Below are 69,380 nucleotides of genomic sequence, written 5' to 3'. Positions count from 1 at the left end.
CATTAAAGGGACGACACCACTAAAATTCCAAGTGAGCTGACCCAGCCAAACTTTTTTTTTCAAAAGAAATTAGCTTAAATAACAAATTAAATTAAAACGGTGAAGGCAAAGGAAATTAGAACAAAAATTCTATGCAAGGCTCTTGGACAGTGCTCGTGTTTAACTAACTTGGTTGAGTTTTTTGATGAGGTAACAGAGAGGATTGATGTTGTGTATATGGACTTTCAAAAGGCGTTTGATAAAGTGCTACATAATAGGTTTGTCAGCAAAATTGAAGCCCATGGAATAAAAGGGGCAGTGACAGCATGGATACAAAGTTGCCTAGGTGAAGGGAAACAGAGAGTAGTGGTGAACGGTTGTTTATCGGACTGGAGGACGGTATACAGTTGTGTTCCCCAAGAGTTGGTACTAGGACCACTGCTTGTTTTGATATATATTAATGACTTGGACTTGGGTGTAGGGGGCATAATTTCAAAATTTGCAGATGACACAAAACTTGGAAGTGTTGTGAACAGTGAGGAGGATAGTAGTAGACTTCAAGAGGACATAGATAAGCTGGTGGAACGGGCAACACATGGCAAATGAAATTTAATGCAAAGAAGTGCGAAGTGATACATTTTGGCAGGAAGAATGAGGAGAGGCAATATAAACTAAATGGTACAATTCTAAAGGGGGTGCAGGAACAGAGAGACCTGGGGGTATATGTGCACAAATCTTTGAAGGTGGCAGAACAGGTTGAGAAAGGGGTTAAAAAAGCATACGGGATCCTAGGCTTTATAAATAGATTTATTTTTCCACACCGTTCACCTGAGGAAGGAGGAAGCCTCCGAAAGTTTGTGGAATTTAAAATAAATTTGTTGGACTATAACTTGGTGTTGTAAAATTGTTTACAATTTATAAATAGAGGCATAGAGTACAAAAGCAAGGAAGTTATGTTGAAACTTTATAAAACATTGGTTTGGCCACAACGGGAGTATTATGTCCAATTCTGGGCACCGGACTTTAGGAAGGATATGAAGGCCTTAGAGAGGGTGCAGAAAAGATTTAGTTAGAATGGTTCCAGGGATGAGGGACTTCAGTTATGTGGAGAGACTGGAGAAGCTGGGGTTGTTCTCCTCAGAACAGAGAAGGTTAAGAGAGGATTCAATATCATGACAGGTTTAGATAAAATAAATAAAGAGAAACTGTTCCCATTGGCAGAAGGGTCAAGAACCAGAGGACACAGATTTAAGGTGATTAGCAAAAGAGCCAAAGGCGACATGAGGAAACACTTTTTTACACAGCGAGTAGTTATGATCTGGAATGCGCTGCCTGAAAGGGTGGTGAAAGCAGATTCAATCGTGGCTTTCAAAAGGGAATTGGATAAATACTTGAAGGGAAAAAATTTGCAGGGCTATGGGGAAAGAGTGGTGGAATGGGACTAACTGGATAGCTCTTACATAGAGCCAGCATGGGCTCGATGGGCCAAATGGCCTCCTTCTATGCTGTAACCATTCTATGATATTATGATTCTATGACAGGAGGTAAAGTGGATGGTACTGTCAGAAATAAAGTGAGTGGTACATTCATTCTTATTCGACTCATTGGCCATTTTAGAGCACCAGTTTTTGATCATTTCATGTAATTTCCAGAATTGGCCTTTTTTCTTCATTGGTCATTCAATCTCATGATTTAGCAAAATGCTGAAATTTGCCTTTTGAGCATTTTCTAGCCTTTTGTGGGCCTTCTTCAATACTGTTTTTTCTGCATCTGATTTACCAACAAGTACTTCCAGGCTAGAGCTTTTCTTGTTAGTGTGGGTAAGTTTATCTTTGTCAATTCTTTTTGGCTAAGATTTCTGCTTCTCCCCACTAGCCTTGCTGTCATCTTTGTTGTTGGCCTTGCTACCTTTACTCCCCTCCCTGCTGAGCTACCTCATTGCTGCCCAAGCTTCCCTCCCTTTTATCTGCCCATGCTCTCCCTCTTTCCCTCCCCAGTGAACTTCTCTCCATGCTCGGCTGGTTATGCTGCCCCACCACTGGGCTACCTGCACTGCTCCTGATTCCTTCCCCATTACTCTGGCTATATTGCTGGAGCTCCACCTTGGCACTGGGCCATAGCAGAATCTTTTTGAAAGTTTGCATTGTAACAGATATTTGTTATAGTTTCTGAAAAATAATAAACTGCTCTTTGACCGCATATGAGCATGACGAAGCGCTTATAAAACTCTAAAAATTGCATGGGAAGAGATGGAAGGTTACACAATGCTCAGGGGAAGCAGGTAGGGCATCAGTACTTGTGCTTAACAAATTTTACTTTAACTGCTGTCCTCAGATAAATACCATCTGTCTGCATGGATTTCTGTTTTTAGCTATTTAAGCCTGTCTGGTATCTCCATCTGATTAATGTCAAAGCCCTTAAATATACTTGGATTATCCTCTAGTTATGAAGGACTTGATACTATAGTCTACCCGGCTCAATACTTTAACAAAATAATTAGAATATGTTAATTATTCTCTGTTCACCCTGAGTTTCAACCCCATTAGCGTTCTTCACCCTCCCTCAACAGTCCACTTGCTATTCTGGTACTTGAGGAATGTTTTGCACTGTTAAGCACTTGTAGCTATTTTCATTTTTAAGGTTTCTCTGCTTCTGATCATTCATTTAAGATGTTTCTGACAAGGGTCTTGCAATATATCAAGAATGCCCATCCATGACGTGTACAGATGGACTTCTATGGAAGGAGGGCATAGAATGTCTCTGTGCAAGGGGAGAAGAATGTGTCTGTGCAGGGGAAGGGAGAGCATACACTGTCTTCGTGAAGGGAAAGGGAAGAGTGTTTCAGTGAAGGGAGAGTGGAGAGAGTGTCTCAGTGAAGATGAGGAGAAGGGGAGAATGTTTGTGTGAGGGGGAGGGGAGAATATCCCTGTGAAGGGGCAACGGGGGAAGGCTGGGAGAGGAAGGGGGAACATATCCCCCTCCCCAGTACTCCTTGAAATGTATACATTAGTGGCACACAGGGAGGGGGCTGCATTAGGAAACAAGATGTATGATTCTAAATTTCCTGTCTAAAGACGCCTAAGTTTTCTTTTCTGGCAGGACTACTGAATGCCCATCCAACTGAACCAGCACTGACCCTGGCAATTTTCCACAATCAACTTAACTTCAATAATTTAGGTAGGCTCCCAGCATTTATTCCTTCATCTGATTGGGAGCTGACTGCAGGGTCGGGTGGGGCATAGTGTCCTGCTACATGATGTACATGCCTGCAGTAGCTTAAAGGGCAAGGTGCCATCAAAGACCATTTAGCATGCACGCATGGGTTAAAATGGTTGGACAATGCCTACAGGTCTCCTGAGGTATCAAGTTTTCTGCTTTGGATACCCCCTCCTCTTCCAGGGCCTCCGTGAGGACTCTTGTTCGTAAGGCAAATTTGTGCTGCGTGCAGTACACCACCACTATCCTTGAGGCCTAGGTGGGTTATGCTAGGAGCATTCCCAGATCAATCCAGGCGCCTGAGGTGTGCCTTCAAATTCCAATAATGTGCTCTATGATAACTCTGGTGGCAGAATGGACCTCATTTGAGGAGTGCTCAGCTGATGCCCTGGTGTCACCAGGTTGTAGACAGTAGTCTTGATCTCCTAGGATTCACCCAGGCACTTGCTTTTGACTGAAAGAATGCAGGCATGGTAGACTGCCTTAAGATGAAGTCATCATGGCAGCTGCCATGAAACCATTTACTAGCATGAGAGTGTGCAGTGGACTCTATTGCTATCCCAGCCATTTGCCACACAGAACTTCTAGGCATCAATGGGATGTGGGGATGGTGCAGGAAAATGACATTGAGGTAGAAGATCAGCCATGATCTTGTTGAATGGTGGAGCAGGCTCGAGGGGCTGGATAGCCTACTCCTGCTCATCTGGCACAAATATGTTCTTATTTGTGCCTGATGCTCGGCTAGCATCCTTCTCTTCAATAAAAAAAGACTTGCATTTATATAGCACCTTCCATGACCTCAGGATGTCCAAAAGCGCTTCACAGTCAATGAAATACTTTTGAAGTATATTCACTGTTGTAATATAGGAAACAAGGCAGCCAATTTGCACACAAGGTCCCACAAACAGTAATGAGATAATGACCAGAGAATCTGTTATGACAATGTTGGTTGAGGGATAAATATTGTCTAGGACACCGGGGAGAACTCCCCTGTTTTTCTTTGAAATAGAGCCATGGGATCTTTCACGTCCACCTGAGAGGACAGACTGGGTCTTGGTTTAATGCCTCATCCAAATGACGGCACCCACGACAGTGCAGCACTCCCTCAGTAATGCGCTGGAGTATCAGCCTAGATTATGTGCTCAAGTCTCTGGAATGGGACTTGAACCCACAATCTTCTGACTCACGAGTGTGCTACCAACTGAGCCACGGCTAACACTTACGGCAAGACCCCTGAGACATCATCTGTGTTCTCTGCAGCCAGGGGTTGACCCATTACAGCTTTCCTCAACTACACCAGGCTGCACGTCCACATCTGCATCTTCCAGCTTCCTTGTGCTCTGTGCTCACCGTCCTTATCTACACAATGGTATACCTCCTCGTATAGATGTCTCTGAGCTGTTATGGGAGAGGGTAAATGATGGAGTGGGTGAGCAGTCACCAGTGTTGCCAGAGGCACAGGGGACTGCAAAGTGTTGCTCTTCAGCAACATATACCCCTTGCAGTCTCAGGAGAGAAAAAAGTACTGTTAACTTTGGTGTGCTTCACCAGCATTCTATCTTAATCAGCTACTTTGTGGCTTTCTTATGAGGAAAGTAGTAGCTGGTGAAGAGATTGAAGAATACACAGAAACATTAAATAAGAAAAGAAATAGGTTTCCACAGATCCACTAAAGGCAGAGACTCACACATCTCCACTATCAATTGCCAGGGCAGAGTGCAAGCCAACGATAGACATTGCTTCCTCTTCATATCATTTCAAATGTCAGACAATGGCACATTGTCCTCCAGTAGCCTGGCGGTTCCTGGCATTGTGTGCTATCTTCTCCTGCAAGAGGAATGCACGGTGTTAATTGGCTGCTGCGGTCTCCAGGTCCTGCAGTCACAATCAGTCAGGATTCATAGAATAGAAGTTAGGTATCAGGGAGCAAGGTCCTAGATTGTGAAACTTCAGTATACATTACACGATGTGAGGCACTTAACATGAGTGTTGTCACGTGATTTTACTTCTGGGACAAAGGACATGATGCTAAGTGATACCCTAAAGGGCAACGCTTGGCTATTGTTCCAGGGAATATCCAAGTATTTCTCTGTAATTCAGTTATTTGCCCTGTCATTTATTTTAAAACACTCTTACCTTTGCTGACGTAGTGAGGTCATTAAACTTCTCCTGAGACTGCAAGGGGTTCCTTGAGGTTATGAAAGTCCCACTCACAGCTATAGCCATCTCCTTCAACATGGCCTGTGCTGCTGCAGGTGATAGCCCTCTTTTCTGGTACTCAACAATGGCATCCCCCCATTCTCTAATTTGGGACAGCAGCATTTCCACTTCAGTCTCTGAAAATTTTGATGCTCTCCTTTTTCCTTCTTTAGCTCTAGCCAGTTCAGTCCATCTTCCAAGAGCCTGCTTAGCCCTTTAACTGCATGGAGCTCTTTAAATAGGGAAATTGTGCCCTAGGTCCTTCCCCTTCCTGAATTGTTGGGCTCCCCCTGCTATATCTGGCCCCCTGATGGCAGAACAATTGGCCTTGTCCCTCTAGCATTATTTAAATTAGCTATCCCCAACATTTCTGGCAGGTTCAGTCTCCTCCAATTTCAGCCGGCATGTCCTGGTCAACTGTACTTACCCTGGCACAGCGCGGCCCCAGGAATTTCCAGGCCTGTATGTTTGTGCTCATGTCATGGCAGGACCGTCTGAACTCTTGAAGGCTGGAGATTTACCAGTCATATGTAGAATACAAATAATGTAATCTTAACCTTGTTAAGCCATAATATAATCTGGGACATTCAACCTAAATCTCATACTGTAATCAAGAGAAAGATACTGCTTAAATATTGTGATACACTTAAATTACAGGTGTGCTAAGGAAGATCTACATTCTGTCAATTAATAATACAGGGTAAAGTATATTTATTGTAATTAACAATGCTCAACATTGTGATGGCATTAATTGTGTTAACTTATATGTTCTTAAATAAAGCATTAGTTAATCGCTGTCTGATGACTAGCAAGAAGTCATTAACAGCGCGGACTCGATGGGCAGAATGGCCTCCTTCCGTGCAGTAACCTTTCTATGATTCTTTGATTCATTTCACTCGTGTTGCACTGCAATTCTGTGAAAGGATTGACTCAATGCCTAATTCTTAAAGGATTTGCACTGAGTAATGTAAGATATCGAGCTAATTGAAGTATCTTATAAACCTTAGATGTGCATGGTAGCTTCCAGTCCAGTTCCCTTTCTGTACATGTTAGGGAGAAGGCCGAAGATTGGTCTGTTATTCTTTAATGTATATATACATGAATATCAGAATTTCTTTACATATTGGATCCCTACAATCTTACAACATTGAACAAGTGGAATGGGATTGATGGGACTGATAAAGGGAGCATGTATGGCCATGTGGGTATAATCTATAACTCCTTGTACTTTGGGGAATCCAGCCACTCTGTAAAATTGTAGTGGTGTGTCATGCTGGTACTGGTTCTCCAGGGGGAAAGTGAACTAGTTTGATCTAACAAGCAATGTATCTGAAAGAAAGACTTGCATTTATATTGCGTCTTTCATGACTTCAGGATGTCCCAAAGCACTTTACAGCCAATGAAGGTAGTCACTGTTGTAATGTAGGAAACTGTGATTTGTTTGATGTATTGGTGCATGGCTGACTGTAAAGTTATCGATTTCCCCAGAGGCAGCCTGAAATGATCCCTTAGCATAAAAACTCAGAGCACTGGTGACCTTCACAGCACCATCAGTGCACTGCCAATGATCGAGCTGGGCTGCAGGTTAGTTTGCAGCATGTGGCATCTCTCATTGATGGCTTCCCTTGTGAAGCACAGCCTCCACAAGGGCTGCTCCTGGTTGAGCTGGATTTAGGAGCAGCTGGGTTTATGTACTCTGGAGTGGGAATACCGGCAGGTTGGTGCCTTACACTAACCATGGTGTCTGACCAACTTCTCTTCCCGTCTTTCTCCAAAAAGCTGATACAGGAGCATTTTCAATAAGATACTCATTGTTACCTCTTTAGAATTGGGGAGGGGGCAAAACTGTGAGCCCCATAGCAGAAGGCACAACAACAACATGCATTTAAATAGTGCCTTCACAGAAGCGTAATCAGACAAATATTGACACCGAGTCAAAGAGGGAGACATTAGGACAGGTTACAGAGGTAAGTTTTAAGCCATCTCTTATAAGGAGAGGTAGAGAGGTGAAGAGGTTTTGAGAAGAGAATTCCAGAGTTTAGGGCCTAAACAGTTGAAGACAGGGCCGCCAATGAAGCAACTGTCAGCAGCAAAAAAAGAAAGAAAATGGTGAGGGTTTTACAAGGTTTTTTTAATGTACCTAATGTGCTCATTAAATTTTCTTCCACCTTTAACTTACCACTCAGCAACGCTTGTGGCCCTTTTTATACAGGCATGATTAATGTCCAGTGTAAACGAGGTAGTAATGCCAAAAAATACAATGTAAGATGTCACCCTGTCATTACCGTCTTAGTTAAATTCAACATCTGGCAGAAGTGACACCAGAAAATACAACAGGTGTAAAAGTGAACAGGGATCTGGTGCAACAGGTCACACCACCCACCAGAATACCACCTCAGACTTAAAGTCTGTCTTATTGATCCATTTTGGGTCATGTTTGTTTAGCCTGGACATGTTGGTCTAAGATATATATTTATCCAGCAAACTTTTCAATGTACCTTTGAAGGTATTCCAATTATGCCCTAACATTACAACTCGGTGAAGGAGGCCCTTGAGTCTGCCGGAAACATGGTGGTCTTCCAGCTGAAGGAGCTGTCCATGACCGAGTGTTGCTACCTGGCACACTGCAAGGTGCAGGAGTATGTGCTGTGGGACGCACTGAAGTGAGGTGCGACCTACACAAAGGCTTTATGGGGAAAGGCCACCATTGTATACCAAGGGGCTGGAATCAGGGAAAAACCCCTCGGGCAGAATGTAAAATGATAAATGAACGTAACGAAATGTACTGTATGTGTAACTGGTAATGCCTGTAATGCAATGAGGCACCCTAGGGTGCCATGAACTGTATTTACAATGTATGGTGCGTAACTATTGATTGTACCAGGACCGCTGATTTGTACTGTATGTACCGTTGCAAATTTTACGACCTGTATTGTATTGTGACTTAAATTGCATTGTATGTACCTTTACAAACTTTATGAATAAAGTTTATTTTGAAATATAAAAAAGTTGGAAAGGAAACTAATTTTGGCAATGCTGGTTCCTTTGTAAATCCTACATTTGAGATAAAAGAACCATGGTGAGATAGTCATGGGAACTGGAGTGCTTAGTGGACACTGGTAATTCTATTATGATTTAATTTGCTAAATTTCCCATTTTTTTTTGTATGATTTAGTTATGCCTTTCAGGGTACTTTTGTTAAATTTCTTTAATGTTGGGTTGATGACACTGGGCCAACCCCTATACGGGTTTTATTAAAAGAGGGTGATAAAGCAGAGGACGCATTTCCCATGACTAAGTAAGGGCTGACTATCAGCGCCTTCCCAGCGCACTATATTTCGCAAGAAGTGGTTACATTAAACAAAACTTTTTTTTAAAAAAATGAATATAAATGTTTAACCATCCCCTCCTCGCAATTCACTCAGCCCGCCTCACAGGATGTACCTCAGATCAAAAAAAAAACTGAACCAAAACAAGTCCTGCATCTCCATGGAAACAAATCTTCGAAGCCATGAAAGACGTCAGCCGCCACGCCCCATTCTATCTCAACAGCGGAAAAACACACACAAAGCGGAACTACTACCTGCAATACGAGTGTTACTTAGACTAGCACGCTGCACCCGTGCGTTTTCTCCAGCCCGAGCAGAGCCCAGTCCGCCGCAGCCTAACGCAACGCCCTTTCCAGCACCCCCTCCCTCTCTACACCTGTAAGCAATCTGGGAAAGGGCGAGGTCGCATTCCGCGCTTGCGTGCATTCGTCTGTTTGCTGGATCCTTGGAACGGAGTGCAAGGCGGTTCCAGTCGGGGATTATCCACAGCTCAGGCAAAGAAAACCTCTGCAAACTATCCATTCTTCAGCCTCAAAATGGTGCACGGTGGCATGAAGTGTGTTAAGTACTTACTGTTTGGGTTTAATTTCCTGTTCTGGGTAAGTTTGGGGTTTTTTTTGTTGTTAAGGGGGGGGGGGAATGTTAAGACTGAAAGGAAAACAAAAGAGTTTAGACAGGAATAAAAATGTAACCGTGTAAAAAGGTTTCTGTGTGGTCAACCGTTTTGCTTTTTTTTCTGAACCGTCGAATTTAAATCTCTGGAACTTGAAATTGGAAAGTATATTTTTAAACCAATCTGAATTTGTAATTGTTCTAGATCTGCGGTGAGATGTAGTATTTTCGCTAACTTTGCTCAACTCTGACTAAGGTCTTGCTCCCACTTTACTAAGTTCCAAAAACAGTTTCACTTTGTGACTCTTCTTGCTTGTGAAGTGGGATATAGTTCACATTAGTCTGAGATGTACTGGTATCTGCTCGGAATCTCCAGGTGAATGAGTGTTAAAGGCAAACATGGCTGTTGCAATACTATAAACGTAAGTTGGTGGTGTTGTTGTAGAGAGCATGTCCTCACCTGTTATAAAAGTGTGGAAATACCTGTTTATAGAGGGGAGGTTCTGGTTGGCTGAAAAGTAGGAAAGTTCTGCAAAATGCTCATTGGTCTACAAACTCCTGACTTCATTAGGTAAACATAATTATTAAAGTAATTACATTGTTATAACAATTGATTGCCTTTGTGTGCTTGGCTGATTTTTAATAAAGTGCAGTATGGTGTTTCCATAAAGTAGCAACTCCTGTTGCTTGGCTAATCACTTAATTATGACTTAATGGGTGTGTTATTTTCTACCCCTCTGCGACATTATCCAAAGACATGGCATCAATTCCACGTGTATGCTGACTATATCCAGCTCGACTGCTCTTCCAGTGAAACATTTAGAAGACCGAAGCCATTGTGTTTGGACTCCACCGCAAACACTGTTCCCTCGCCATTGATTCCATCCCTTTCCCTGGCCACTGTCGGGGCTGAACCAGACTGTTTGCAAGCTTGGCGTCCTATTTAAGCTTCCAACCCCCCATATCTTCCATCACCAAGACAGCCTACTTTCACCTGCGTAACATCCCCCATCTCCGTCCCACCTCATCTTATCGGCTGTTGGAACCCTCATCCATGCTTTGGTTACCTCCAGACTCGACTATCCCAATACTCTTGGTTGGCCTTCCATCTTCCACCCTTCATAAACTTGAGCTGATCCAAAACTCTGCTGCCCGAATCCTAACTCGCACCAAGTCCCGTCCATCCATCACCCCTTTGCTTGCTGACCTGCATTGGCTCCTGGCCCACCAATACCTTGATTTTTAGATTCTCATCCTAGTGTTCAAGTGCCTCCACGACCACGCCCCTCTCTATCTTTGTGATCTCCTCCAAGAACTCTGTATTCCTCCAACTCTGGCTTCTTGTGCATTCTCCATTCCCTTTGCCCCACCATTGGTAGTTGTGCCTTCAGCTATATAGGCACTAAGCTCTGGAATTCCCTCCCTAAACCTCTCCTCCTTTAAGATGCTCTTTAAAATTTAACCTTTGATCAAGATTGTAGCCACACCTCTTAATATCTCCTTTGGCTCAGTATCAATCTTTGCTTACACTTCTGTGAAATGCCTTGGGACATTTTCCTATTTTAAAGGTGCTGTATAAATGCAAGTTGTTTTGCATATGTGTTTAAGAAATATCTCTTAAAACCAAGGAAAGAAGGTGGATCAGATATCTGACCTTGACTCTCTATGAAACGCCTCCACTCTATACTAGTTCTTTTGTTAGATTTTCTTTAATCCCAATAAGGCACAGACTTTGGCAAATTGTTTGTTTATTTATAAATGCACCATGTAAATGGTAGTGCTTTATTTTATGTCTTTCTGACAAGTCAAACATTTTTTGGGGTTTCCATTTTGAACAAACTTGCTGAACATGGTAGTACCCTTCCAAGGAATTGCTCATTTATTGAAGTACTTTTTTGAAGAAAAAAAAGTCTCAAATGTTTGCACTGAAGTTAATCTTGTGAATATTAGTGCAATTTTGTATTCATTATTTCATAGTAGACAAGGACTTCTAGACACATTTATTTGCGGAAGTGCCCAATTCTAGGGCATTAGTGTATAGTAACGACTTCCTCCCCAAAGAGGATATTGTTTTTTATGCTGGATCGTACTCGGAACTTCTGTGGCCCAAACTTCATAGTAAAGGGTAATACTGTGAATTAGCACAATGTTGATGATCCATTTCCCTCATCCTTTTTTTTTGGAAACTACAGAAAATTGTTTTATTTTGGACCTCGCAGATGTGCAGACATCTTAATGAGAAATATCATTGCATTTTTTTCATATTTTCCCCTCCTTCTCTGTGCACATTATTAGCCCATAACTTTCAGGGAATTCAAAACCGAAACTTGTCACATTTGAGAAAAACCTTCTAAGGTGATAGAAGAACCGGGTGGGCACCCCACTTATTCTTCAGTGAATTATTTATCACCATTCGGTGCTAATTTTTTAAATCCAAGTATTCTGACTGGAGACATCTGGGAATAAAGATGTAGGTTTGGGTTCTTAATTCACTCAGTTTGCTTACAGAAGTTATAGGTTAGCTGCAAACAAAGAGAGGGAGAGAGAAGGAGCCTGAAGTGCAATATACTCATTTGATTTTTTTTTTGTGTGATCCATGTTTTGAATGAGGATCACTTGTTACTTATAATGTGAACACTTGCTTTTAAATCCCCCAAATCTTTGAGTGGGCGGTGAAAATTTTTGTATTTTGCTGCTATACTTTTGACTTGTGTACAGATGGTAGGATATCAAAACGTTACAGCACGATAAGGCTGCACTTATATTGATCTAAGATCAGTAGCTATAGAATAGACTCCAGTCTGAGAATACCTTGTATGACAGCTCAGATCTGTCATAATTCCAATCATAAGGGACATTTTAAATGATATTTAAGTGTCAATCACTTTAATTTGTTTACTGCTGGCTGGGAACAAACCGGTGAGATACCTAAATTACACTTTTTGTCATGTATTAATGTTCCTTAGCATTAATGAGTGTTAATTGGCAAGTTCACATAGGCAATATAAACACTTAACATTAATTTGGTTCCCTTCTCGTAGCCAGTAATCAATCATATTATTGTACCATCAATCGGTCTTGCCAGCAAGGCTGTCACAGTTTGACCTTGTCCTGAAAAGGGGTAGATGGCTGGAAACCAGTTTCTGGGAGAAGGGCTGATGCCGTTGAATCCTCCTGAGTGATGGTTATATTTTATTTGATACTCTTATCAGCTCAGATTTCATAGAACATGGTATAACATAACTAGGCTCTTGAGTGGATTTCTACTTCACCAAATCAACTATTGGGAACATTTCCTGAATACCCAATTTTTTTTGGTCTAAATTTTACAAAATAGATGCTAGTCCAAGTTAAGTGTCATCATGGAAAGCCTCAGGACATTGAGCTTTTTTTTTATTGCTTTGGAACAGGGGCTGTAAATTTTTGTAGTCTAGTGACATCTGTGCTTGCTGTTGCTTCTTTTAATATTACTTAATAAAGCTGGTAGTTTACAGGTTGAGATACAGGATTTGCAGAGACTAGGAGAGCACAAGGCAGCTGGTACTATTTCCAATGCGCTTATCAGCAACATAAGGGGTTTATTGTTCACGCAAAGGCATGCTGCCTCCCAGCTCACCTCACATTTCAGTTTGCAGGAATTGTGGGCTTGCCTGTGCAATTGGTCCATTTTGCTGGGAATGACCAGGAGTAGCTGGAACCTGCATCACAGCATCCCCTCTTATACTGCCTGAATCTGAATCATATGCTTAGGAATATATGCACAGAGCTCCACTTCCTGTTGTTCAATTTCAGTGAGAGCATGCTCACTCAACATTAAAAATAACAACTTTTTCATAAAGTGCCCAGGGGACCAAGAGGATCCCTTTGAACATATTTTAAACCAGGTTTGATCAAGTGTCAAACCCAAATTTTTGGGAATCACTCACCCCTGTGCTTCTCATTCAGAATGGGAGTTATACCATTATCTTTTTGTTTTACTGTGAAATGGCAACCAGTTTACAGCAAACTAAAATACTCACTGCCAGTAATATGAGTGGTCTATCCAAACTAAAATTGTATGTGATTTAAATTAAAATTTGATCCTCATGGCCAATGAAACAACCAATATCCTGCAGTGCCCAACGGTTGTGGAAGGCTCCAAGCATACCGCTGGACACTGCGTGATCTCTTTCCTGGGTCACAGGTTGCTGGATAGAAGTCTTTGCTCTGCTTTTCCCTACTTTTTTTTAGTTGCAGACTGGCTAACTTGGCACAGAATGGGGATCAAACTTGGCACTCTTCTGGTCTGTGGTACGTCAGTACAATCTGCTGTATTTACCAATTGTACCTTCGTGGGGGAAAGACAACGTAGCTTTTTATGTTGTATTTCAATGATTGTAAACTGTTGTTTACAACCCATGTGTCTCTTGATCTTTGACCTTGTGCGTCTTCCAACACTTTAGTTGCTAAATGTAGTAGTTAGTTACTAAATTAGTAGTTCCTATTCATGTTTCTTGAGTTAAAATTGCCCCACAAGTTTATAAAGTCATTCTCCTATACTAAGGAAGGTCTATTGCTGTCCTCTGTGAGCATGATTTAATTGGGATAGATCCTAGTAACCATGCCAACATTAGGAATTGTGAGCTGTTGTTGCACATCCATTGTGAGGCATTGCCTCCTTTCACCTGTACAGTCAAAGTTGACTGTTGTGCTACCTTTCTAATACATTGTATAAAATGGACAATCTCTGATAAATTAACCACAAAGATGCTTATTTTAATTTCTCACAATGTTAAATCGGACCTGTCATAGTATTGTGTATTGTCTGCAATGATGGTCTATGTTGCTGCTCAGCTTATTTAAAATCTATAATCCAACTATTAGATGTTTTCCATTATTAAAATGTAAAACTTTCAAACACTCATTACAATGCTTTACTGAAGTCCAAGTGACCACATTACTGTGGGTATGATGAATGTAATGGAATTTACTAATACTGGCGGGTCTCCAATTTTATGGCATTTAAAGCTGTTTACTGAATTTTGTCTTACTTTTTTGAAGCTCAGGATACAAAGGAAGATGGCAGGGGAGATGTTTGACATTACTTGTATGCAGGAGGTGTGTGGTAATAGTTGGAGATGATGTAGGCTTAGTGATAGTGAAGTGCTGAGAAATTAGGATTGGGGGGATCTGTTATTGGGGACTGCAGTGTGCTAATCTGAATTGGGGAGGGTGGGGTGGAAGAGGGTCTGGCACGTTTGGGGGAAGAGTGAAACATGGTGGAATGGATGATGTGCACTTGTATTTCCTCTTCCTGGTCCTCTACACTAACCTAGGAACTAACTGTCAATTCATTAAAACCCACAAGAAGCTGGCTCCTGCCTCAGTGCTGGGAGGATGTTGAGAAGTTGGGGATGGGGACAGAGATCGGATTGGTAGACTGGGGTTGCCTGGGGACAGTGCAGCAACAAATATGCAGCCTGATGCATAGTTGTACATGCAAGAGTCAGAACAGGAAAATGATAGCAGATATTAAGATGTGGGCCATAGAAGGGATGGGTGTAAGGAGGTCCATTGGCAAAGAGGCCTGATGAGACCAGGCTGATGCAAGAGGCGGTGGAAGTGGCAACAGAAAGGAAGGAGGTTTCCTCTGACTGGGAGGTCCAGAACGAGGGGTCACAGTCTTAGGATACGGGGTAGGACATTTAGGACTGAGATGAGGAGAAATTTCTTCACTCAGGGTGGTGAACCTCTAGAATTCTCTGCCACAGAAGGCTGTGGAGGTCAAGTCATTGAATATATTTAAGAAGGAGCTAGATAGATTTCTAGACAGAAAAGGCATCAAGGGGTATGGGGAGAGAGCAGGAATACGATATTGAGATAGAGGATCAGCCATGATCGTGTTGAATGGTGGAGCAGACTCGAATGGCCTACTCCAATTTCTATGTTTCTATGAGACAGATGAAATGATGTAGTCTTTGAGATCCATAGTTCGAACTTGATCCCATGGTAAGAGCCTGCTCCGTCGTTGTGTCTTTGGGATGACTCCAGTGTATGTGATGGAGGGACAGCTGCTTTCTGTGCTCTTCAGTGTTGTGGTGATTGCCTTTGTGTAGGGATGAAAGTCTGTTACTTGCTGTAGACGTGAGACTAGTTTTCGAGTCCTGCAATCTCCGCTCGAGTAACCTTTTCATGGAATTAAAGACTGTCCTCTGGCCACCTATCCACCATTGCTGGTCTATGGATAGAAGGTTGCAATCTATATTCTTTCTGACTGCAATGGGCCACTTCACTTTAAACCATACCACTATGAGCAGCAAATCCATTCTTCAGTGGGTGGAGGGGAATATAAGTTTACAGGAAGAAAATTATTTTAAAGAAAAAAGTCTACCTTAAATTGGCTAACTTAAAATTTAAAGAATAAAATGTCTCAATCATCAGACATGAGGATCATGGCTGGGAGGCACACGTTAGAATCAGCTGATTGGGTAAATGGAATAAATTTGCTGCTGATAAAGCCTTACTTCAGAGACTTGAACACACAATCTCAGCTAACACTTCAGTGCAGTACTGAGGGAGTGCTGCACTGTAGGAGGTGCATTTTTCAGATGAGACATTAAAACGAGGCTCCATCGATCCCCTGAAGTGGACGCAAAAGATTGCATAGCACTATTTTGAAGAAGAGCAGGATGTTCACATGATGTCCTGGCCAATATTTATCCCTCAACCAGCATCACTTTAAAAAAAAACAGATTACCTGGCCATGTATCTCATTGCTGTTTGTAGACCCTTGCTGTGCACAGATTGGCTGTAAAGTGACTTGGGATGTCCTGAGGTTGTGAAAGGCACTATAAATGCAAGTCCTTTTCAATTCTTAAGTGTGACAGGAAGGTGTTACATTTACAGTTATGCTGCTCTATAATGTTTAAAGTATCACAGGAATTGTGCAATAGCGTACAATAGATATCCCACAGCATTACTCGGGGGAAGTTGAAGGGTATGCTTGATAAGAGAAGAAGGATTATTGTGTGGTTGTAATGCTTTGATGGTAGACTTGCTGTTTCCAGAGGGGAGGGGTTTGTGTTGGGAGCCTGTTACATGAGTATGAAGTTGGATGTGTGACAGGTGGAGGGGGAAGGTTTAGGGATTGGATTGTGGAAACCTATAAGATTAGTGGAGGCATGAGGAGGAAAACTGGCTGCTGGCAGCACGTAGAAAACAGGAAATTGTGGTGACTACGAAGGAGAGAAAGCTGAGGAAACGGTTATGGGTGTGTGTGATATATCCTGCAAGCATTTTTGGGTGGGGAATTTTTAGATCGGAGAATAGTGGAGAAGGTATTTCTGGAGTCTGGCATGGTGGTCCTGAATTCTGGAAGCACCAGGAGTAGTAGAGATGATGCTGGGATTTTGGAGTATTGGGGAGGGGAGTCCCAATCTTTGGGAGAATGTTGGAGTCCTGTGAGACTGTGGTGCCTTGGGTAAGGGAGTACTGGGTCTTTCTTATTGGGATGTGGGCAACACTTGCGAGGCCAAATTTATTGCCCATCCCCAGGTGGTAGGCCACCTTGCTTCATAGTAATTATTTTACAGCTAAGTGACTTGGCCACTTCAGACCATATTAAGAATTGGCTACAAAGTGTGCGACTGGAATGGTGTGTTTCTTTTCTAGAAGGAGATTAGGACATTGACCAACCACAATATACTAGATTTATTGAATTCAGTTTCACAATTTGCCATGGTGGGATTTGAACTCCTGGCCTCTGGGTTGTTCTACCATAACCACTACAGTCTACCTAGAAGGAATCGGTAGAAAGGTCTTGGGATCTGGGAGTATGAAAGGGGGTTTGTATGTAGTAGCATTGAGGGGGGGTGGAGACTTAATCCAATTTGGTGTGACCTCCACCTGATCCCTTTTGGGCCCTTGGCTAAATCTGTGGTGTGACCTTTGGTCTACCCTTCTCAACCCGAGTTCTGGTTTATATTGGAATGGCAAAGCGCATGGAGTACATATATCCATGATTTGAGCTACTGAAGCAAATAGCATGGAACATTTCTTAACTATATGAAGTAAACATTGAATTATGCTTGCACTTTTCTCTGTGGAGTTCCTTGCTACATGGTTCAAACTCAACCAGGTGTGAGGATAGAATGGGCTGAGTGAAAAGGCCCTGATGCAAGGTGGAGTCAAGAGGGGGGAAGACCTGGAAACATTAGGGTCCCAGATATTTGGGGATATTTGGGAACACTTGGGAAGAGGCCCTGGGATCCAGGGTGGGGGGGCATGTAGTTTGTCTAGTCTGCCAGAACTGGGAGGGGGGGGGACCTGGGATGTTGGAGCATTGGAAATGGAGGGATCCTGTGATTTGACAACATCGCGGGGGTGAGAAACAATACTGGACTTAGAGGGAATGGGGTCCTGTCGTGTGGAAGCATAGGGAGCATTTGAGGCAGAGTCTGGAAATATTGGTATGGGTTAGTGTCTGGTTGCGTTGAATGGGGAGGGGGTGAGAGGAATGTGGCTGCCACGCATCCTCTTCTGGCATCCCTGGCCACCAGCTGGTTTTCCCATTTCAGTGAGCTTAAAGCTTGAAGTGTGTTGCTGGTGTTTGCTGACTGTGTACAACAGCCACTTTGGCATCAACTACAAACCCATAGGAAGTAAGGGAAAAAAATCTTGACATGTAAATAACAGGGGGGCAATGCAACATTTTGGGGAGCAGAAGAGGAATGAATAAACAAAATACTTGGATTTTACGCAAGTACTGCAAATCCCCATGGGAAGCAAAGCAGAAAAATGCAAATAACTGAGAAGGGAGAACCTTTGAGCAAAAAAACAAAAGATTGCTTGCATTTTGAGGTTTTAAGTGGTAGGTAAATAGTATTCCAAATACTTGGACCTATATTTCGTAAAGTGTACAGTATTTTTACTTTGTCAGCCGTACGTAAGGTTCATTTTAAAATGGTGTTTTACAAAATGAATTCCTGGATTTTCTTTTCAGTAGTGGATCAGTACAAAGTTGAAGGAAAAAAATCCCTAAATTTCCTTTTTTCTGCAAGCTGAATATTGTATCGAAAGGTGTGCACACCTTATCAGTAACTTTGGCATGCATGTAGCGGATGTCACACTTGCGACGAGCTCAGAATCTGGACCTGATTTTATTTTCAGCAGGAAATCTTGGAGCCCACTATGTACGCGGATTGGGTACTTGCTGTATATAGCAGGTCAGACCGGGCTGGTCAGCAATGTATCTGAGGTATACTGCAGTGCAGTGGAGTTACAGTATCCATTGTGCTTGAAATTAGGAACACATTGGAGTTAGTTGCGAGGGTGGAGTTATCATTATGTAATCTAGAGAGAAAGTATTGTGGGTATGTCTTGGAACAGACTTTGAGGAAATAATGATGTATGGTTAATGCAGCGTTTCCCAAACTATTATGGCTCCTGCCCCATGGTAGTGAAGGCGAGCACCTTCGCCCTCCACCCCCCCCTTATAAACGTAAACATTAGATATTTGTTGATAACTTATAAAACATAAAACAAAGTTCAATAAGTCACAAGTATAAAAATAAAACATACTGTTTTCCTAATGGTACTGGCTCATACCCTATGGGTCTTTACTGTAAAACAGCATTTCCCAAACTGTGGGGCACGCTTCCCTGGCATAGAGGACCTGCACCCTTTGCCTCCCACACACACAGCCCATTAGTCATTTGCCAGAGTGACGTCATTGCCATTTTGTGGGACTTCCCCGGTCACGTGAGTAGATTATCGCAGCCTAAGGCAGTGTTCATTTTGGGACACGCCTCAACATAGTTTTTTCTGAAAATATTTTATTTTTCCGACCTCTTGGTATGCCCCAAAGTTTGGGAAATGCTGGGTTAATGGAATTAAAATGTCTACTTTTTAGGGATACTTCATATTAATACTGGTTCCTTGGATGACTTGAACAAAAACCTATCCTTGCATGCCATTTTATGCTTTAGTCACTGGAGTGTTTAGAATCATTGTAAAAGGCAGTGTCTCCTAGATTATTCTGGGTTGTCATTAAGCTTAACCGGGTCTTTTTAGTCTTTTGATTGTTCTCTTGAATTTTAGTGGTGATCTATATAAATACTGTTTTTTTTCTTCAAATTTACCCAAGTTCTTTTGTGGTTGGTGGGGGGGGAGTCAAGTCAAGCTTTTCACCAATTTTTTTCCTGCTGCTTGACTCCAAAAGTGGAACCTGGGGGGCAAGAATTGAAAAAACCTTAGTTTTTAAATTGTTAAATTAAAAACCAACTTTAATGATCCTTAGTCATGTGATCCACTTTTCCCCAATGGGGCAAACCACTGTTGTGTTTAGACTGCCAAGGGACCCCAGTAAACATTGAGAACCGCTCCAGATCCCGGACTACCTGTGAGCAATGTCACAGCAGATGATCTAATGTAATTAAAATATTTATGCCTTCTCTTCTCCCTACCTACCTCCTCTCCTGCTGCACACCCAAACAACTACAACACTATAAATATTGGTCCTCAGTAGCTGGTTCACCTGGTTACTGCCTCATTCTCCCAGAACTACTTTACCATGAGTGTTGAGTAATGTTCTGAATTTGTCTTTTGACAGTGCTGTTGCAGTGTTAGATTTCTGGCTTCTGGAATTATACCAGTGAGTAATGAGCTGATTCACTTTGCAAGGGTGGGGTACAGTTCCTTTTGAAATACTTCAATTATTAAATTGCCAAAACTTGAGTCCCTTCAATTTGGAAATCATCATTGTGCTGTAATTCATTTGGGCACACTGATGAAGCAGAAACCAATGTACCAGCATTTAATTATTACAGCAGCCTGCCTCCCAGTTTTCAGAAGCAGTCTGTCTGAAATCCAGAGTAGTAAAACAAAAAATGAGTTGGCGTAGTGCAGATTAGATCCCAGTAAGAGATGACAAACACTTGCACTGCAGAATGTGTTGAAACATACAGAATGTAGGCTTTGTCAGTACATGCTCTTATTTAAAGCCCATATAAGAACTTAAAGCTGCAAGGGAAGCATTCTGAATCTGGGTCTGAATATACATTCACTTTCAATGCTATGTTTCTAGTTTTACTTTTTTTTTGAACTGCTGCAGTTTTTTCTACCCTTGTCATTTCATCATTAACTTAATTTTGTACATAAATACAGCTTGTTGCCTGAGAGCTAATGTAAGTCTCTTGTCTGTTTTCCAGAACACATTCTTGTTACTGACCACGTAAGATTACAGATTGTTCCTGTACTTGAGACAATTTGGGGTAATAGTTTAATTACTCGCATGTTTGAGTCAATAGTGGGTGTCAACATGTAATCTAGTTGCTTTCCTGATACAGGAATCCATTATATCTAGAGCTATGTCATTATATCTAAATTTTGTAGTTTGATTGCACATAAGGAGCCTTTAATCATTTTTATTTGGCTTTCGGTGAATGTCTGCCTCTATTCAAATGTGAGAGTCTATTGAAATGATTGATAACCTCGCTGTAAAATGAAGTTAAAATGGAAGCCACAGAAAAATCCAGTTTTGCTGCCTGTGGTTTTGTAAGCAAAATGTACAGTCACTTCCTTTTTGAAGATAATTATTCCATTTGTTTCTTGACTTCATTCTTCTCGCCAACTTCATCTGGGAAATTGGGTAGGAGAAATTTTAAATTCTTGACGCAAGCCAGCTGAACTTCTACAAACGATTTAAAGTGAAATTTTGGGCTAATATGTCTTTTTGCGGGTGTTAACTTGTCTCCCTCGCGGTTTAATTCTGTAACTCTTCACAATGTTTGTTTTTTAAATGAAAGGGGAAAAATTCCAAAATTGGGATTCTTATTTTACACATGAAAACAAGGTGAAAATGGGGGAAGTTTTGTAACTTTTGAATTGGACAATGTAAGTTAGTCTGTGGTATTTTCTTTGAGTGTAGCTGGTCAGGAAGATAAGTTTAAGGAAGATATATCCCCTTGAGAGGAATAAATTTCTGTCCAATAAGCAGAGTATGTGCAAGGCGGTTTCATATCAACTGAAGTACAGATAATACCCAACTGAGTATTGTTGCTAGGGAACCTAGCTGTCTATACTGTACAAGATGTAGCATAGTGGTTGTGCTATTGCTGATAATTAAGGCTCTTCTCTCTACAAATAATCACAACAAAATACAATGACAGGGTACTGGGTCACTGAACTACACACATGATTAGAAGAATTTTAGATCTAAGGTGATGGCACGCTTTAGAAAACCACAATTCACAATCTAAATGTTTTGAGTGCTAGGCAAATTCAGAGATTATTAGATAAGGGATCTGAAAATTTCTGATTATTCTCCTAAACTAAAGGATTTTATCCCCAGCAATATTTTAGCATCTTCTTAGAAACCAAAGTTATAATCTGTTTACATTCTATCAGAACTGTACTTGATAGTTCTTATGTTGCCAATTTACGATGACAGGTGGAATTGTTCCAGTTTTGCATGTGTTCTTGACATATCTTGGGGAAGGAAAGAGAGCCCAAGATCAGTTATAAAGGAATGGTTTGGTCAAAATGACCAGAATTAGTCAAAACCTTTCTTGACTAGTCCAGTTATGCTGGTGCATGTGTTCCATCTCAAAGTTTGTGTATTTCATGTAGTTTTTAAATGATACAATGTGTATATACTGATTTTTAAAAAAAATATCTTTTACATCTGATAAAATTGGTCAGTTTTCATATCTAAAGCCATTAATTTGTCTTCTCCCTATTTTGAATAAATGTACTTTTTTAGTTTGGACTATTTGCAGTAGTAATTCTGCTAATGAAGAAACATTTGACCATTTTAATGCTTTTTAAAGTAAAAAGTAATGATTCTCTCACTGACAAATTGACATGATTTTAAAACACTAATGGATCTCTGGTGTTACTCAGATAACAAATTTACTTAATGACCTGTTCTCCTCATTCACCATAGGTAGTTAAATAAAAGTGTGCCTCTCAAGTACTGTGCAGTTACCCAACTAAATCTGAACATATAACCAGATGTGGCTGCATAAACAAAGAAATTGTATTGCTCACCTATTACAATTACTTAAAATTTCTTGATCTCAACCACTTCTGGCATCCACTAATTGGTGATGGCATGAATGAGCTTGAGAAACGGGCACAGTATGTCACATATAAATGTAATATTTGCACATGTATTTGTATAAATACATTCAATTTATAAATAGGCATTTTAAATATACTGCCTTTGGAAAAGCATTATCTTGCGTCCTTTTTGACTTGCTATTCCTGATTCTGAGGAAAAACATAAGACCAGAGTTTTCTGCTTCTGTACTCCTCAGCTTGTGGTTTTTTTGTCCATTAAAGTGAATGGATGAAAAACCATAGGCTGGCAAGTACACAAATGGAAAACACTGGTAAAAATGTCTAAGACGGCGGAATTGTTTTTGGAAAAATGTCTCGTCCAATAATACTTGATCTGTTTCTCTTGTGTCTTAGCTTGCAGGAACTGCAGTCCTGGCAATTGGATTATGGCTTCGTTTTGATCCAAAAACAAGGGGCATATTTGAAATTGAAAACCATCCTTCTACATTCTACATTGGTAAGATTGAAAATCTTGGGAGTGGGTGAGAAGAGGGGGAAGGGTAAGTGGATGTGCAGAGAAAAAGAGTTCATCTATATTGATTCCCATTGCATGACATAAAAGTTCCAATGGTTGTTATGCTAATACCGGCACTAATGAATTAAACTGACACTAATTGGAATATCCAGACTAAAATATCATGTAAATTGCAGGAATAGTGCCAAAAGAAAATTGATTGCACTGTATGTAACTTCCATTTGCAGGTTATTCAAACTACACAAAGGTGTAACCTGCATTAGGTCCTATAGTAAGCATGATATCTTGGCCTTTATTTTCTAGAGAGTTGTCATCTACACAAAGCTTAAGTTAGTGCAGTGTTTTGAGTTTACATCTGTGTAATAATGTGCATGAGCTCACTTTGAAAAGTTGACTTAAAAAGGATTTCTTTTAAAAGGTGGCGGTAGCCCCTTTCCAACAGCTCTGACACTATAAAACGAGGCTGTTTTCTATTCTCATTGAGCGCTTCACTTTCTTGCCTTTAAGATTTTCCAGAGCTGAAAATACTTCTGTCATTCACTCAGAAATGGCTTTCTTTTGCAACACAATATTTACAAATGTGTTGCTATGTTCCTGCAGCACTTCCCATTCAAAATGGGTTATATTATGTTAACTAGTAGCTCACTTAAGAGAACTGGAACTTGAGAGAATTTCTTTGCTGTGAGTTGTTTGTGTTACTGCATAGCTGCAGAACTTGTTCAACCTCTTGCTCAATGCCAAATGGAAGATATTCCAGCTTAGTATGCTTCCTGACCAGGCTTGCATGTTATCTGAGGGTACCTAAACTAGAATTTCCAGAAGTAGGCCATTGCTCCTGATGCAGTAGAACACACTTAGTTTATGTTGTGTAATTGATAATGCAGTATGTTATTTATAGTATCTCAAAGGTATGTGTGAAAGCTTCCATGTGTTCCGGATGGAAGTGCTGGGCACTTGAAAATTGAATCTGGCAGACGAATGGGTGTTCAAGGTCCCCACCAGATTTTCCTTTGTCCTTTGGTGATTTGGAGAGGTAGTGAGTGATGCTGCATGATGTAAGGTGATGGCTTGCTCAGTAACACTAGGCCTTGGCTCTGCTTCCTGTGGAACGCTGGAGGAACATGGGTTACAAAGCTGTTCTTAATGAGGACTTTTCAGATCTATATTTCGGCACAATTGTATTTGTGTTTGGTGCTAGGCACTTAGTGAGTAAATAAGGTGAGAAGAGTAGAAGATGGCTCGTACTAACTGAGCAGATGGCTGAATCTTTGCTTCCCCACCCTCTGTCAGTGGTCTCAATGCCTAGAATCTCTAGGGCTGGTAAGAGGATGTAGGTTAGGGACCCTTTCAGTGTGTAATAGTTCTCTTTTGTTAGTCACAGTCTTCAGTAAACAAAGTAGAAGAGTTGACTCATTCAAATTGCCCGGAGGACATAGAGATGCCCATGTGTCACCGTGCAGCCCATAGAGGGTGGGAATACGTTAAAGATCAGCATCAGAAATGCATTTCCCTTCAGAATGTTGCAGGCCTTTAAATCCTGCAGCAGCACCGAACAGCGGGCTTCCAATGACCAGCATTCTTGATGCCTGGAGCTTGCTAACTCTATTTAAAGGAGGCTAACCCCAGAAGTTCAGGTGGGGATAGTATACCAATGGTCGGGGATGTGATAATTACACAATACCCAACTCCCACCCAGTTGGTGACGTGACTGTACGCTACTATGTCCATTCATTGCGGAGCAGCATTAAGCCAGGCAAACAATGCTGAGCCAAGTTACTAAATCATCGGAGTACAAGTTTATCATGTAGAAGTTCTGTAGTGCTGTGGTCAGGTTGCACTTTGAATACTGAGTTCAGTGATGATTGAGGCACAAGAGAACCTTAAAAGCCTGGAAGGGTTAAAGAATAGCCACAAGGCAGATCCTTCATGTCATTTGGACTGAGTTATAAAGAAAGCTTTTTGAAAAAAGCTGAACTCTTCAGCCATGAAAGGGAATCTCAGTGATATATAAGATAAGTGGAATAGAAGGTTAATCTGGAGCAGTGTTTTAAATTCAACCAAGACTAGGGGATGTGGCAACAAATTGGGAAAAGGCATGTTCATGAGTAATGTCAGGAAACACTTCACACACACTGACTTAATACTGGGAATAATCTTCTGGGTAGGATAGTACAGGCAAAAGATCTGGAATTTGGATTCTGTGATGGGAGATTTGTAGGTTTCTATGAAAAGATGGGCAAAATGGCCTCTTACATCTGTTACATTTTTTTGCGGACAGTTCAGACTGAATATATAATTGACCCAAAAAAAATCTTCGCTGCATGAGACTAGCTGAAAACTAAGTTTGAAAGTGCACAAAACTATTGTCTTCAGGCAAGCACCCTCAACAAACAAAATACGGTTCCAAAAAATATGCAATTTTTAACTTCCACATGTTTGCAAATGTATCTGGTATACAAGTTTGAGTGCACAGTCCTCCCCCCTAGAAGCATTGGTCTCAATGCCTTGGGAGCAAGAGAACACTTAGTTTTTGTAAGAAGGGTGATTCTGCAATCCAGCACTCACTGGGAGTGCAACCTGGGAAATCACATGCGTGCAGCCCACAACTTGCCATCTATTTAAATGAATGTATGGAAAATCATGGGTTACGCACCCAAGATGTGCGCCCTGTGAGTGCCACTCCATACTGGGGGTACCAGACCATGGAATCACCCCTACTATCCGTCTATTTCCATTACATTAGACCACAGTGGTTTTATGTTTTTAAAAAAATTGTTTTGTAAATGTTCACAATTGTAGTTTATGCTGGGTGTGACTTAACCCTGATGACCTGTGATGAATTTACTGGTAACGGCTGGAATATTTGCAACTGCTAAAAATAGAGTGCCCTTGTACTTTAGTCTTTAATGTTCCTTTTTGGCAAAGGATGGCTTTGCAGAAAATGTTAATCATTTACAGCAACAAGCTAAATTGTACTTCTGATACAGCTGTATATTATGCAGGAAGTACAGGTTAGCTTTTCTAGAACATTTGACAATGCAAAGTGTTCTGGTTTTGAGAATTAGTGGTTGTAGTGAGAATTCTTAGAACTGCAGAATTGTTGAAACAAAATACTTATTGGCTTGTATATCCTATTGTTTGATTATAGAAATCAGCAATCTATTTTAGGTGTGTATGGTAGCTGCAAACATGTGAATATAATTCAAAGTAATAAAACATTAGGCTACGATTACTGGTTTCAGACCAGTATATGTGCAGTCAGCTGATGAGTTAACTTCACATGATCACTGGTTGCACTGAGATCAGCCGAAAAGGAAATCTGGACACTGCGTGCACAGAATGTTGTTCCCCAAGTGGCTAATTCTTAATGTTAGAAGAAAGTAGGCACAACTGTCTGAACTTTCCAATGAGCTGCCTTGACACTTTGACCTGCAGCTTTTTAACCTGGCCGGAGTTGTACTGCACCTAATGCAAACTCCAACTGTGGTGTTGCATTACTTGGCTTTAGTGCACTTTTAAAAGAAAAAAAAATCATTCTGGGGATATGAGTGCACTAGCAAGGCCGACATTTATTGCCTATCCCTAGTTGCCCTCGAAGGTGGTGGTGTGCCGCCGTCTTGAACTGCTGCAGTCCATGTGGTGAAGGTAACCTCACAGTGCTGTTAGTTAGGATGTTGACCTAGCGACCGTGAAGGAACTGCGGTACACGTCCAAGTCGGGTTAGGTGCGTGACTTGGAAAGGAACTTGGAGGTGATGGTGTTCCCTTGCACCTGCTGCCCTTGTTCTTCTAGGTGGCGGAGGTCGCAGGTTTGGGAGTGATTGATAGAATGCTATTGTCACTCAAAGGGTTTATGCATTTCCTTACAGGTGTCTATATCTTGATTGGAGCTGGTGCGTTGATGATGATTGTTGGTTTCCTAGGATGCTGTGGTGCAATTCAGGAATCTACATGCATGCTTGGATGTGTAAGTACAAATGTATGGCGTAAATGATCTAGTAATATCGTCCTGTGAGCAAAAGTATTGTATACAAGGCCTGTCTTACACAAAAATGTGTACGTATGGTTTAAATGATAGAAGTTAAATGTATAAATCATACCTTTTATTGCCTTTAACTTTTTCATTTTGGTCTGAGATGTGTAGAAATCCATTAAGATAGAGGTGAGTCTCAGAACCAAGCTACTGACAAATCTACATATGTTGAATTTCTGTGTGCCCAATATGTAATGCATGGTCTCCCCATACACAGACATCCCAAATATCTATGTACAGAGAGCAGAACCAAGGCTAAGGGACTCCCAAATGTACTGGAGTTCTATCAAATAAAACTACACTGTACCAGCACAAGGTGCTAATAAGCCTTCCATTGCTTGTCCAGCCAAAACCACATTACCCATTAAAGCAGTCACCTATTGGGTTAGTTGGAGCATAGTGGGAATGAATGTCAGCCCTTAGCAACAGGTCTACCCTTCTGGGTTCCATTAGGGAGCTAGATGAGCTGGTCAGTTATCAATAGTGTGTTGGAGTACTGTGGACCTGCCTGCTTCAGGAATTGAATTACCAAGTCTGCCACAGAGAATTGACTTGGCTATCAGCATGCATCACCGAGCATATCATCTTGGAGCCACTTCATCCCCAAAAAGACCCACTTATTGCATCCATGAAGGATAATCACTGGATGTTTGGACAACTGATGAGCATGGATTTGAACTCTTGCTCAGACAGCAGATACTGAAAAATACTTAGCAAGCAGTAGGGTGAGCAGCACATCTCATCGTAAGACATGCCCACCATCCTCCTGACCACAGCGTGGACACACACTATAGCCCTACTTCCACCTCCATAACGTTGCCTGTCTTTGCCCCTGCCTCAGCTCATCTGAAACACTCTTAATGCCTTTATTACCACTAGACTCGACTATTCCAATGCTCTTCTGGCCAACCTCCCACCTTGCACCTTCCATAAATTTGAGCTAATCCAAAATTCTGGCCTCTTGCACATCCCCAATATTCATCGCTCCACCATTGGCGGTTATGCCTTCAGCTGCCTAGGCCCTAAACTCTAGAATTCCCTCCCATAGAAAAGTTACAGCACAGAAGGGGGCCATTCGGCCCAACGTGTCCGCGCCGGCTTGAAAAACAACCAGGTGGCCATTCTAATCCCACCTTTCAGCACCGGTTCGTAGCCCTGCAGCTTACAGCACTTTAGGTGCAGGTCCAGGTACTTTTAAAAAGAGTTGAGGGTCTCTGCCTCGGGCAGCAAATCCCATACACCCACCACCCTCTGGGTAAAAAAAAAAGTTTTTCCTCGTGTCCCCCCCTAATCCTTCCGCCAATCAGCTTAAATCTATGTCCTCTAGTTCTTGAACTCTCCGCTAGGGGAAACAGGTACTTCCTGTCTACTCTGTCTAGGCCCCTCATAATTTTATACACCTCAATCAAGTCTCCCCTCAGCCTCCCCTGCTCCAAGGAAAACAACCCAGCCTATCCAATCTCTCCTCATAGCTGTAATTTTCAAGCCCTGGCAACATTCTTGTAAATCTTCTCTGCACTCTCTACAGAGCAATTACGTCCTTCCTGTAATGTGGTTACCAGAACTGTGCACAATACTCCAGCTGTGGCCTTACCAGCATTTTATACAGTTCCAATATTACATCCCTGCTTTTGTATTCTATACCTCGACTAATAATGGAGAGCATTCCGTATGCCGCCTTCACAACCTTATCAACCTGTACTGCCACCTCCCTAAATCTGTCCACCTCTCTTCCATTTAAGATGCTCCTTAAAACCTACCTCTGTGACCAAGCCTGTCCTAGTATCTCCTTATGTGTCAAATTTTGTCTGAATGCACTCCTCCAAAGCGCCTTGGGCTGTTTTACTGTTAAAGGCACTATATAAATGCAAATTGTTGTTGAATGGAGATGCAGGAGGTGCAGTCCTTCAGCACCAGCTACATGCCTCTCAGCAACCTATTTATAGTAGGTACCAGGCTCTGGAGGTAAGAGCATGCGTGCTCGTACCCAGCCTTCAGGTAATGCCTTCCGGCATTTGTTGTCCCAGGTCTGTTTCCTCATCACCTACAAAGAATATCTGCCTTCAGCATGTTGGAAGGGCATTCATAGCACAGTTTGTGACTTGCCAGCCACCTTGATATTCTAGATGTTACAAGCCCAGTACTATGTACCAAGCTTAGCCTTCACCAACTGCTTAATCCAGGGCTTCATGAGGCGTTTTGGCAAAGAGGCATGTGCACCAATAGGCCAACTTTCCACCTCGCAGGCTACTCCATATTAGTTTAATGCAAGTTGGAGCCCACCCTCCTGAAATAATTTCCTTTTTATCCACCTTGCAGCTTGATCTTGTGTCCTGCACATGGGTAGGAGGAGCTCTGAGAACTGTTTGAATATATGCTATATGCTTAATTTGCATTGGGAAAGACCAGAATGGCCTTCACCCTTTTATTGCAATCCCAAAAGACTGTCTAGACATTCCAGCCTGGTACTGATGTGAAACACGATTGGGACAGATGCCCATTGTAACTTGCAAACAATACCTTCAAGATCCTCTTTTGATCTGTGCAAAGTCATAATATCATACTTGGGTCACACACCAGCATATCCCACAGGCTAGCCTATCGTTCAAGATCTTGAGTAGATCCCAAGACTATCAATAGCACAGTATCATCTATTAAAATGAGTGCCACAATCCTTCAGAAATACCTGTAGCCGATGTTTCTTATGATGCTATCCACCACTGTGTTATCCATTGAACAGGATGGGTGATGGTGTTCAATCTTGCCTCACTCCTATTTTGAAAGAGCTCTTGAACCTTGTTGCTTCAACACAAGTATCTCTTGGAAACCTATTAGTATTCTAGAGTGGGAGTTTAAAGAAACACTCTCTTTCCTTAGAGACTATTTCTGTAAGCATTTGAGTGTATTACCATGTGGCTCATTGGGAAAATGCATCAGATGATATGGCGCTAAGCCATATAGACCAGGTTATTACTGACTTTGCCTCACCCAGGATAGTGAAAAGGTATGACCGTTAGCCTCAGCACCCTCATTATTATCACCTAACTATTTTGGATGAAAGTGGAATTCAGCTCAGCAGTGATGCCTTCACAGTTGAATAGATTGACACTATGTTTGTACAACTTCAGACAAAGGCTGGCCACTTCGTTTGTATTGCTTGCAAAACAGTATCCTAACTGTTCTGTTCAGAGGTGACTGACTAAAGAGAGAAAATGGGGAAAAAATCCTAATCGGAGCTCAGTTGGCTGCTTTCAATTTAACAACACTCAATGTCCTACCCAGGTCACAATGAGTAACCTGTCTGACAAATGTCCAGTGTGATTTCAACAGTGAAAAGTAAATAATTTATCCTGAATGTTGAAGTAACTGGAGGGTAACTTCAAAGTGTATTTTAATAAAGGATTGAACTTGCCATGTTATCCACTACTGTTAATTGAAAGCACATGAGGGTTCAGGCCAGTGCTTTACTGAAGTTCTTTTTTCCTCCCTTGCACCTCAGTCCATCTATCTGATCCCGCATGGTGGTTCCAATGAACACGCCTAGGCCAATAAAAGTGGCTTTGAAGTGTCTGCAGAAATCTTAAGTTACTGTAGGAAATTGTTTAAACATCAAATGCGTGGTAAGCTTTCGGTAAGGAATGTGAGTCAGCCAGGGCTTTTAACAAAATGTACCCGATAAGAAATATCTGGGGTAAAGTGTTTTGCTTGTCAATGAGTAACCTGATACTGTTTTAAATTGGACATCATACATTGTTTGCTTTTGAGTCAACAGAAGTTTCTCTTGCACTTAAATAATATGAAATTATTCTTCAATTTGCTGGAGATTTCTGGCCCCTATAACCTTTAATTAGGTGATCCAAGCCAAGAATAATGGTGCATTCATGCTACAAGTTTAGTGTAGGAATGAATTGGTTTGATGTTCACACCAACACTAAACTTCTGGAGTATAAAGTGGGTGACCAGGCCTGAATTAAATGTGAAGTGAAGCAGAATGAGGGAGCCTCCTCCAAAGAGTCTCGCTCCATTGTCATGTCAGGTCAGGACCTGACTCTGGATTAAGGTTGCATTCACACTAACTACAGCATTGATGCATAGTGGTTTGCCTTTAGATGCTAGTTATAGTATGAATGCATCCTTAGAAATATGGAATTTAAGTTGTTTTCCTTCTATAAGCTCTGATTTTGTAAAGCACTGATCTTGTTTTTACATGTAATAATCTAACACTCTTCTCTTTCAGTTCTTCTTGTTTCTCCTTGTTATATTTGCAGTTGAAATAGCAGCTGGAATATGGGGCTTTTTGAATAAGGACAAGGTATGTATTTATTTCTACTTTAAACCTGTCTGATAGCTTTATTCCTTTTTGTGCTTATCAAAGTAAGGAATGTTGGTGCTGGGGAATTGCGCACTAACCTTTTTTCAGGCACCCGTTGTCGCCAGCCATTCCCAGGTTAGATTTAGTTAACCTTCCTCTAATGTACTATTTCTCACACCAGCCATCCTGCAGCCTCCCTAAGTGAGATTGCCAAATTGCTGTGGTTGGGGCAGTTGGTCCATGCCAATTAGGAACTAGACTGAGATTGCCCAAACTCTCCATGTTGGGACTTTTTTTAATATATAGACAAGAGAGAGAGAGAGACATGACTTTCACCCCATTAGTCTGACCTGAATTTAAAACCAAAAGTGGGAGACCAATGTATAACCCACTGAGGCACTTAGTTCTACTTCACTTAAAACTGTTTCTCCACCCCCCCCCCCCCCAACCAAGTATCTCAGTCCCCATGCCTCTCTGGACCCTTTTTTTAAAAAAAAAACTCACTGAATTGGCAAACTAGACGGGTTGCTGTTTTTATTATGAATTTTCTCTCCTCTTCTGAGGGCATTGGCTCCTTGCTAGGGTATCATGGACACCAATCACCTTCCAATACATAACCCCACTTTACTTCCTCTAATAAAGGTTTAACACTTGTCTAAATTTCTAGCTCTTAACTTGATACTATAAATATATTGTTAAACATTAGCGTGGTAGAAGATTGAGGGACATTCCAGTCTCCTTCAAACATTTTCTTTTAAATTTTAAGTTCATAGTGATCTGGAAGCAAACTATTACAGCATTACAGTTACGTGGGGGTTGCTCTATTACTGAATGAGCCCTAAACAACAAAAGGAAACATTTGAAATAATTGGTCAGTACAATTAACTGAAACAGTGTAGAGGACGGATTTAAACATGCAACGGCATTAAACTGAATAAATTGAGACCACCGAACAAAAAGTTATGTACACCCACAAACATCTATTTTTAAAATTATCAGTAATGAAACTAAGACCTGAGGAGTACCATTTGCAATGCTTTGAGGTAAGGCACTGATTAAATATTAAAAGAATAAAAATTCAAAGTGCCAAAAAGGACCAGGAAGTAAATTTGAACTAGTTCCACGTCAGGTTATTAAGGGAAAACTTGTACTATCTCTTCCTCAAGATGTGCCAAAGGGACGAATAGTAAATTGAAGACCACAGGAGGGATTTTTTTCCTTGTTTTGCTTTCTACTTTATCATCTATAATGTTGTGTAGTTTGTAGTTAATTCATAATGAGGTTTTGCTCATGATAACTTTTTTTAAATGAAACTTGGCTGTGATTTAAAAAGCAAAATACTGCAGATGCTGGAAATCTGAGACAAAACCGGAAAATGCTCAGAACATTCAGCAGGCCAGATAGCATCTGTCGAGAGCACACAAGTTGATATTTCGGGTACTGAACACTTGCTCAGATTTCTGCTTTTTTTGGCTGTGATTTAAATTGTCTTTAAGGTTGTAATGCAGCCAGATTTTTTGACTACAGTATACATAATACAGTAGGGTAACTTATTTAGCTTGTCAAACCTGTTGACTTAAATCTCTCAATAATTGTACTTTGAATCTAATTGTATCCTGCAGGTCACTGAAGAAGTGAAGACATTCTATCATTCTTTGTATGACGAATACAGGAAAACTCAGGAGGAGAGCCAGAAAGCTGCTCTAATCGCAATGCAGAAAGGAGTAAGTTGTTTGTAAATGTGGTCTCCAGTTCTTCTATAGTGAAAACTGTATCATACAATCTCTTTTTTAAATATGTTTAGTATCATAACTTTCAGCAACTTGAGGTGCATTTACATTACAAGTTCAGTGTCCATGCAAAGTGGTTTTGCCTTCGTACTTGCTCTAAACTTGAACACTATAAATCAGTGTTTTGGCTCGAATTGGCTTTGGAGTGAAATGCAGTGAATGTCCCACCTCAAGTTGAGTCCTGGAACTGAATTCAAGCTGTACTTAGTGCAAAATATTTTGCTTCGCACTTAACTAAAGTAGTGTAAATGCTGCCCAAATTTTTATCTAGATTATGGGCTATATGAATTGGCAACCACCATCACCTCAAATCATTACAGTAAAGTTGGATTTTTTTTGTCAGTAAGATGAGACAAAACTTGGAAGGGTAGTGAACAGTGAGGAGGATAGTGATAGATTTCAAGAGGACATAAACAGGCTGGTGGAATGGGCGGACACATGGCAGATAAAATTCAACACAGATAAGTGTGAAGTGATACATTTCGGTAGGAAGAACGAGAGGCAATATAAACTAACGGGCACAATTCTAAAAGGGGTGCAGGAACGGAGAGATCTAGGGGTATATCTGCACAAATCGTTAAAAGTGGCAGGGCAGGTTGAGAAAGCATTTTAAAAAAGCATACTGGATCCTGGGCTTTATAAATAGAGGCATAAGAGTACAAAAGCAAGGAGGTTATGGTGAACCTTTATTAAACACTAGTTCGGCCACAACTGGAGTATTGTGTCCAGTTCTGGGCACCACACTTTAGGAAAGATGTGAAGGCCTTGGAGGGTGCAGAAGAGATTTACTAGAATGGTTCCAGGGATGAGTGACTTTAGTTACGTGGAGAGACTGGAGAAGCAGGGATGGTTGTTCTTAGAGCACAGAAGGTTGAGAGGAGATTTGATAGAGGTATTCAAAATCATGAAGGGTCTAGACAGAGTAGATAGAGAAAAACTGTTCCCGTTGGCAGAAGGGTTGAGAACCAGAGGACATACATTTAAGGTGATTGCCAAAGGCAACATGAGCAACTCTTTTACACAGCGAGTGGCTGTGATCTGGAATAAGAACATAAGAAATAGGAGCAGGAGTAGGCCAATCGGCCCCTCGAGCCTGCTCCGCCATTCAATAAGATCATGGCTGATCTGATCCTAACCTCAAATCTAAATTCATGTCCAATTTCCTGCCCGCTCCCCGTAACCCCTAATTCCCTTTACTTCTAGGAAACTGTCTATTTCTGTTTTTTAAATTTATTTAATGATTTAGCTTCCTGGGGCAGCAAATTCCACAGACCTACTACCCTCTGAGTGAAGAAGTTTCTCCTCATCTCAGTTTTGAAAGAGCAGCCCCTTATTCTAAGATTATGCCCCCTAGTTCTAGTTTCACCCATCCTTGGGAACATCCTTACCGCATCCACCTGATCAAGCCCCTTCACAATCTTATATGTTTCAATAAGATCGCCTCTCCTTCTTCTGAACTCCAATGAGTAGAGTCCCAATCTACTCAACCTCTCCTCATATGTTCACCCCCTCATCCCCGGGATTAACCGAGTGAACCTTCTTTGTACTGCCTCGAGAGCAAGTATGTCTTTTCTTAAGTATGGAGACCAAAACTGTATGCAGTATTCCAGGTGCGGTCTCACTAATACCCTATATAACTGCAGCAATACCTCCCTGTTTTTATATTCTATCCCCCTAGCAATAAACGCCAACATTCCGTTGGCCTTCTTGATCACCTGCTGCACCTGCATACTAACCTTTTGATTTTCTTGCACTAGGACCCCCAGATCCCTTTGTACTGCAGTACTTTCCAGTTGCTTGCCATTAAGATAATAACTTGCTCTCTGATTTTTCCTGCCATAGTGCATAACCTCACATTTTCCAATATTGTATTGCATCTGCCAAATCTCCGCCCACTCACCCAGCCTGTCTATATCCCCTTGTAGGTTTTTTATGTTCTCCTCACTCTCTACTTTCTCTCCCATCTTTGTATCATCTGCAAACTTTGATATGTTACACTTGGTCCCCTCCTCCAAATCGTTAATATAGATTGTAAAGAGTTGGGGACCCAGCACCGACCCCTGCGGAACACCACTGGCTACAGGTTGCCAGTCCGAGAATGTACCATTTATCCCAACTCTCTGCTTCCTGTTAGATAACCAATCCTTCACCCATGCCAGAATATTACCCCCAATCCAGTGATTCTTTATCTTGAGCAATAATCTTTTATGTGGCACCTTGTCGAATGCCTTCTGGAAGTCCAAATACACTACGTCCACTGGTTCCCCTTTATCCACCCTGTACGTTATAATCCTCAAAGAACTCAAGCAAATTTGTCAGACATGACTTCCCCTTCGTAAAGCCATGCTGACTTTGTCCTATTAAATTATGTTTATCCAAACGTTCTGCTACTGTCTCCTTAATAATAGACTCCAAAATTTTACCCACCACAGATGTTAAGCTAACTGGTCTATAATTTCCAGCCTTCTGCCTACTACCCTTTTTAAATAAGGGTGTTACATTGGCAGTTTTCCAATCTGCCGGGACCTTTGCCGAGTCCAGAGAATTTTGGAAAATTATTACCAAAGCATCCACAATCCCTACTGCCACTTCCCTCAAGACCCTAGGATGTAAGCCATCAGGTCCAGGGGATTTATCCGCCTTGATTTACTGAGTACCAATTCCTTAGTGATTTTAATCGTATTTAGCTCCTCTTCCCCCCCAGAGCCCCCTGTTTGTCCAGTGTTGGGATATTCTTAGTGTCCTCTACCGTAAAGACTGAAACAAAATATTTGTTCAGCATTTTTGCCATCTCCATGTTTCCCACCATTAATTTCCTGGACTCATCCTCTAAAGGACCTACGTTTGCCTTAGCCACCCTTTTTCTTTTTATATAACTGTGGAAACTCTTGCTATCTGTTTTTATATTTTTTGCTAATTTATTTTCATAATCTATCTTCCCTTTCTTAATCAATCCTTTCGTTACTTTTTGCTGTTTTTTGAAGACTTCCCAATCTTCTATCCTCCCACTAAGTTTGGCTACCTTATATGTCCTTGTTTTTAGTCGGATACTATCCTTAATTTCTTTACTTAGCCACAGATGGCTGTCATTCCTTTTACACCCTTTTTTCCTCAGTGGTATATATATTTTTTGAAAGTTGTAAAATAACTCCTTAAATGAACACCACTGCTCATGTACTATCTTACCCTTTAATCTATTTTCCCAGTCCACTTTAATCAATTCCGCTCTCATACCATCATAGTCTCCTTTATTCAAGCTCAGTACGCTTGTTTGAGAACCAACCTTCTCACCCTCTAATTGGATATGGAATGTAACCATGTTATGGTCACTCATTCCAAGGGGATCCTTAACTAGGACATTATTAATTAATCCTGGCTCATTACACAGGACCAGGTCCAAGGTTGCTTGCCCCCTTGTAGGTTCAGTTACATACTGCTCAAGAAATCCATCCCTAATACTCAATAAACTCTTCCTCAAGGCTACCCTGCCCAATTTGATTTGTCCAGTTAATATGATAGTTAAAATCCCCCATAATTATAGCTGTTTCCTTATTACATGCCCTGACTATTTCCTGATTAATACTTCTTCCAGCAGAGTTGCAACTATTAGGAGGCCTATATACTACGCCCACGAGTGTTTTTTGCCCCTTATTATTCCTTATCTCTACCCAAACTGTTTCGTTATCCTGATCCTTTGTCCCAATATCTTTTCTCTGTATTACAGTGATTCCCTCCCTTATTAACATAGCCACTCCACCTCCCCTTCCTGCCTGTCCTTCCTGATTGTTAAATACCCTGGCATATTTAATTCCCAGTCATTGTCACCCTGCAGCCATGTTTCTGTAATGGCCACAAGATCATACCCATATATGCTGCCTGAGGGGGTGGTGGAGGCAGATTCAATCGTGGCTTTCAAAAGGGAATTGGGAAATGTACTTTAAGGAAAACATTTGCAGGGCTACAGGGAGTGGGAGTGGGACGAGCTGGATTGCTCTTGCAGAGAGCCGGCACGGACTCGACTGGCTGAATGGCCTCCTGTGTTGTAACCATTCTATGATAATCAGATCTCCTCTGTAGCCTAAGTAGAGTTCTCGGGCCCACAATGCCAATCTTCATCAAATTAAAAATGGCCTGTCAGCTAAAGTTCTTATACCTCTGAAAATTCTTTTGCAATTCATTCTTCACTACCAAACCCCCACACCCCCAAAAAACACCCAATTTCACTTTATTTTGTATTGGAAATGTTGCATGTCTGGTTAATTTTAAGAGCTACTGAATGTATAATATTGCCGCTTTTGATCTTTAAATGAGTAACATTCATGCACTTGAAAGGCAAATACCAGGAATGCTGAGCTCATTGTTTTTGAAAATAGATACATGGTAGGGTGCAAATTGAGGATTTTTTTTTACAATTGGCTTAAAGGTTTTGAAAACCTGGGAGGTTGCTGAAGGGCAAAATTGGAGATGGAGTGGAAAATGTTAGACAAATGTAATGAATTAATCAGCTGGCTAGGGGAGAGAAAAAAACTCTGAAAAGGATGCGTTTGAGCTTGAGCAGAAGAACAGGAGTAAATCTGCAGCCCTAGCATCACCAAACTGTATCATGGGGCTAATGGTATGTCATTCCAATGGCTTTCCTGGTGCTGCAGTAATTCTAGTGCAGGTGGAACATCTGGACCAAAAACTGGGGTCAATTAAAGAACGTACAAGGATGCCACCACATGTAGCAGACACATTTGCATCTCTTAGCATAGACTTTTATGACAGAACTTTGATCATCGGCACCTCACTGGGCTTGCACCACCCTGCAAAATAAAGTACACAGTTGTATACCTTGTTGGTGCCAAATAGGTAGGACTGGATTACAGCAATAAATAATTTGAGGCTCAAATATAGTAATGAAGTTTGAGAGGGGATCGTGGCACTAATCGACTTTAATAATAAATGGGGAAATGCTTGTGGTTTGATGTCACTTCTCTTGTAAATCCTGTGCTGTGATGAACGGCCTTGGTTTTCTTGAATGGTATTAGTTGCTTTCCAAAAGTTTATTTGAGAAAATTATCTTATAGCTGAACTGCTGTGGAATTGGAGGAGCCGTGGAAATCTTTATTCGAGATACCTGCCCATCTACAAATACAATTGGAGAATTTACTAGAAAGGTATTACAATTTCCTTTCTCATTTTGGTTTGTGTGATACAATATAGGTTTAAACTTGTACTTTTTCTTGGGGGGGGAAAAAAAACCTACTGTTGATGTATAACCTATTTTCCTGTAAGGAACTTCCTCTCCACTGAAAGCAATAATTAATAACAAGTGCATATGTGTGGCTCTGAAGAACCTACCTAAAGCTCCCTACTCAACCAGAATTATTGAATTGCAAATTAGGTACTAGTGGAACAAGAGGTAGATGGCTGAAAACAAACTTGCTGTCCTGAAGCAGGAAATATTTCAGGGGCAATTTTAACATAGCCCATCTGTCGGGAAACTGACTGGAACGGGTACAGCACTGGTTTTATACCCCATCCGATTTTACTCTCCGTTGAAGTCAATGGAGAGTGATATCTGGGTGTAAAACCAGCGTTCCACCCATTCTCCTGGGTTTCCCGCCCGGCGAGTTAGGTTACAGTTCTCCGCCACCCCCCACCCCGACATCGATTTCACCAAATAACTGTCAATCCAGTTAGATTAATAAAACAGACGCACTTAATTATCATCTAGTAAAGCAGGTCGGTGCAGTAGAATTGGCTATAAAGACTAATGGGTGACCTGTTGAGACACTTGATTCCAAACAGTCTGTGTTTTAATATTGGCTATGCTTTTTGTTTAGTCAAATAAACTTGAGAATTGCTGAGCAGCCTGGGTTCTTCTCATCTAAAATAATCTGACTCCACTTCAAACAGGGAGGGGGTGCTGGAATAATGACATCACAGAAATGGATTAGGAATTTTGAACGCTCAGCCTCAAACTCAGCAGTGATGCTTGCAAAATGTTTTTTGTTTGGTACTGTGCCTAACGCTAATATGCAATAAATGATTAAAACTGGTTCCTCCGTTAATCCTGATGGGAAAGACGAAGGAGACAATTGCTTGATCATTTGACAATTACAGTGATACCAGATAGAATATTTTAATTCTTCAAAACCCTGGACTCAGTGGGCTGGAGATTGAATGGGATGCACTAACACCACATCCTGATGGTATACCATGTAGCTTCATTTTAAGGAATTTGCATTGCAAAAGTGCAGGTGTTAGCAAAGGTACAGTTGTTCCACTGTTAGATGCATTTGGCAATGTGAAACACCTGACCTACCTTTGGGCAGCAAATACCTACGTTTACCTGGGTCTCCAGATCTGCTGCGAGCACATCAATATTGGCTTTTTAAATGCACAGAGCCATGTTACTGTGCTTGCATTGTGACAAATTGTCATAGCATGAGCATGTGAGATGCACTGACCCAGCTCAGCAACTGTTCGTAGCTTGGGGTTTTGTTGAACAATATTTCCTAGAACCATTTGTAATCCCAAAATACATGAAATGGTTTAAGCCTCAAGTTCTGAGGTCAGCTCTGTGAGTTGGAGGGGGTCCTGAAAAGAGCCAAAAGGAATGATGCCCAGTGCAAGTTAGATTAGCTTTGAGGAAAATAAGTTACACTTGAGCTCTACAGTCTACAGAGAGTGTTGAGGGCTCCTCATTTGAGGTATATACTAAATCCTGTTAAGATGATCCAGAATATTGAAGATTATTCATGGCAGGAGGACACGTGAACATTAAATGAATGAAAAGTAAATTTTAAAACCAATTTAAAATCTTTGATTTTTTTTTGGAATGACCTACTGGTTAACATAGTGGTGTCAAAGGTTTTAGAGAAGTTTGAAATGCAGTTGAGTTCCAGGCACGAATAAGGTACTAGAAGCATCAGCTTAGATAGGCTGAAAGGCTTTTTCTTATCAGTGACTTTTTTCCAAAAGTGTTCCACTCTTTCCTGCCCTAATGTTCTTCATATTGCAAATTCTGCAGGTGTACTTGTTTCCACCTTTTAATTTAGGGAGGGTGGGGCTTATTTGAACATTCCTCGAGTTAAAAATGTTTTCTCTGCTTTATCCCAGAGCAGATTAAGCTTGTGGGCAAATTAAGTTCTCCCACCCGCTGCTAGAATTTCTGTTCCCATAGCTTTAACTATATATTTTTTTGGAGCTATGGGTGAATTGTGGCATTGCCCAGGTCATTTTCTGGATATGTTTTTTAATATTTACAACGTGGTGGAGGAGTGTGAGAGAGACTTCAGAAACTCAGTCCACAGTCATTTGGTGGCCAAACCTGCAATGTGACAGTTGACACAGCAAGATTGAATGGGAAATGTTGACATAACAATACATAATGGTAAATATTAAAGAGAGAACTTGCATTTATATCACACTTTTTACGACCTCCAGATATTGCAAAGCGCTCAGCCAATGAAGAACTTTTGAAGTATGTCGCTATTGTAATGTAGAGAAATGTTGACGCAGAAGTGCAACCAAAATTTGTAACTGGAAATAAGGTTTTTGGAAAGGAAGTGTATTCCCTACACAAGATTTTTATAATAACTTATGTAGATATATCTAATGTGCATACAGTTAAACCTTGCTCACGGATAGCCAGAATGTGAAACGGAGCTTTATCCAAAGTGCTAAATGAATGTATAACAGCCGCCTTCAGTTGAAATTAAATAAGCTCTTGTAATTTTTGATCTTGTGTGCAGTCATGCTTGACGGCGATTGAAGAAGTATTCAACAGCAAGCTTTACATCATCGGGGCAGTTGGGATTGGTATTGGAATTATAATGGTAAGTAAAACAGGCTCAACACCAGGTTTTAGAATAGATTGCTCTATTGTGAAGTTTTCCTTTTTGAGTTGTGCAACAAAAATAGTAACACTTTGTTTCCTTTCTCCAGATTTTTGGCATGATTTTCAGCATGGTGCTGTGCTGTGCCATCCGTAACAGCAAAGAGATGATTTAAAGTGTGGTTAAAACAATCGTGCCATTCAGTAATGGAATGCTTTTTTTGCCTAAAATTTGCTTTTTGTTAACAGCTTAACTTTAGTAAACATTTAATTTTTTTCACATTTTTTGTATTCAGTTAAAATCTCTGGATAATTTAACTTTTTAAAACAAAAAAATTCTCATCTGTTTAATGTGTTCACATTGTTTAATGTTTTGTTTAACAAGTTGAGAGAAATTCAAACGATAAACTTTGAAATCTGGAGTTTTCCTTTATGGTTATCAATAATTTTAAAGATATATATTTGTTGCATCTGTTTAAATTGGAAGTGTTTGAAGTTCTAGAAGGGCTGCAAACTTTAGATTCATAATTTAAGTTGCTAAACTAGTTAAGCTAAATAGATTTCACACATGTTAAATGTTTCATCAAAATGTGATGGCTCAAAAGAGCAAATGCTTATGTTGAATCTTGGCCTTACCAGAGTTTAATAAATCCTTTAAAGTATTCTGATTGTAAAAAAAAAATGAGATATGACCTGTAGATACCAGATTTGCCTTTTTCCTTTGAGAAAATAAAGTTTAAATTTGAACCTCCTGAAAATGGATCTTTCTTTTTGAATGAGTGAGTATAAAAAGGAAACTGTGGTATAGGGGAAGACATTATTTGGCCTAACGAGCACAATCCTTCCATAAACTCGTGTACTCTGCCCAATCTATTTAATTACTTGAAGGGAAAGTCTTCTATATAAATATCCCTCGAGCTCCAAAGGTAATTGAGCAAAAGTCCAGAATGCCAGTTGTGCAGTGATTAAGACATTTTTCCACTCATTAATACTGTGCCTGGAGGTCAGAACTGAGGATATACTTATCAGGAAAAGCTGAACAGACAGGTTCTTTTCTCTAGAAAAGAGGAGGCTGAGGGGTGACCTGATAGAGGAATTTAAGATAATGAAAGGGTTTGATAGGGTAGATGCAGAGGACAATGTTTCCACTGGTGGGGGGAGGCCAAAACTGGAGGTCATCATTATAAGATAATCACTAATCAATCCCATAGGGAATTCAAGAGAACCTTCTTTACCCAAAGAGTGGTTAGAATGTGGAATGTGCTACCACAAGGAGTAGTTGAGGCAAATAACCTGGCTGCATGAATGAGAAAGTAATAGAAGGATATGCTGATAAGGTGAGATGAAGAGGGATGGGAGGAGGCTTGTGTGGAGCTAAACGCCAGCATATACCAGTTGGGCCGAATGGCCTGTTTCTATACTGTAGACTCTAACCCTATATGGAGGCCGTAGGTCATTCTTCCACCCAATTGATGATCTAACAGTGAAGTTGAGGGGAAGTATCATAGTAGTTACAGCACAGGGGGAGGCCATTCGGCTCATCGTGCATGTGCTGGCTCTTTGAAAGAGCTATCCAATTAGTCCTATTCCCCTACTCTGGGAAAGCTTCTGTTTTTTCATAAATGTTTTTCTCAGAGCACTTCTAGCAAATGCACCAGGTTGTTTCTCTTCTCCACCTCTCCTCCCAAAAACAATGCTGTAATCTAAATATATTAGAGATTTGGAGTGTAATTAACAACACTGCCATTATTAGCTTTTTCTGTTTTTTTTATTATATATAAAGTAGAACTACTTGTACTAACTGTTGCGGTTCTGACTGTACCAGCTGATCTCTCCATGTGTTAATCATTGCTTCATTTCACTGCACGTGACTGTGGTACTTTTTCACTCTGGTCTGTTGTCATAGTCTGTGTGTTTTCTGTACGATCATATCCAGTCCAAAGTCCCCAATTTCATTCCACAGTAATTCAAGATGTAACATAAACCAAACCATGCAGTTTGAGCTTGATACTTTTCCAGTAATTGCTGGACACAGGTAACACTTAACTTATCCCACAAATAACTATATTGGGAAATTAACTTCAATTACGCCAGTATTTTTGTGATTTGATTATAGAGTATTAGCAAAGAGTAGCAATCAAACTTTATTTCGCAGTGCAGGAAAACTGAAAGTATTCAATACAAAATCAGCAAATCTTTGTTTTATGCCACATGCTAAATTATAGTACAGAAAGCATTTTCTATTTAATGTTGTATCTGCATGGTTACAGTATATTCTATAAATCTCTAATAGTTTTGGTGATTAGTATCTGTTTTGTTTCTCATCCATATGCAATTTCTGTTGCACCTAAACACCAACAAATCACAAACCGGTAAGGAACATACCAATTAGTGGAGTGAGTGGATAAACACCTAATTAAACTACTAGGGATGTATGAGAACAATCAAATCAACAGTAGGATTCAACAAATGGCAACCAGTATATAAAAAAAATAAGCAAATTGCTCCAAATATCCTTTTGACTACCATCTTGATTTCTTATTAAACTGGGAAATGGAATAGTACAAATGTGTGTGTTTATCTATCTATCTCTATCTATCTCTCCTATCTATCTATCGCTGTCTATATATAGCATTTGTGTATTTGAAGTGTCTCTACTAAGCTTTCCATTAGGGGCTTGTGTCTGAGAAGCTAAGGCCTAGAATTCATTAAGCTTCCCCAAGCTTATTTGACCAACCAAAGAGGCTACTGGACTCAAACTTTCATAATGTATCAGTCTGTGTAACTGCTCTGCCTACAACTCCCAGAATTTATTTTTGATTGACAGCAGGACTACAAAGTGTGCCATCCCCCTTTTTGTAAGCCCATCCCCCTGTCTAGCAACACACAAGTACTGAATATTCAAATCCCCAGGGAAGTCAGTATCAGGTAAGATAACATATCAAAACAATATAAAACATGAACTTTAGAACTTTATCCACAGTAACTTTCTAAATAAACAATCCTTCGAATATAATGTTGCTTTTCCTGGCAATCATACAGCATGTTATATGCATGCCATGTGAAACTTTGCATTTTGAAATGTTGCTATTTTATATATTCCAAATGTTAGAGTAGCTGCCTTTCTTAAATGAATTAGCTACCTTCTAATATACACCATGACAACATCACTAATTCACACTTAAGTTCACATCCCAGCTTGAACAGTGCTTGCAGTTTGTTGGGAAGTCCAAGCATCAGATGAAGGAAAGATTGATGTGTCTAAGGTTTAATATACAATAGAGTATTTTACTGGCTTAAGTTGTCTTGCATTAAATCAACTTGAATAACATGAATTAAATTAAAATTATTTTGGCAACAGCTCGAGTAAAATGCAACATTGGTTGAAAGCCATCTAATACTTGCCTTACTGGAGATCAATGAATGAATAGTCAGAGTATTTCTAAAACTACATAAACTTCTAACTCCTATCCTGTACAAAGCCTCATTCACCTAAAATCTTACCTTTTACTGAATTCCATTGGCTCCCTTCCCCTCATTGTCCAACTTGAAAATCCTCATACTCATTTACAAATCCCTCACGTCTTGCTCCTACCTATTTCTAGAAAAACCTCCCACCCCTTATCACTGTTCTACCATCAGCCATCTTGCATCCACTTTCTGGAACCATCTATCTTGGTTCAACCCTCCCACCTTCCAAAATTTCCTTAAAACCTACCTCTAGAACTGTACCTTTTTGGTACATCCATATTTCCCCTCCCACTCTGATCCGACGCCAAGATGTGTAAAGACAAGGGATGTTATTACTACATTAAACACTATATAAATGTAAGTTCTACTTTATTTTCTCAGCTTTATGCATATGAAGATTACATGGATAGCAAGATAATCGACAGAATAATTACATTAATTTAGTTTGTCACAATAGCACAGCAGTTGCTGGATTCACCTTAATGTGATAGAATTCTTAATTTAGCTTTGAAGTCTTAACTGCATGCAAATAGAAGTTATATGATCTGTTTTGAATATGATTAATTTTGACTTCTGTACTTATTACACCATTGAATTAAACTTAACTCTGCTATCTCCGCTCTGCCTTCAGTGAGACCTCTGCTTGTCCAGTTCCTGGTTCGGTGTCATCTTCTGTTTCTTTTAGTTTAACCCGTGTCTTCCTGTAAGGATTTATCACTTACTGTCAATCATAATAAACCCAAGGGAAAGGTTTTGCATTGCCTTTTGTCAGAAAGGCTTTCTCAGGAATGCCACCAATTCATGTTTATCAGCTCAAAATTGTTTTCAAGGTTATTGATTAAAGGACCTGCTGTTTTTTTTCTCCATTGCTTCTGCCACCTGCTTATTTGTTGGCTCGAACCTGGTTTTCAGTATCAGCACCTTAAACACACAGAATCCCTGAGCATTAAAGTAAAGGGAGATTTGACCCGTTCCTATCCCACCCCCCATTGGTTTCACACCTAGTTCTTCCTACAGTTACATAAGGCCTCTATCTGTGCCTGTGCTGCTGGGAATGTTGTCCTTTTGTGCACCAGTAGTTAGGTCATTTGCTGCAGTGAGCAATAAGATTTTCAAAGTGGTTTATATGATACTTGAACTGTGGTAGCACATGTACAGGCAAGTTAGAGAATGTGCTAGTCATGTTTTAGTCATTTATTTAACTTTTTCCACAGAACAGATTTTGAAAAAGTTACTCTAGTGTTTTAAAGCATAGTGTAGTCTGGCAAGTTTTTTTTAAAAAGGGGGTGGGGGGGGGGGGGGGGAGAAATCTTAAGTAAATTAACTTGTCTCCATATTCAGTGAATGCCTCATTTTGTATTGGGGAGTTGCTGGCCCTGGCACTCGACAGGGCATATGGCAAGCTTCCATTTTCTGGCTGTGAGTATTGAGATAAACAGACACGAACACAGGCAGAAAGAGTTTCAAAGCAGCGGAACCCAGAAAAAGTCTGCGAGAAGGCTACAATGCAGGGGGAGTTAGAAATTAGTTTGTTTAATTCAAGCAATATCACCCACTGATGTGGGGAAGCATAGAGTGCTCATTATTTTTGTATTATTTACTGATTGATCTACTTGAATCTGATCAGAATTGTTACTCTATGTTCACACAGCTTAATGATTTGTATTAAGCTTTGTCTCACCAAGTATTTTCCTTCAAAAAGATTGAAGAAGTACACGTGCTAAAGATACAAATATACAGTTCAGTTCACAAGGGAGTACTATTGTTACACCCCCAGGTTATGCTAAAGTGCAAGTAGATATAGGACATTGTGAATCAACATCCATAAAAATAGGACACTTATTAGTCACTCCCATAAGCGATCTGCCACTACATCTGAGAAGGTATCACTGGCAAATTCAAATTTGTAACGACTACAAATATACTGTTAATAGTTAATGAAAACTAAATGACCTGTCGGCATCCACTGTTCACAAAAATGAAGGACAATAAACTCTACTGGGAAGATGATGTCGGCCTTGGTTCAGTGGTCGTACTCTTACCCGAGTCAGACGGTCGTGGTTTCAAGTCCCACTCCAAAGACTTGAGCACAATAATCCAAGTTGACAGTTCAGTGCACTACTTAGGGAGTGCTGCACTGTTAGAGGTGCTGTCTTCCGGATCAGATGTTAAAATAAACTCCATCTGCCCTCTCTCTGGTGGAGGTAAAAGATCCGAAGGCACTTTTCAAAAAAGAGCAGAGGAGTCCTTCCGGTGCCATGGCCAACGTTTATCCCTCAAAGAGCATCACTAAAACAGATGATCTGGTCATTATCACATTGCTGTTTGTGGGGCGTTGCTGTGTACAAATTGGCTGCCGCTTTTCCCTACATTACAACAGTGACTACACTTCGAAAGTACTTCATTGGCTGTGTAGTACTTAGGGATGTCCTGAGGTGGTGAAAGGTGCTATATAAATGCACCCGACCCCAACTCACCGTGAACGTGCCTACTTCCGGTTTAACTGGGGCGCGTTGGGTGGTGGGCGAGTAACCTGGATCCAGCAAGCAAATGGTGTGAATTAAACATAATAGACATGTTGGGGGTACATAACTGGTTCGGTGGTGTCTCATTTATTCCATTTTAGGTACCAGGAGTAAATGCCTTGTTTTATTTCATCCTCAAAACTGTTTGTTAATTGTATTTCAGATGTCTGCTTTTGTTGTTTAGGACTCATACAGTGATAGAGCAACTCCCAAGTGACCTTAATGTTGTAAAAGTTTGCTTCTGGATCACTTTGAACTTAAATTTTAAAAGATGTCTGAAGGAGATTGGAATTTCCCTAGATCTGGGGCCACTCTAAAGTTTAATAATTTGGCTAAATTTCTATCTCTAACTTGATACTATACTGATCATTTTAAAAATGCATTTAATGAAATTAACTAAACTGAGTGCTACCTGTTTTCATTGGTTTGAGGTAGGGCACTGATGGAATTGGTATTCTTAATATTTAGAGTGCCAAAAAGGACAGAGATAAAAATTTGAACTAGTTCGACATCCGGTTATTAAAAGAGAACTTGTATTATCACTTCCTCAGGATGTTCCAAAGTACTTTACAACCAATGGATTATTTTTGAAGTGAAGTCATTTATGTTTTATAGACAAACTTGGCAACCAATATGTGCACAGCAAGGTCGCACAAAAAAACCCTAATGAAGGAATGATTTGTCAGTACAATTATTGGAGCTTAAGTATTCATTTTTAAGAATGCCAACAGGATTTTCAGATGTCAATCTTATTGACAAAAGTGAAAGCCACTTCATATATAGGCATGAGACATATAGCCCCCGATATTTACGAGGAGCGGTGGGGGGGGGGGTGGGGTTGGTTGTAGAAGTCGGGTAATGCGGAGGTCCTGCCGAATTTAATGGCAGGATCTCGTTTGAATTTTTTCTCCATTTCCCGGCCAGCGGCCAGCAGCCAGCCAGATTGAGAATATGGTGTGGGGGGTGGGGAGAGATCGTGGGTTGGCCTGGAGGTCGGGGGGGGGGGGGGGTCGGCCGATCTATGAGAGAGAGGCTAATTGCGTCAGTTTAAACTTGAGGCGGGGGGGTTGGGGAATGCTCCTGCTCCTCCTGGCCCGCAAACAGTGTTGGAAAAGCACTTGCCTGCTGGATCCGGGTTACTCGCCCACCCCCCAACGCGCCCCAGTTAAACCGGAGGTAGGCGCGTTCACGGTGAGTTGAGGTCGGGTTCCTGATTTTTCAGAATTTAACCCTGACCCCCTCCCACTTATCCTGGAGGGTTAAAATCCCCCCCCCCCCCCCCATAAAGTGCCTTATGAAGTTAAATTCTATTTGATACCAAACTTTTAGCATAATTAGAATATTTAACTAAGTTTTTGAATGTGAACTTTTATCAAACATCAGTGGAGCCCAGATTTTGGTAGATACTTGCCCAAGCCATTGGTCTCTGTCATAATTTGTGGATATATGTCCAAGGAGGGTGTTTCTGGAGTAGTTTAGGAGCATTTGTCCATGGGATTGGCTCTGTTCTAGTTGTATGTTCCCTTGGTAGTTTTAGGTGGTTAAGTGGAGGGTGTCTCTTGAAGCTCAATTTCTATAGTACTCTGTAGGATTTCTGTCTTTTACTCAGTGACCTTATGGACTCTCCAGCTTTTCTTAGACTGGGGTAGTGGTGAGCGGAAGGTACTGGTATTATCCTGTTGCATTTTAAATAGCTATCAGTTGTATTATAAATAAATAGTAAGCATCTTTGTAGGTGACAATCTGACCAAGAGCTTGGTCAAAGAGGTGGGTTTTAAGAAGATTCTTAAAGGAAGTGCAGAGGGATTTAGGGAGGAAATTCAAGGATGTGGGGCCTGGACAGCTGAAGGCACAACTGCCAATTCTGGGGCAAAGGGAGAGGTGGATGCACAAGAGGCCAAAGGAAAACATAAAAACAGGGGTGTACCATTCAGCCCCTGGAGCCTGCTCTGCCATTCAATTAGATCATGGCTGATCTTCACCTGCCTTGGCTCCATTTCCCTTGATAGCCTTACCTAATAGCCTTTTGAGGGAAAGAATTCCAGATTTCTAATACACTTTGTGTGAAGTGCTTCCTGATTTCCCTCCTTGATGTCCCAGCTCTAATTTTAAAATTATGTCGTCTCATTCTTCCTCGATGTCTTTGGCCTTCCCAATGTTTAGCTGGAGGAAATTGCAGCTCATCCAAGATTAGATTTCAGACAAGCAGTCTGAGAACAGAAAGATAGTGGAGGAAGCGAGGTGGATCCAAGTAAGTGCCATCCCACCGAGCTGGACAACAGAAAAAAGGTGTTGGATGAGGCTGCTGTGGAAAGGCTGCAGAGAGGTAGAGGAGGACAAGGAGGCATAATGCATCATGGTAACAGCCACAGAGGATTTCATTTGTGACTTTGGGGCTGTTTCACTGCTGATGCAGGGGCAGAAACCTAATTCGGGAGATTCAAAGTGGAGTTGCGGAAGGGACGGGCGTGGATTTGGGAGGCAACATGTTCATGGACTTCGGAGAGGGAAGGGATGTTGCAGATGGGGTGATAGTTTGCAAAGACAGAGGGCCCAAGGCAAATTTTTTAAAGAACGAAGTGATAGCTGTTTTGAAAGGAAGCGTAAGACAGTAGCTGAGGAGAGGGCACCTTTTACAATGTGGGGTTGGGTCCCCAGTCAACAAAAAGTGTTACCGGGAAAGCCCGTCCCCAAGTCTGGTGGCTAATCATGTACCAGATCAGGTCTCGTTCTCCCTTCAATGCTGCTCCCAATACTGATGGCGAGGATTGCGGTCTCTATATACTGAGAGTGTATACCGTGGGTAAGAACTTTTGTTCTTGCAAAAGTTGTTAGAGGCTGAAATCCCTGCTATTGGTACTGGGGTGGTGTGGAGAGGAGGAAAGGACCTGTTCCAATGCATTAGCCACCAATTCGGGGAGTAGCTGAGAGGCGACATAGGTGGCAGTGAAGGAGGAGGGCAGAATGGGTAGTAGTGAGGGGAGGGGAAAATTGACAACAGTGGAAGAAGAGGAAGGCAATGAAGGGGAGAGGGAATGGGGAGATGGATATCATTAAATGGGAGGGAAGTGGATGGTAATGGAAAGAAGAAATAGATCTTAATGAAGTAGAGAGGAAAAGAGGTAGAAGCTGGGTGTGGTGCTTGGGGTTGAAGAAAGAAGCAGCTGGTACTTGTGCTTTGGGTGGGGAGGAAGAAGAGATCCATCATTCGGTGAGGAGAGAGATTGCCAGCTTAAACTGGGGAGGAGTAAGAGTGTTGGCATGAACACTGGAGGGAGGGCAGAGTGCCAGCATGAACTGGGGGAGTGGAAGAACAGTACCAGCTTAACTGGGTTAAAAGGGGAAAAGAGTGCCACTTTGAATGGGGGATGGAGAAGAATGCCAATATGAATTGGGAGGATGGAGGAAACGACAGTGTCTGTAAAATTGAAGATTTGGTTGGACTCCAATGTCTTTGTGAATTGGGTGGGTAGGTGACAACATTGGAGAGTGGCTATTGAAGTAGCTTTTGAGGAAGTGATGATCTGGTTAGTCTGTTAGTTTATCCATTGTGAAGTATAAAAGTGCTTAAAATGAACCAAAATGTATCAGGAGATGGCCGATAATGCAGTGCTATGGAACCATTTGTTGGGGCATCCAAATCTCCTGATTTCCCATATGGCCAGTCCGCCCCTGCAGCTCAGCCTGTCCATGTAGGCCACGAATGCTCGCTGACCTTTGCAGACCTTTTCCAGTCATCAGACAATGAACAATTAAAATAAACTTTGCCTCTGGTGATGTGGGAATGAACTGCAGTATGACAAGGCACGTTCTATAGCTTTGCGAGAGACAGTTTTACTGGCTTTTTAAAGATAACAACTAAAGGGAAAAATCTAGCCTACAACCCAGAACACTATTACTGTCTCTAGCTGATGGCAGTGATCCATTCTTTAACCCAACGCAGCCAAAGCCCATTTCGAAGTGAGTTTTTTTTTTACTTAGTGGGAACAGCTAGCTACCTTTTATCTATCAGTCGATACATTAATCTCCAATTGGATGGAAGATTCTGGAACTGTTACTGTTGCCGTCTTCCATTCTAGAGCTTTTTCTTTAAACTAGAGAGACAAATTTTCCTGGTGTTAATGAACAGTTTGCAATGTGCTGATCGAAAGAAAACGCTTAGAGCTACAAATATCCTATATTTCAGCCAGCAGAGAAAGAGGAGAATTAAGAGAAACCCAAGGCGTGTTTGTGTATTAAATAGCAATTGTTGAAGTTTTCTTTAAAGCTGCCACACCCAGATTTTCCATGCACACATCAAAGTGGAATGCAGCATTCCAAATTAAAAGAAAGTTCAAAATAGGAATATATCGGTTGTGGGAGTAATTTTCTGTCCAAATTATGGATACAAGTTGTTGGAAAAAGTTATTAATGTATTATTACAAAATCAGAAGCAACCTTCTCAGTGTTTGGATCAATTTTTATGCTGATACAAAAAGGCTTAGTTTTCTTCAGATCAAGAAACATGCCTGAAAACATTGCTTTAGTGCCAAAAGTATTGTGTGGGATATCATGTGATCTTGTGTGAACAAGGGCATTGTTTGTCCTAATAGTCAGCAAACAGCCAAAGAACTACCCACTGAAAGAAGTCAAGCAAAATTTAAAGCTACATTCCCTGTTGGTTTTGTATTAAGCTACCTCTGGGATAGGCCAGAATTGTGAAGATTGAAAATAGTGATATTTGTAAATGCAACCATAACAACCCAGAGTTCCTGCTGCATTTTACCCATGCACACGCCCATTTTTGGGTGGGCAGATGTAAATGAGGTGGTGATGACATGGTGATGACACCCACCATTTCTTATCACTTATGTCTCAGTTACAGAATGTGACTCATGCCAGTATGAATCTGACATCCAGGTTTGCTAGGCGTTACCCTGAAAGCAAAAGTAAGTTTAAAATAGCAAACTTGTTCAGATAGTGTGGCTATTAGAATCTTCTTATTGTTTTCTTTTCTTACTGTGGTCACATCCTGCGCCATCTGCTTTTTGCCATTTGCTTTTCTCATACATGGAGCAAAGAGTTTCCCATTGGGTTTTCTCTCTATCTTTGCTTCCTGGAAGAAGAGGAAAAGCAACAAAGGAAGGCCACGCTGTTGAGTCTGCACTAAAGGCGCAGTATATTCACTCACCTACCCACCCCAGGGTTCACAGGCGGAGATACTCTTACCTACATTTGAACCATTGAGCAGTGCCTGCAGAGGCCCAGTGCCACCGAAAGCACTGTTTGGCCAGTGGCTGATAAGGTCACCCTTGGCTTCTATGTCGTAGGGCTTTCTAGGCTGCCAATGGGGACATTTTGTAACCATGAGCCAAACAGCTGAGCATAGGTGGATCAAGCAAGCCACAGATTCATTTCTCTCTAGAATGAGCAATTTCATTAATTCCTTTATGGACAACAGGTGACAAGAAGATGAGACAGTTTAACTTGACTGAGTTCCCCCAAGATACAAGGAGTCATGGATTGCTTCTACAGGACCATATATGCAGCCTCATCAATGGACAGACACACATCAATTGGAGGGAAACAGTCTCTCTGTGTATTGCTTAGTTGCAACTCAAACCATGCCATCATGAAAATAAATACTGGCTTTACTGGCAGCTGCCACGGAGCCTTTATTTTAAGGTAGTCTGTCATAGCATTGCTTTTTAAGTCAAAAAAGCAAGTGTGTGAATGACTCCTGACAGATAAAGGTTATCCTCTACAGCCTTAGCAGGAGGCACCAGTGTACGTTCCTGGACCCAAGCTGAGTAGCATTATAATAAGGTCCATTCAGCCACCAGACTTAACATTGAGCAGACCATAAGCATGTTGAAGGCCTGTTTTACATGCCTGGATCAACCTGGGGCACCCTGAAGTGTAGTCTGCACAGGGTCTTAAGGATCTTGGTGGTGTACAACTGCACATCTTTGCCTTACAAAGAGACACCAGTTCCTTATGCATTTGTCCCTTGAGAAAACTCCCTCCCACTCGCGCCCCAAAGTCACTCCCCCATGGACGACCGATGATAAGACTCCCGACTGCCTAGCCTTTGGCCCTCTGTTCGCCACAATAACTCTGCAGTTGATTTTTTTACTTTTGATGCCCTTGTCCTCAACAAAGTCTTAAGTGTTTCCAATCCCAGTCCTTTCCCCTGTATGGCCCCCATCTTCACTCCAAGCCCATGGGGTGCAGATATGAGCATATCTGGTGCACAATTAGCTTAGACATCCATCACTGATCTGGCTGAACCACATCAAGCTCTACTGGGCCTCTCTCTCCTCTGCTAAAACCATCCAGTACTTTAGGGTCATCCTGAAGAGCAAAGATAACCCCTAGCTTCCTTTCTCCACTACCAACTGTCTCCCTAACCCTTCTTCCCTGCCCCTTCACCCTTGCAGGTTGCTTGGACTTAAAACACATTTGCTATCTGCCTCGATGAAATTGCAAAATGAGGAGCAGTTTTGTTTTCTGGGCCCACACCCACCAGGCACTAGATTGAGACTGCCCAAGCATGTTTCAACAAAGACTTGTAATGAATGCTGAAGGAAGATCTTTAGTGAATCCCGGATTTGATTCCCACTCAGGCCCAATGGGTGATTAGGTAACTTTCTATCTCATTGTACCATAGGAACATAGGAATTGCTAGACGAAAAAAGACCATCTAGTTCGCCTTCTACCATCCTGGCAGTCACGTGATACAATAATGATGGAGATGTTGACTAATCATAGCAACTAATAACACCGTGTGGACTCCCAGGGACAAAAGATCATTCCATGCATTTTGGCATTGAAAAATGTGCACTAAAAATCTAAAGTACCTGGTACAATAACTCACGTCTGCCACTGTGCCCACTCCTCCTAATAGGTTGACCAGGACAATAATAAGAGCAGCAAGGAGACACACTGGGAATGAATGGATACAGTGAGAAATATATTTGTACCACACCTCAAAAATAGTGTCACACAGCCGTCGAGAATACAAAATTAGTCGCATAGCACAAAATATGCAGATGCTTTGCTAATATGTAAGGTTAGATTTACCAATCCCATGTTCCCAGCAGGGTGTTACACTCAAAATAGAATTGGTGTGATAGTGTTATCGCCCTATCTCTGATCCATATGAATATACACTGGGTAACACTGAATGGATATTCACTTTACAGCTCAACGTATTTCTAACTGCAGATTTATATGATAATCAGGGCTAGGCTTACAGACAGAAAGCTCTTGATTCAATCGTGTGATGCCACAGTCACATGAATGTTGAAATAAGCACAGCATTCTTAGATCAGTTCTTGCTGCAACTCAACATGTTTCAAATCACAGATTTAAATTATAATCAAATTAATTAATAGGAATTGAGAACAGGCAGCCAGTTGAAAGAGACTTTGATGGTTGTGAGCTCTGACCTGCATCATGTTATAAAATGTCTCTATTATGTATATTTATGTGAAGCTATAGCTAGTACTGAGATTTTTTTAAAGGAGCTTTGCCAGCTGTTTCCGATGAGATTTCCTTTGTCCTTTGTCTTGACAGCCTATGGGTAGAGTAATATATAATATTGATTAGAGGCGGGCATGAGCTAATTTTCAGTGAATGCTCCACATAAGAATCATCAAGAGACTCTGAAGGTTCTATTAAGGGCTGTAAAATGTAACCGTTTTTGTTACTTTGATCTCAAACAACTGTTTAAAATATTGATGAAAGTTAAGTACTGTTGCTCTTTATCTGCTGATTCATTTTTGCTTTTGTTAAATTTACAAGTTACAATATAAGACGATTTGTAGTTCAGCCTGACATATATGATTTGATTGCAAGGTATTTTTCAGCCTTTCAGAGAAGTTGATAGTATATGATGGGCAATCTATATATTACTTCACATGCAAAGCACAGCAGTGCAAGGGTGAATTGAGGCATGTTGTCCCATCCACTTCATGAGTAAGATTACATTTAAATTCATAGGAGACATGCTATAGAAACTGCCTTTGTGGAGAGCCTGATTATAGTGCGTTGTGAGAAAGCCAAATTGTAGCAGAAGCCATGGATTGAGCTGTTTAATCAGGACACAATCCTTAATTCTGTTGTTGAATACTGACATTAAAAAGCATTATTTCCATTCAGTGGTCACTGGATGAAATAAACCCATAGTGTTGTGTTTTCCTGTAGTATAGTCTCCCTTGGTGACTTAATTGCGTAGAGCTTAAGTCACAAATTTGAAACAGGTGACATTCATTTGCCTTATGGTATTCCATTAACCAAGTTATGGAGAAGGACTGGGATATATAATCTTCCTTTTTAGGAGGGGTCAATTTGTTATTATGTCAATCTGTTTTACTACGTTAAAGGTGCTATATAAATGCAAGTTGTTGTTATTCAATTTTGTAATCTCTTTTTCTATCTTTTCTTGACTCCCCAGATTGTCTTTACTTAACCAATTGTTTTAAGTTCTCTTTTTAAAAATCCTTTCTTCTATTTCAGCCTTTTATCTTTCATTTTTTTCTCTATTTTTCTAACCCTTGTTTTTTTAGAAAGGGAATTATTCACCTTGTGAATTTTGGCAGGTGAGCTGACCTTTCATGATTTAATAAGGTCGGCTCGTACAGATAATTTGAACACATTCCTTGCATGCATTGACCCAGGCATCGCATGTGTGAATGGGACATCTGGCAAACCAACAGTTGTTAAGGGGCTGCTGGAAAAATTTAAAGGGATGTATCTACTTAAAGATTAGTGGTTGTAATTGGGGTTAAAAAATGGTAGAGTCCTTCTAATGGCTTAAAACAGCTTGTCAGCCTTTCCAAAAGCTGTATTGGGAGAGGAGGGGCAGGGAGGGGTGGGGAGAATTGTCTGGACAGCAAGTGAAGAAAAATCCAATGTAGATGCAGAAAACTGAGTCTGTAGGCAAGTAACAGAGTGACACAAAACCCAACCCCCTATTTGATGGCTGGTGAAGTGGAACTGCTTACTGTAATGATGAATTAAAAATTGAATTCCAAAAATAAATTTCAGAAATATTGTAAGAGTCCTGACAAAACAATACAGTAGCATTCCTAGAAAAAAGAACACGCAAAGTCTGTTCCTCTTTAAAGATCTTCATCATACATTGAGATTCCCTTGTACCCATTAAAAAAGGGTTTTGAAGATAAAAAGCACAATCCCAGGAAACTGCACCAGGTATTTATTTCAATATTTTTGCATGCATTCTGCGGAATTATTGAGGCAATGAAACAAAATACACACAAGCACTCTAGCACACAATTGCAGGCAGAAGGAATCGGCCTGCTCACCTAATCTTCAAATCTCCTGCATCCACCCAGCACTTGCATAACCATTACATAGAATTACAAAGAAAGTACAGCACAGAAACTGGGCATTCAGCCCAACTGATCTATGCCAGTGTTTATGCTCCACATGAGCCTCCTCCCACCCTAGAATATCCAACCCTATCAACATATCCTTCTAATCCCTTCACCCTCATGTGTTTATCTAGCTTCCCCTTAAATGCACCACTGCAACTGATGGGAAAATCTACCCTTAAATCTTTTGGAATAAACAGATGCAATGTGTAGAAAGATAATTGCATGTGCTGAACGTATATGATTAAGCTGATAATAGGGTGAAATGCACATTTCAACCTTAGCCTTTGAAATATCAGAGGATATTTTCCTGCGTCTGTGCCCAAGGTTCACTGAACCACCTGAGTGCAGTGAATATGTGGAAATTGGGTGAGCCAGAGAGCACGTCAGTAAAACAGTCCACCCGATTTTCCTTCTGTTTAAATTAATCTACCCCATCATGCTTCAGCAGCATCCACTCCCCTGGGTTGTTGCCGAGTTACCCCTTTGGGAACTTCCATTACCGAGAAGGGTTGTCCAACAAAAGGCCTCAAAGTTTCACCTGGTCACTTTAACATCAAACTTGAAATGTCTGTCTCTTGATTGGCTGAAAAACTAGCCTTACATATAAGGGATTGTAGGCCTGAGTTTCAGAATATACTGCAGGTCACTGGAGAGGGAAGAAAAAAAGGCAAGTTTAAGGGCTGCTTTTCTGAATGCACTTGTTTGGTTCCTAGCCTCACCCATCAGGAATGTGCTCCCATGATTTGCCAACATACACTTTATCTGGCAAGACTTGGCACTGGGAGTGCACATTTAGAAAATAAATTCTTAAAAGTAAAATAAGTAAGAAAAAACATTGCCTAAAAAGATAACATTGTGAAAACAGAAGCAAGCAAGACTAGAGAAAAAGCCAAGAGGTGGGTAGAAGTCAATTTATTTGTAATTTTTTTTCTATTTTGGTTGTATATAACATTAATTTTACAGAAATAAGGGTAACTTATGAGTAGAATTATCATGAGGGTATTTTTCAGAATCACACTTTGTGAGTTAAACTCTGAAAAATGGCCCCACGGAACACAGAATTCCCTGAAGCTGCTGAGGGTTAATAACCAGAAATCAGCCGTGTTGATCATTGTAAATCTTGTCTTGCTTACACAACACAGGCAGTGAATGAATGTTGACTGCGTCCCTAGAGGAGGGCGGAGAGGCTAGAGATATCCTCGTAGGGAGCAGAGCAGTTACTGGCAGTGAAGAAGGAGGAGTGGAAGATGAGGCTGAGGAACAACAGGGTTTCAGTAACTTCAGATCATAACCACTGCCCCTATTTTTTCAGTCAGCTAGTGCTGGTAATGGTTCTGCTGTTGGCATTTACAGCTACTCCTGACCGATCCTTTCTTTCTTAACTTGTCCCATTACCACCCTCCTTGCCTTGTACCATCATCCCTTTTGTCATTTAATCTCTCTTGCCCTCCACCCTATCACAGACCTTCCCTTTTGTTCTCTCTTCCCCTCCCCTCCCCTCCCGCCCCGCCTCCGCCTCCCCTTTCCCTGGCTCTGTACTTGCTTAAAGACTATAACTCTTTAACATCTTCCAGCTCTGACGAAAGGTCTTTGACCTGAAACATTAACTCTGTTTCTTTCTCCACAGATGCTGCCTCACTTGCTGAGCTTCTCCAGCATTTTCTGTTTTTATTTCAGGGACTTTGCAGGCTGGGTGGGGTGAGGAAGTGGAACAGAGTTGAGGTCAGGCACAGGGCAGGTCTGGCAGGGAACAAAAATCAATGGGAGGAACATTAAAAGTCATTAAAAATAAGTAAAATTATGGTCTGTGTTGTGATGGTATATTTTGAATTTTCACAGAAAGATTAAATCAGACTTTGAAACTTAGGCTGTATTCACACTACAGCTGGAGCACTGCTGTGAGGTGGTTTCACTTTGTACAGACATTACAGGCTTTGAAGAGTAGATTTTGCAAATTCACGACTCCCGGCACAGAGCTTCACCTCCCAGGAGTGAGTGTCAGGATATTCAGGCAGCGGGTCACACAGGGTTAATGGATGGAAAATCCTGCTGACTGCCACACCCGATTTCCTGACGCGTGCCATCAACTGGGCAAAGCTCCACGCTGGGAGTGTGAATTCGTAAGGTTTACCCTTTAGTATAAATGTAGCCTTAGAAACAGCCCCTTAACAACCAGACCTGACAACGCCTGAAATAGGTGTCTGTCTGATCCAGTCTGCCCTAGCAGGACTCTGGAGTTAAAACTGAAGTTGCGTGTAATGTTTTAACCTTACTAAAGTCATCACTTTTTTTCATTCCGTCTTGAATTACAAAGAACCCTAAAACAAATTAAAATAAGAATTTTACCAAGTGTTCTTATGAGGATTGTGGCATCAGATGATTACCAAGCACTGTCAGAGACAGTATAGAAGATTATGCTGATAGAGTTAGATGACGAGGGGTGGGAGGAGGCTCGTGTGGAGCATTTGGGCTGAATATCCTGTTTCTCTGCTGTAAATTCTATGTAATAATATCACAGAGACAAAGCTTGTGATAATATAGATATACACTCTCCAATTTTGTTTGTAAAACTGTAAGCAGCCAATGCAATCTGGTAACTGACGAGAAACTGTGTGGCAGGCAGACAGCTCTCTTTCTGCTGCTTTCTTTTCTAATTTTATTTCCTCCATTCCAAAAGAAACACACTCTGGACTTTTTCAGATTTAAAAAAGTTCAGTTTCATGAAAAATGTAATTAAATTCACAAGACCAGCAGATAGACAGGCTGTTCTGCCCACCCTAGCTCATCAATCCAGAAGGAGCCCATAGTCCCCACCCCCATTACAGCATTAAATTGTTCCCTCGATGTTTCCAGCGTTCTTGCCTCCATTATTCTACCCACAAGCCCATTCCACGTGGAGGATTACTCTTTATGTGAAGCAGAGTGTCTGTTTTCAGTCCAAGATTTGCTTTTTGCTTGTGTCAACCTCTGCTCTGCACCATCTCCAGTGCTTGAATATGCTCCCTGCGTCTCAGCGACCACAAGCAGACACAGTACTGAAGGTCTGGTCCGGCCAGAGCAAAATACAGCTTCTTGCTAATTGTGTGCTACTATTTGGCCATATCGTTCAGCATTCCATTTGCTTTGTTGATTGCCATTCTGCAGTAGTTTGATGTGTAAGCATCAAGAAGACTAAAGCCACTCTTCCAGCTTCGCCCTAAGCTATTCATAGAGGACTTATGTTGTCCATGTTTTCTTTCTATGTGAAGTACTTTATGTTAATCCATTGTAAATGTCACGCATTAATAGTCCACCCATTTATACATTTCCTTAATCTTATTTTGTAGGCCCCAGACTATTTCTTCAGATCCACATGGTTTCATCCACATGTTTGGCCAGTTTGCATTGTTCCTGAATGAATCCAAATGGTTAATGTGATTTAAAAACTGACAATGATGCATGACCGTAAGACAATACAGATCCCTGGGACATCCACTCAACACTCCCCCACCACCCCCCCACCCCCATCCTGACATCACCCCTCTATCAGAAGTACTTATTGCATTCTAACCTTCAGCCAATTTCTTATCCATTTCTTGAATCCTCAGGACTTCAACCTTAAGTACTAGACACAGAACTTTGACAAAGGCTTTTTGGAAGTCTAATTACACCATGTGTAGGGATTTCCACAGTCCATTTGGGATGTCACTTCCTCAAAAAGTTCAAAGAAGTTAGTCAGGCAGGACCTACCCCTTGATTCTTTCAGATTCCATCTGTACTAAAAATCTCCATCCTCTGTGCTAATGGTTAATGGTCATGCTGCGTGTTTTCTTTCCTAGTTTCATTTTTCTTTTTAGAGTCAGTCTACTATAAATCTTCCTGTATAATTCAAAATGGCAGCTAATAACGAAGGGCAAAAATACAAAGCCAATGCATTTGAATTGTGCTTGCACTTCGGACTAAGCTAGCAGATTTTCAGAGAAAATTTAGCCCAAGTGCCTAATCAAAGAAGCCAAATGATTAAACAGGGCAGCAGCTTTTCGGCACATTTGCAACGTTATAAATGATAGGGGCATTATGACTTCTGTAATAATACACTGCCCTCATTGTGTGAAAGAAGAATGAGCTTCTTGTAAACAAAGGAGGTTGTACAGGTGGAACGGTTTTGAGTCACAATGTCATTCTAGTGATTAATAGATACTTCGCATTTGAAGACTATGAACATTCACTGCATGCCTCCACACACCTACAGTAAATAGAAACTAGGTATTTACTTAGAAACCAACCCATATTATGACCTATTTCAAAGTAATCTTGCTGCACAGCACTTTATCATGTTCTTGTCATCACAGACACCTACATACAATATCAGACCTGTGATGATGTCATCAGGTCATCAAGCATGTCTTTCTCTTCATATTGTTTTACTTCATATTACTACATGTCAAAGATACAATCTAAAATGTCCAAGCTCCAGCAGAGATAGCAGTTCATCTGCTGCACTGTAAGTTTATCACAACAGCCATTTGGCTAAATCTCATTTAATATCAGACGTGTACAAACACAATACTTGGTAGTAGGCTGCTGATCACAGAATTTATACCACTTTATAAGATAATGATAGGGTTTGATAGGGGAGACGTAGAGAAAATGTTTCCACTTGTGGGGGAGTCCTAAACTAGAGGTCATAAATATAAAATAATCACTAATAAATCCAATAGGGAATTCAGGAGAAACTTCTTTACCCAAAGAATGGTAAGAATGTGGAATGCGCTACCACAAGGAGTAGTTGAAGCAAATAGCATAGATGCATTTAAGGCAAAGCTAGATAAGCACATGAGGGAGAAAGGAATAGAAGGATATGCTGATAGGGTGAGATGAAGTAAGAAGGAAGGAAGCTCAAGTGGAATATAAACGCCGGCATAGACCAGTTTGGTTGAATGGCCTGTTTCTGTGCTGTAGTTTCGATGTAACTCCATGTAAGTCTCATGAGTGAGACTTACAAAATGAACTCACATGTTATGTCACTTGTTATTTGATCCCCTGCACCTGAGGATCCTCACTATGCCATTCAGGGTACATAAAAGCCATATTCTTCTGCCACCCAGTATTCAAGTGGAAGGGCAAGAAAGCAAAATATAATCACCAATAAGATTCCAAGTGTATTAGGAGAAAAAAAGAAACAAAATGAAAGCTGTCACCCACGAAATGCACGGTGAGCTTTCAAATGGGCAGTTGAATTGCCAGCCATCCCATAAAGTCAGAACAGGTTTATAAGGGTAGATTCTTCTAATTCATGCTTCCAACACTGAACTCTGGAAATTTGGGCACTGAGATCCATGCACCCAGCAGGATTTTCCAATCACTAAAATGAATGGGGGCTGAAAATTGTGTGGAGCCCATTGACTCTCCCACTGCCTTGTTCTAATATGCTCTCGCAGCCTGTAAAACTCCATTCTAGGAGCATGAATTTATAAAGTCTATGCTGTGGCCTCTGCACTGTCTGGTAAGGCCCAGTGATCTGCTTTTTTCCTGTGGCGCTATTACTCGTGGTCGCAAATGTACTGGTCATAGTCTTTATTTACTTATGTTTACAATGTCCTTAATTTTACCATTAGCAGCGTTCGTGAGCAAGCGACGTCTGTGAAGGGAGGGCTAGCCCAGGGTTCATCGCAGTGGTGAAGTCTGCAATTAAATCTATAGAACACTTCAATGAAAGTAAAAGAAAAAGTTTGCAAATTCCATAGCCAAGTAACCTGTTTAGGAGGAAGAAAAATAACTTAAAAGGAAGTATAGAGGAGAAAACGAAAGATAGGGAAAAAGATAAGAGAAAAAAATACATTAATGCCACTTTTTTATACCCCACAGCCCCCTTGCCAGATACAACTTGTCATTTTTAGCCATGTTTATGTTTTTGGTCCCCTTGGATATAAAGCTTGCAAAGGAAAATTTCACACTTGTAATCTGTCCAATATTGGCTGAAGAAATAAAAAAATCGGTGGTGGGTTGGAACAGTGCTGACCACCGCTAGTGAACTCAGGCTCTGCACACGGTTGTTGGTCACTGTGGCTAAAATTATATGTATTTCTTCCTTTAATTCCTCAAGCCAGTTGGTTATAAACAACAAAGACTTTGGAGCTAAATTGCTTGATAACAATGAGGGGATGGGGGAGCGAACAGAAGAGACTAGCTACCTCACGTGGAGCAACACCCAGCAGAAACCTGATGGTCTGATTGGCCTGTTTTTGTACTGTAACATTCTTTGATTCTATGATAATTAAATGTGCTCTTTGCTGTGCAGCCATTTTAGCTCAACAATGTAGCTGTTAATCATACAAGCAACTCCCAGAGGGAGCTCCCATGTTCGCTGATGACTGCACAGTGTTCAGTTCCATTCGCAACCCCTCAAATAATGAAGCAGTCCGAGCCCGCATGCAGCAAGACCTGGTCAACATCCAGGCTTGGGCTCACAAGTGGCAAGTAACATTCGCGCCAGATAAGTGCCAGGCAATGACCATCTCCAACAAGAGAGAGTCTAACCACCTCCCCTTGACATTCAACGGCATTACCATCGCCGAATCCCCCACCATCAACATCCTGGGGGTCACCATTGACCAGAAACTTAACTGGACCAGCCATATAAATACTGTGGCTACTAGAGCAGGTCAGAGGCTGGGTATTCTGCGGCGAGTGACTCACCTCCTGACTCCCCAAAGCCTTTCCACCATCTACAAGGCACAAGTCAGGAGTGTGATGGAATACTCCCCACTTGCCTGGATGAGTGCAGCTCCAACAACACTCAAGAAGCTCGACACCATCCAAGATAAAGCAGCCCGCTTGATTGGCATCCCATCCACCACCCTGAACATTCACTCCCTTCACCACCGGCGCACCGTGGCTGCAGTGTGCACTATCCACAGGATGCACTGCAGCAACTCGCCAAGGCTTCTCCGACAGCACCTCCCAAACCTGCGACCTCTACCACCTAGAAGGACAAGAGCAGCAGGCACATGGGAACAACACCACCTGCACGTTCCCCTCCAAGTCACACACCATCCCGACTTGGAAATATATCGCCGTTCCTTCATTGTCGCTGGGTCAAAATCCTGGAACTCCCTTCCTAACAGCACTGTGGGAGAACCGTCACCACACGGACTGCAGCGGTTCAAGAAGGCGGCTCACCACCACCTTCTCAAGGGCAATTAGGGATGGGCAATAAATGCTGGCCTCGCCAGCGACGCCCACATCCCGTGAACGAATAAAAAAAAACACTTCATTATTGATGCTAAATTGCAATTCAATATTGAATCAACTTCCATTCTTTTTAATCTGTAGTGGCACGGAATCCATTTGCTTTCCGTTTTACATCATATCTCTGTACGAGATGATATTGATTTAGCTTGTTATCTATTTCACCGTGCCTCTGAGATATTTGCCTGCCAGTCTTGTTGCGTTAGATCCTGACAGATAGCCTGGGCTGGTTCTATTTGGTATTGTGTCTTAGCCTGGGCTTGATCTATTTGGTATTGTGCCTTGGCCTGGACTTGTCAAGTCTCCCCTCTTGATCAACGTGAAGTATAAGAGTGGATCCTGGCTGCAGGCTGCAGGCAGGTTGAAACACCTATCCATCCTGGTCTATACTGATAGCAGTTATACCTCTATCACCATCATCAACAGCTGCAGTCCCTTTCCTAGATGGAAACTTTATTATCGGAGCCACTACCATATGCCTCTTCAGAACTATTAATAGTTCATTCGTATAGTATCAAGTCACTTCAAACAAAAATGTAACACAGCCAGTTTGATTCAGGAAATCCCCAAAGCAAAAAAAGCAGACAAGCACTATGATTTGAATATCTATGACGTGCATGTAAGCCTAGAAGGAGTGGCATTGAATTTTTCAGATAATACCAAAATAGGAGGTATAATTAAGTCTTAGGAGACCAATGGAAGCTTCAAAGGGATTTGGGGGAATGGGCTAAAAAGGGGCAAATGGAATTCCATGTCAGTAAGTGTGAGGTGCTGCATTTTGATTAAAAAAACAGCAGCAATCATACTCTGACTGGAAGTAGACTCAGTGCTGAGTAAGAGCAGAGGGATTTGGGGATAAAGCTTCACAGGAGTGAAGTAGCTGTACAAATTAGAAATAAAATAATGGAAATAGAAAAAAGGGACATAACTAACAGAAGGATAGGAACAGAATCCATATGGATTGAAATAAAAGATACGAAGGGATTGATCACGCTAATAGGGGTATAATACAGACCACCTAATAGTGGAAAGTAGGTGGAGGAAGAAATACATAAGCAAATACGTGAAATGAGTAAAGGACATAGAATAATAAACATGGAAGATTTTAACTACCCCCAAATAAACTGGCAAAAAGAGGTAGGTAGGGGCAGATGAGCAGAGGGATCTGGTGGTACAGGTACACAAATCACTTAAAATAGCAAGGCAGGTTAATAAGGTCATTAAAAAAAGCAAACAAAGCACTGGGGTTCATTTCTAGAGAGATAGAATTGAAAAGCAGGGAAGTTATATTAGATTTGTATAGAACCTTGGTTAGACCACACTTGGAGTACTGTGAACAGATCTGGTCTCCATATTATAAAAAGGATGTAGAGGCACTGGAGAAAGTGCAAAAAAGATTTACTAGGATGATACCAGAACTGAGAAGTTATACCTATCAGGAAACATTGAACAGGCTGGGGCTCTTTTCTCTAGAAAAGAAAAGACTGAGGGGTGATCTAAAGATTATGAAAAGGTTTGATCGGGTAGACGTAAAGAAGATGTTTCCACTTGCAGGGGAAACCAGAACTAGGGGCCATAAATATAAGATAGTCACTAATCAGTAGTCTTTTATAATCATATAAATAGTAAAAGAGTAGTGAAAGGAAGGATGGGACTGATTAGGGACAAAAAAGATCTTCTTGTGGAGGCAGAAGGTATGGTTGAGGCACTAAATGAATACTTCATATCCATCTTCACTAGAGAAGAGGATGCTGCCATTGTAGCAGTAATGGGGGAGGTGGTAGCGATATTGGATAGGCTAAAAACAGACAAATAGGAGGTACTTAAAAGATTGGCAGTACTCAAAGTAGAAAAGTCACCCGGTCCAGATGGGATGCATCCTAGCATTCTGAGGGAAGTAAGGGTGGAAATTGTGGAGGCTCAGGCCACAATCCTCCACTCCTCCTTAGATAGGGGGTGGTGCTGGAAGACTAGAGGATTGAAAATGTTACACCCCTGTTCAAAAAAGGGGAGAGGGATAAACCCAACAATTACAGGCCTGTCAGCTTAACTGGTAGTGGTGGGGAAACATTTAGAGACAATAATCTGTGACAAAATGAATTGGTATTTGGAAAGTATGGGCTAATAAATGAAAGTCAGCACAGATTTGTTAAAGAAAGATCATGTTTGACTAACTTGATTGAGTTCTTTGATGAAGTAATGGAGAGGGTTGATGAGGGTAGTGCAGTTGATGTGTTTATGGACTTTCAAAAGGCATTTGATAAAGTACCACATAATAGACTTGTTAGCAAAATTAAAGCCCATGGGATTAAAGGGACAGTGGCAGCGTGGATACAATATTGGCTAGGGGACAGAAAACAGAGAGTAGTGGTGAATGGTTGTTTTTCAGACTGAAGGGAAGTCTACAGAGGTGTTCCCCAGGGGTCAGTATTAGGACCACTGCTCTTTTTGATATATATTAATGACCTGGACGTGGGTACAGAGGGTATAATTTCAAAGTTTGCAGATGACACGAAACTCGGAAATGTAGTAAACAATGTGGGGGATAGTAACAGACTTCAGGAGGACATAGACAGACTGGTGAAATGGGCAGACACATGGCAGATGAAATTCAATGCAGAGAAGTGTGAAGTGATGCATTTTGGGAGGAAGAATGAAGAAAGGCAATATAAACTAAATGGTACAATTTTGTAGGAGGTGCAGGAACAGAGAAAACCAGGGGTGTATGTACACAAATCTTTGAAGGTGGCAGGACAAGTTAAGAAGTTTGTTAAAAAAGCATATGGGATTCTGGGCTTTATAAATAGAGGCATAGAGTACAAAAGCAAGGAAGTTATGCTAAACCTTTATAAAAAGTGGTTAGGCTTCAGCTGGAGTATTGTTTTCAATTCTGGGTATCACATTTTAGGAATGATGTCAATGCCTTAGAGAGGGTGCAGAAGAGATTTACTAGAATGGTACCAGGCATGAGGGACTTCAGTTATGTGGAGAGACTGGAGAAGCTGAGGTTGTTCTCCTTAGGACAGGGAAGGTTAAGGTGAGATTTGATAGAGGTGTTCAAAATCATGAACGGTTTTGACAAAGTAAATAAGAAGGGTCGGTAACCAGAGGACAGAGATTTTAGTGATCTGGCAAAAGAACCAGAGGCGGAATGAGGAAACATTTTTTTAAGCAGCGAGTTGTAATGATCTGGAATGCACTGCCTGAAAGGGTGATGGAAGCAGATTTAATAGTAACTTTCAAAAGGGAATTGGATATATACTTTAAGGGAAAAATTTACAGAGCTATGGGGAAAGGGCAGGGGAATGGAACTAATTGGATAATTCTTTCAAAGAGCCAGCACAGGTGTGATGGGCCGAAAGGCCTCCTCCTTCTGCTGTACCTACTATGATGAATCTAATTGGGAATTCAGGAGAAACTTCTTTAACCAGAGAGTGGTTAGAATGTGGAACTCACTATCACAGGGAGTAGTTGAGGCGACTAGTATAGATGCATTTAAGGGGAAGCTAGATAAACACATGTGGGAATATACGAAGAAGAGTGGGAGGAGGCTCGTGTGGAGAATAAACACTGGCATGGACCTGTTGAGCCGAATGGCCTGATTCTATGCTGTACTTTCTATGTAATTCTGTGTAATATTTGCTCTATCAAAACTCCTCATAATTTTGAATACCTCTATTAGGTCTCCCATTAACCTAAATCGTAATGTTAATGTACTGACACATATATCTGGGACACTTGCTTAACAGCACAGTCTGGAAATGTTACAGAACTTGTCAGTTCAGCTGGAGCAAAAAAAAATCAGAAATCAAGTTGCTTTACATATCACATTGTCATAGAATCTTATTGCACAAAAGGAGGCCATTCGGCCCATGCCAGCTCTTTGAAAGAGCTATCCAATTTAGTCCCGCACCCCAGCTTTTTCCCAATAACTCTGCAAATTAATCCTCTTCAAGTACACGTCAAATTGACTTTTGAAAGTTCCTATGGAATCTGCTTCCACCATTCTTTCATGTAGTGCATTCCAGATCTTAACAACCCTCTGTGTGAAAAAAATTCCCCTCATTTCCCTTCTGGTTCTTTTGCCAATTATTTGAAATGTATGACCTCTGGTTACCGACCCACTTGCCAGAGGAAACAAATTCGCGCTACTTGCTCTATCAAAACCCCTCATTATTTTGAATACCTCTAATAGGTCTTCCTTTAACCTTCACAGCTCTTCTTTTATTCATTCATGGGAAGTGGGCATCACTGGCAAGGCCAACATTTATTGCCCATTCCTAATTGCCCTTGAGAAGGTGGTGGTGAGCCGCCGCCTTCAACCGCTGCAGTCCGTGAGGTGAAGGTTCTCCCACAGTGCTGTTAGATAGGGAGTTCCAGGATTTTGATCCAGCGACGATGAAGGAACGGTGATATATTTCCAAGTCGGGATGGTGTGTGGCTTGGAGGGGAACGTGCACGTGGTGTTGTTCCCTTGTGCCTGCTGCCCTTGTCCTTCTAGGTGGTAGAGGTCGTGGGTTTGGGAGGTGCTGTCGAAGAAGCCTTGGCGAGTTGCTGTAGTGCGTCCTGCAGATGGTACACACTGCAGCCACGGTGCGCCGGTGGTGAAGGGAGAGAATGTTTAGGGTGGTGGATGGGGTGCCAATCAAACGGGCTGCTTTGTCCTGGATGGTGTCAAGCTTCTTGAGTGTTGTTGGAGCTGCACTCATCCAGTCAAGTGGAAAGTATTCCATCACACTCCTGACTTGTGCCTTGTAGATGGTGGAAAGGCTTTGGGGAGTCAGGAGATGAGTCACTCACCGCAGAATACCCAGCCTCTGACCTACTCTTGTAGCCACAGTATTTATGTGGCTGGTCCAGTTAAGTTTCTGGTCAATGGTGACCCCCAGGATGTTGATGGCGGGGGATTCAGCGATGGTAATGCCGTTGAATGTCAAGGGGAGGTGGTTAGACTCTCTCTTGTTGGAGATGGTCATTGCCTGGCACTTGTCTGGCGTGAATGTTACTTGCCAGTTATCAGCCCAAGCCTGGATGTTGTCCAGGTCTTGTTGCATGTGGGCACGGACTGCTTCATTATCTGAGGGGTCGTGAATGGAACTGAACACTGTGCAATCATTGAAAATCCCCATTTCTGACCTTATGAGGAGAAATCTATGACCTCTAAGGAGAACAATCCCAGCTTCTCCAATGTCTCCACATAATTGCAGTCCCTCATCCCTGGTATCATCCTGGTAAACCTCCTCTGCACCCTCTCCAAGGCCTTGACATCCTTCCTAAAGTGTGATGCCCAGAATTTTACACAATACCACAGCTGATGCCTAACCATTGATTTGTAAAGGTTAAGCATGACTTCCTTGTTTTTGTATTCAGTGCCTCATTTACAAAGCCTAGTATCCCATACGCTCTCTTAACCGCCTTATCATCTTGCCCTGCCACCTTCAAAGATTTGTGAATATGCACCCCCAGGTCCCTCTGCTCTTGCATTCCCATCAAAATAGGACCATTTAGATGATACTGCTTCTCCATGTCGTTCCTCCCAAAGTGCATCACTTCACACTTATCCACATTGAATTGCATCTGCCATGTGTCTGCCCATTTCACCAGTCTGTCTATGTCATAGAAAGGTTAAAGCACAGAAGGAGGCCATTCGGCCCATCAAGTCCACATTGGCTCAATGCAAGAGCAATCCAGTTAGTCCCACTCCCCCACCCTTTCCCTGTAGCCCTGAAAATTTTTTACTTTCAAGTACTTATCCAGTTCCCTTTTGAAGGCCATAATTGAATCTGCCTCCACCACCTCCTCGGGCAGTGCATTCCAGATCCTAACCACTCGCTGTGTAAAAAAGTTTTTCCTCATGTCACCTTTGGTTCTTTTGCCAATCATCTTAAATCTATGTCCTCTGGTTCT

General features: G+C 41.3%; 1 protein-coding gene across 1 annotated transcript; it reads left to right on the top strand.

Moving 5' to 3' along the window:
• The first annotated feature begins 9,164 nt into the window (after nt 1-9,164).
• LOC137341576 (CD9 antigen-like) lies at nt 9,165-41,625 on the top strand. Its single transcript, XM_068004791.1, has 8 exons — nt 9,165-9,322; nt 22,788-22,890; nt 26,777-26,874; nt 31,178-31,252; nt 32,875-32,976; nt 38,112-38,201; nt 40,785-40,868; nt 40,978-41,625. The coding sequence occupies exons 1-8, from the start codon at nt 9,260-9,262 to the stop codon at nt 41,041-41,043; spliced, it is 681 nt and encodes a 226-aa protein (XP_067860892.1). The 5' UTR covers nt 9,165-9,259; the 3' UTR covers nt 41,044-41,625.
• The last annotated feature ends 27,755 nt before the right edge of the window (nt 41,626-69,380 follow it).

Source organism: Heptranchias perlo, chromosome 24 (genome assembly GCF_035084215.1).
Source record: "Heptranchias perlo isolate sHepPer1 chromosome 24, sHepPer1.hap1, whole genome shotgun sequence".
In the NCBI taxonomy this organism is placed as follows: Eukaryota; Metazoa; Chordata; class Chondrichthyes; order Hexanchiformes; family Hexanchidae; genus Heptranchias; species Heptranchias perlo.
This window is presented reverse-complemented; position numbering and strand designations above follow the sequence as displayed.

Excerpts from the sequence above, each read along its gene's own strand:
- LOC137341576 (XM_068004791.1), top strand. The coding sequence starts at position 9,260 with ATGGTGCACGGTGGCATGAAGTGTGTTAAGTACTTACTGTTTGGGTTT. Across the intron at positions 22,891-26,776 it reads TCCTTCTACATTCTACATTG|GTGTCTATATCTTGATTGGA; the intron begins GTAAGATTGAAA and ends ATTTCCTTACAG. Across the intron at positions 31,253-32,874 it reads GCTTTTTGAATAAGGACAAG|GTCACTGAAGAAGTGAAGAC; the intron begins GTATGTATTTAT and ends TGTATCCTGCAG.